Raw genomic sequence first — 72,089 nt, 5'->3', positions numbered from 1 at the left:
CAACACAGGAGCACCTCAACACATAAGGCAACTGCTAACAGCTCTAAAAGAGGAAATCGACAGTAACACTTTAACACCTCACTTACACCAATGGACAGATCAACCAAACAGAAAATTAATAAGGAAACACAAGCTTTAAAAGACACAACAGACCAGATAGATTTATTGATATTTATAGGACATTACATCCAAAAACAGCAGATTACACTTTCCTCTCAAGTGCGCACAGAACATTCTCCAGGATAGATCATGTCTTGGGTCACAAATCAAGCCTCAGTAAATTTAAGAAAACTGAAATCATATCATGCATCTTTTCTGACCACAACGCTATGAGATTAGAAATCAATTACAGGGAAAAAAACATAAAAAACACAAACACATGGAGGCTAAACAATACGTTACTAAATAACCAAGAGATCACTGAAGAAATCAAAGAGGAAATAAAAAAATACCTAGAGACAAATGACAATGAAAACACGACAATTCAAAACCTATGGGATGCAGCAAAAGCAGTTCTAAGAGGGAAGTTTATAGCTATACAAGCCTACCTCAAGAAACAAGAAAAATCTCAAATAAACAATCTAACCTTACACGTAAAGGAACTAGAGAAAGAAGAACAAACAAAACCCAAAGTTAGCAGAAGGAAAGAAATCATAAAGATCAGAGCAGAAACAAATGAAATAGAAACAAAGAAAACAATAGTAAAGATCAATAAAACTAAAAGCTGGTTCTTTGAGAAGATAAACAAAATTGATAAACCATTAGCCAGACTCATCAAGAAAAAGAGGGAGAGGACTCAAATCAATAAAATTAGAAATGAAAAAGGAGAAGTTACAACAGACAACGCAGAAATACAAAGCATCCTAAGAGACTACTACAAGCACTCTATGCCAATAAAATGGACAACCTGGAAGAAATGGGCAAATTCTTAGAAAGGTATAACCTTCCAAGACTGAACCAGGAAGAAATAGAAGATATGAACAAACCAATCACAAGTAATGAAATTGAAACTGTGATTAAAAATCTTCCAACAAACAGAAGTCCAGGACCAGATGGCTTCACAGGTGAATTCTATCAAACATTTAGAGAAGAGCTAACACCCATCTTTCTCAAACTCTTCCAAAAAATTGTAGAGGAAGGAAAACTCCCAAACTCATTCTATGAGGCCACCATCACCCTGATACCAAAACCAGACAAAGATAATACAAAAAAAGAAAATTACAGAACAATATCACTGATGAACATAGATGCAAAAATCCTCAACAAAATACTAGCAAACAGAATCCAACAACACATTAAAAGGATTATACACCATGATCAAGTGGGATTTATCCCAGGGATGCAAGGATTCTTCAATGTATGCAAATTGATCAACGTGGTACACCATATTAACAAATTGAAGAATAAAAACCATATGATCATCTCAATAGATGCAGAAAAATCTTTTGACAAAATTCAACACCCATTTATGATAAAAACTCTCCAGAAAGTGGGCATAGAGGGAACCTACTTCAACATAATAAAGGCCATATATGACAAACCCACAGCAAACATCATTCTCAATGGTGAAAAACTGAAAGCATTTCCTCTAAGATCAGGAACAAGACAAGGATGTCCACTCTCACCACTATTATTTAACATAGTATTGGAAGTCCTAGCCACGGCAATCAGAGAAGAAAAAGATATAAAAGGAATACAAATTGGAAAAGAAGAAGTAAAACTGTCACTGTTTGCAGATGACATGATACTATACATAGAGAATCCTAAAAATGCCACCAGAAAACTACTAGAGCTAATCAATGAATTTGGTAAACTTGCAGGATACAAAATTAATGCACAGAAATCTCTTGCATTCCTATACACTAATGATGAAGTATCTGACAAAGGATTAATCTCCAAAATATATAAACAGCTCAGGTAGCTCAGTATTATAAAAACAAACAACCCAATCAAAAAATGGGCAGAAGATCTAAACAGACATTTCTCCAAAGAAGACATGCAGGTGGGCAAGAGGCACATGAAAAGCTGCTCAACATCAGTAATTATTAGAGGAATGCAAATCAAAACTACAATGAGGTATCACCTCACACCAGTTAGAATGGGCATCATCAGAAAATCTACAAACAACAAATGCTGGAGAGGGTGTGGAGAAAAGGGAACCCTCTTGCACTGTTGGTGGGAATGTAAATTGATACAGCCACTATGGAGAACAGTATGGAGGTTCCTTCAAAAACTAAAAATAGAATTATCCTATGACCCAGCAATCCCACTACTGGGCATATACCCAGAGTAAACCATAATTCAAAAAGACACATGCACCCCAATGTTCATTGTAGCACTATTTACAATAGCCACGTCATAGAAGCAACCTAAATGTCCATCGACAGACGAATGGATAAAGAAGATGTGGTACATATATACAATGGAATATTACTCAGCCATAAAAAGGAACAAAATTGGGTCATTTGTAGAGACGTGGATGCATCTAGAGAATGTCATACAGAGTGAAGTAAGTCAGAAAGAGAAAAACAAATATTGTATATTAACGCATATATGTGGAACCTAGAAAATGGTAGAGATGAACCGGTTTGCAGAGCAGAAATTGAGACAAAGAAGTAGAGAAAAAACGTATGGACACCAAGTGGGGAAAGCGGCGGGGATTGATGGTGGTGGTGGGATGAACTGGGAGATTGGGATTGACATTGTATACACTGATGTGTATAAAGTGGATGACTAATAAGAAAAATAAATAAATTAATTAAAAATTTAAAAAATTTTAAAAAGGAAGGAAATTATGACATATACTACAGCATGGATGAACCTTGAGGACATTTACTAAATGAAATAAGCCAGTAACAAAAAGACAAATACTGTATGATTTCACTTAGAGTAGCCACAATCATAGAGACATAAAGTAGAATGGTAGTTGCCAGGAGCTGGGGAGTGGGGGTGGGAATGGAGTTATTTTTTAATGGGTACAGAATTTCAGTTTCACAAGGTGAAAGTGTTATGGAGATGGATGGTAATGATGATTGCACACTATGAAAGTATTTAGCACCACTGAACTATACACTTGAAAATTAAGATGGTTAATTTTAGGTTATGTCTATATTACCAAAATATAAAAAAAAGTTTTTAAAGTTGTGGAGCAACTGAGACCATCATATACTGCAGAGGAATTGTAAATAGGAACACACACTTTGGAAAACTGGCAAAATATATTAAAGTTAAATATACACATACTCTGTGATTCAACAGTTCTATTTATGTATATATGTATGTATGTATGTTTTATCTATCTTTTGCATAAATGTATACATATTTTCACCAAGGCCATGCACATCAATGTTCATAGCAGCATTATTTGTACTAGCCCAGAAGTGGAAACTACCCAAATGTCCATTAAAAGAATAATGGATAAATAAATTATGGTGTGGTCACAGAAAAAAATACTGCAGTAAATAAAAGAATGAACTACAACCACATAAGGCAACATGAATGAATTTCACAGCCATCATAGTAAGCAAAAGAAGCCAGACCCAAAGGTATGACTCCATTTATATAAAGTTCAAATGAGACAAAACTAATCTATGGTGACACATTGTCAGATCAGTAGTTATTCTGAAAGGAGGAAGGATTGTTGACTAGGAAGGGAAATGAGATGATCTTCTGAGGTCTGTTAATATTCTGTTTCTCAATCTGGATGCTGAGTGGATGGCTATAGTCACTTTTAAAAATTCATTGAGCTGAACATTTAAGATTTGTGTACTTTACCGCACATATATTATCCATTATACTATAATAAGTAAAAAAAAAAAAGTAAAATATTCTCTCCACTGTAGAATACTTGATATTTTTGCTACCCAGAATTCATATCACTTTCCCTTCCCTCAACTATTTGCAGTTTAGAACCTTGTTTTACTTCTTTGGTATTCCCCCACAATCCCTAGCATGCGGTTCATGGAAAGAAAGCTGGAAATATTTCTTAAATGACAGAATTCAGCTCCACAATTGCCCCCTATCTCGAGCTGCTGCTGCCAAAGATGGGTTCTTAGTGGGTGGCAGCAAACTGCATAATGCTTTGTGATCTGTGGCTGAGTGATTAGCAGTATTCTTTAAAAGTCATTAAAAGCTTAAAAGGGAAGCTTCTTACTTTGCTCTTCAGATGAATTTAATTTCAGCTGCACAAAAGGTGACTTGACATTGTCAGACATGGCAAACAGGCTTTGACTAGAACACTAGCTCCTGTGTGTTCACAGTTGGTTGGGTCTATCCAGAAATCCTGTGCTAAGGATGCTGAGAGCAGGTCCAGGCTCAGCGGAGGAACGTTGAGATCATTTGGTATATCAGTCAAGATGTTTGAGCTCCAAATAACCAATTGAATTTGGCCTGAACAATAAGGAAATGTGTTATTAATCTAATTGGAAGTTTGGCAGTAGATTGGTTGATTCAGCAGCTCACAGTCTCCAGGGATTTTCCATCTCTCTGCTGTGTCATCCTCGGTGTGAACTCCATCTTGGGGGCAGTAAAGATGTTGCTGATAAGACAGGATAGAGAGTTCTTACCCTATAAGATGGCTCATAATCCTTGGGCTCTGTCAGAGCTCCTGAGAGACACAGGACATTGAAAGATGTTCTCTACAACTGGGATCTGTTAAAGAGTAAACAAAGGAACTTAAGACCACAGCAGTCATTAACTGAGCTGTATGCAATAACTGTGCTAAGGGTCTCTGCAAGACTTTTCTCAGTTAATCCTCACAGCAACCCTTTGAGAGAGATGCTATTGACAGCCTCATTTAAGATGCAGAAAATGAGGCTAGAGTTAAGTGGCTTACTCAAGGCCATATGGTGAGCCCAGCACAGAACAATGATTCAAACATGACTCCAGACTCTATATTCCATCTTAATTCCTACACTTATCTCTTCTCTCATAGTAATAACACCCCCATCCCTGTAAAAGGCACCATAGTTTAAAGGTGACAAGCACGGGGAAGATGTAAAGCAACCAGAGTTCTCATACATTGTTAGAGGGAATATAAACTATACAACCACTTTGTAAAACTAACAATTTCTAAAAAAAGTTAAACACACACCTACCCTATGACCCAGGCATGCTACTCCTAGGTATTTACCCAAGAAAAATGGAAACATTTACACAAAAACACTTCTACAAAAATGCTCAGAGTGGCTTTATTCATAATAACCCCAAACTGGAAACCAGCCATGTGTCCATCAGTGAATGACACACCTGGGGTATGGCTGTAGAATGGGATACTATTCAGCAAAAAAAGGGAAGAAACTACGATTCCTGAATTGATATAAATGGATCTCAGAAACCATTGCCAGCTAAAAGCCAGATATAAAAGAATACATACTATGCCATTCTACTTGTATTCAGTTCAAGAACAGGTAAAGCTAATCTATGGTGACAGAGGTGACAGTAATTGTTCCTTGGAAGTATTGACTGGCAAAGGCAAAGAGAACTTTTTTTGCGGTACGCGGGCCTCTCACTGTTGTGGCCTTTCCCGTTGCGGAGCACAGGCTCCGGACGCGCAGGCTCAGTGGCCATGGCTCACGGGCCCAGCCACTCCGCGGCATGTGGGATCTTCCCGGACCGGGGCACGAACCCGTGTCCCCTGTATCGGCAGGCGGACTCTCAACCACTGTGCCACCAGGGAAGCCCCAGAATATCCTATCTTGATCTGAGTGGCAATACAGGTGTACACATATGTAAAAATTTATTGAGCTGTACATTTAAGATTTGTGCACTTTACCAGATGAAATGATCTCTCAACGAAAAGATTAATAATTTTCAAATTACAGAAAATGTGATTCACATCTAATATCGGCCTTGAACCTTGCAACAATCCAGGGCAGGGCAGGGCAGGGCAGATTATCATTGTGCATCCTGTGGGAACCTAAACTCTGGGAGAATTAAATGATTTATCCGAGGTTACAGAGGGAGGTAGTGGCAGACCAGAGCCTACACTCAAGTCTTCTGATATCACGGCCAGTGTTTTCTAGTCCACAAAAGACTCAGAGGTGAACTTAGAAGACTTTGTGAACTGTAAGAGCTATCCACTGGACTATTAAATGGACTTTCCTGCCAAGTTTCTGAATTGGGAAGGGAATAAATCCCACATTCTCATTAATCAGCAGCTAACACTCCGATGACATTGTGAAGGTGGTAGCATTTTTTAAACACCTGGTTGTTTTATTTGTTATTAAACAAACTGTTGAGTGAAAAAAAAATCCTACACATCTCTTCGTTGCTGCTTTTTCAAAACAGCTTTGCCGACATCTATCAACTTTGTTTATATCAAACTGCGCAATTTGTCGCTGATGCTGAATTTGCCAAAAGAAAAGTGAATTTGATTGACAAGGCCCCAGGGCTTCTCTCTCTTCCTTTTCAACGTTCCAGATGTCAAAAAAAAAAAAAAAGTTGGATCCACCCCCAGGAAAGCTCATCTGCAGGTGAAAAATGCACCAAAGGAACTTGGGGGATATGGTTACAGTTTCTGTAGAAACTTTGCCTCCTAGAGACCCCATCTTCTTGATTGGTTCAAATTACCCTCCATTTTCAATTGCTGCCTTTCAATGGAGCCATCTGCTCTGAGGCCCATCTGTCAGGGGCTCTGTTGTGGTTGATTATTAAGTGCATTTGCAGATGGAGGTTCAGGAGAAAAAAAGCCTTAAATGACAAAAGAAAAATTGTCCCCAAGAATGAACTAGAAAACAGAAACAGACTTCTAGCTATTACCACTCCTAGACATCAGAAGACTTAATCCTTCTTTGAAAACCCAGGAGTAAATTAACATCAGCAAACGAGCATGGTGGACAATAGTGGATATTGGGTGGCATTGGGGCTTTCCACCACACCTTCTCCCTTCTTTGGTAACTATACCCAAGAACGTGCAGGTTAACTTTGGGGGGAATTACCTTTTTCACATTGTGACTATTCTCATAGGGATAATAACAATCTACCGTGAAGGGTTGTTCTAAGGATTAAATTCGTTAATACATGTTAAGGGCTTAGAGCAGAGTCTTACATAGAGTAAGTGCTCAGTAAAGGGTAACTGTTTTTATTTCTGGTAGGGCCTGTTGCCACAATGCTCTACAATTGAGTAGAGGTTTCTCCGACTCACCAGAACAAAGCTACCCTCTGCCCTCACCCCATGCTACGCATCACAGGACATAGCAACTGTCCATAACTTTCACCGAGGGCAGCGGCATGACATGTTCCTCTTTATGTCCACCAGGGGGCGCTCAGTGAATGTTAGTTGAAAAAGGACCAGCCGGACCCCACCCCAGAGCCCGGACTCTCAGAATGGAGGCTCCAGCATTCACAACTCTGCACTCACAACTCTGCTGGAACTCACAGAGTCTGAATTTCTCAAATAGAACGGGCATCCTCAGCATTTGGTCCAAACTAGGGCTAACAGTGGCATCTGTGGCATAGTGAGGCAGAGCCAGCTCCTACCTGTGGCCCTATCTTGGTGGTCTGTGGTTCTGTAACATTCTTGGGCACTGGAAGCATTTCCTGAAGCACCGACGTGGCCAGACCTTATCTTGCCTTGAGACAGAAGAGTGCTGAACACTTAGACTTCAGTGAAGCAATGCTAGAGTTCACCCTTATGAAAACCATTTCACACACACTCACCAGGCTACAGCCCCTGACTGAAGTCTGTCTTAGATGTCTCATTCTTTTTTAGAGCAGAAAATAAAAATCAGTCCTCAAAAGGTCAGGGAAGAGGGCATTTAGGGAAGAACAAAACTTTCTTTATCCATCTGGCTGATAATGTAATTTTAATGGAAAATATGTTTGTTTACCTTTTTAATCTGTAAGTGTCTTCACAGCATTTACTTTTTGTAATACATTTGATTTTAAATGACGAGAAGGCTGCTCTTCAGTTTCACGGTTCAGTTTAAACTGGAAGATTTGAAGGGAGAGTTTTTATCCATTATGATCTCAGTTTTTAAAATCATCCATCAATTTCTATGATGTTTTTGTAAAAATCTATCCTGGCAAGAATCAACGTTTCTGTTTGTTTTTTTCTGAAATTAATTCCTGCAAGTAAAATTAAAATATGTTCATTTCAATGCAAGGCTTTGTATAGAATAAGTACGTAATAAATGTGTCAAGTGAATGAAAGAAATACAATGACCTGAGAAGAAGCGGGATAACTTCTGTGTTGTGGATTTGACTGGGCAGGACTCAGCACTTTGTTTCATTTTACCCACAAAGATCTATCAGGATCTGTTGGCAAAGAGGGCTCTTTGTTCTCTGTCTTCCATTCAGCAAGCCAGGAATGGGCGTTTGACAACCAGAAAACTCCTTACTTGATAGCTGGATCAGGGTTGCTTTATCTCTACCTGATGAATAATCTTAGCACCATACTTTATACCCAGAAGGTGTGTAATTGATAATGATATCAATTATCATTACAATGAATTAACAGTTTCTCGATTCTCTGGGACTATGAAGCCAGGGAACCCAATTATCATAAGGGGAAGTTTAGGGGAAAGGAACTCATATGACAGACATTGAGTTATGCTGTTTAATTTAATCCTTCCAACAACTCTTTCAAAGTATCCTTGTGTTTTAGAGCAGACAGGAAGCTGAGCAGAGGAAATTGTCTAAGGTCATGTAGCTAAAGAACCAGAAAAGGATTTGAACCCAGGTTGGTCTAATGCCAGAGCCCAGAGTCTTGCCACTGTACCATTCTCTTTGTAGAGGAACAAGGGGCTGCTGTTTAGAGAGAAAGAATTGAGGTGCACATCCCCCAGCAGGGACTCAGAGGAGGCAAGAGAGGGCTGGAGTGTCATGCCTGTGGCACCTGAAGTGGGCACCCCCTTGCCTCACCCGAGCCCTAGCCCTGGCATACCCCACTGTCACTGGGGGAACAGGATTTCACCCTGCCCTCTGAGATGCTTCATGTCCTGGCCTCCTTGTACCATCATGGTTCTCAGACATTCCCACAGTGCCCTGGGCAAAAAGTCAGGGGATCCCAGTGCTGCCTGTGGCCTGTTTGGGTCATGGAGGGGGGTGGGCAAATCACTTGCCTTCTGAATATGAGCCCCATCATGTGTCAGGGCAGTCAATAATGCTTGTCTAAGTCCAACCCACCTGGCAGGATGCGATGAGACTCCATAGAAAGATGTGCATGGAAGCACTTTGAAAACATCAGAGGCCGTAGAAATGTTCCAGATTCCTCAACTTCTTTCCAAACAAGATGTGATAGGGTGAGTTCCTGAGAAATTAATTCGTGTCTATTTTTTTGTTGTTGTTTTGCTTTGCTTTTTTTTTTTTTTTAATTTGTCAGCATCCACTAACAAAGGATGAAAAGATGATTTGTTCCTTCTCCCTCAAAGGAAAACAGCGAAGTGTAGAAGTTTGTATTCAATTCAGCTGCATAAAACAAACAAAAACCAATAATGATAACACCACCAACACCTAATGGCCTGAACAAGCTAACACATTATTTCTCTGTAACGTAAGAGAAGTCTGAAGGGAGCCCATCCAGACAAGGTAGTGGTTCCTGAGTCATCAAGGACCCAGGCTCCTTCTACACTGTTGCTCCACCATCCTTAGCATCCTGCCTCACTGTTCAAGGTGGTTGCTTAAGATCCAGCTGTTATGCCCAGGTTCCAGCTAGCAGAAAGGAAGTCAGGGACCTGAAGCAGCTCCTCATTCCCTTTAAAGATATATTCCTATAGTTTTATATCCACTTCCACTTACAGTCATTGGACAAAATTTGGTTACCTGGCCATCACTGGCTGCAAAGTAGGCTGGGAAATGTCTTAGCTGATGTCCATGTTCCAGATAATTGCTGGGTTCTTATTACTAAGAGGAAGAGGGTGGATATTGGGGGCAAACCCATTGTCTCTGACCCATCATATCTTGGGTTCTTAAGTTCCAGATTCCTTGTCCAGGTGTCAGGTGTGTGTGTATGTGTGTGTGTGTGTGTGTGTGTACATGCATGCATGTATTAGGAGGAAGGGTGCCAGCAGGGGAAAACACCCAACAGTATACCATTATCTGAGACCAGTGGACCTCAAATTTTAGTGCAAAACAGAATCACCTGAGAAACTTGCTAAAACTATAGTCAGTAGGCAAAGATTCTCGGGCAGAAAACTAGCACTGATCAAAAAGGACAAAACAAACTGGTTTTCATCAAAAATTAAAATTTCTGATCATCAAAAGATACCATGAGAAAATGAAAAGGCAAGCCATAGACTGAAAGGAAATTTTCCTAATAGTTATTTAGGACAAAGGACATATGTCCAGAATTGTGCACTGGTCTCGGACTATCAATAACCAGTGTTGTGGATGGACCAGCTCTTATGGTTCTTATTATGATTGAAGACACCCTTCAGCTATAAGCATCAGAAAACTTTGAAAAAAAGAGGGTTTTTTTACTTACAAGATCTAGAAATTACACAGCACATCTGGGGCCACACAGAAATTACATAGCACATCTAAAATCAAGGTTTGAGAGAGAGAGAGCACGCATGGCCCTGGGGTTCTGCTTTTACTGGGCTTGGGGATTGGGGGGTCTAGGTTTTCTTGAACTCACTCTTTATTGGTGAATTTAAAATATGCAGGCAGGAATTTTAAAGCACAAGAAGAGAAAAAAAACAAGTAACCCAAAGGTCAGTTGTTGAAATCAACCAAGATCTCTAAATATAAAGGCACCTTGGTGGGGGGAGGCAGCTTGGTTGTTTATCTTGCCATGGGGCTGGCAGTGTGTTTACTCTAAATAGTTGCCTTCGAAGAGGTTGCCTCTTTTTTTAAATTTATTTATCTTATTTAATTTTTTTTTTTTTTTTTTTTTGGCTGTGTTGGGTCTTCGTTGCTGTGCACGGGCTTTTCTCTGGTTGCGGTGAGCGGGGGCTACTCTTCATTGCGGTGTGCGGGCTTCTCACTGAGTTGGCTTCTCTTGTTTGTGGAGCGCGGGCTCTAGGCGTGCGGGCTTCAGTCGTTGTGGCACATGGGTCAGTAGTTGTGGCTTGCAGGCTCTAGAGCGCAGGCTCAGTAGTGTGGTGCACGGGCTTAGTTGATCCGCGGCATGTGGGATCTTCCTGGACCAGGGCTTGAACCCGTGTCCCCTGCATTGGCAGGCGGCTTCTTAACCACTGCACCACCAGGGAAGCCGAGGATGCCTCTTTGAAACGGATGCCTCAGTGATCAAAGTTTGTCAGGCACTGTGTTACAAAAAAGAAAAAATTGTCAGGGCTTACACTACAAGAATATATAAAAGAACTTCTGAAAATTAATAATTATGAATAATAATTAAAAAGATAATCCAATGTTTCTAAATGGTCAAAAGACTTCAATAGGCACTTCATGAAAGAGCATATAAAAATACCAATAAACATGAAAAATAGTCAATATCCTTAGTCATCAGGGAAATCTAAATTTAAACCACAATGGTCCACTTCTTCATACCCACTAGAATGACTACAGTTTAAAAGCCTGATAATACCAAGTGTTGAAAGAAATGTGAAGCAACTGGAACTCTCGTATTCTGCTGGATGGAATCTTAAACGCTACAACCATTTTAGAAAAGTTTGGCAGATTCTAATAAAGACCCAGCAATTCCACTGCTAGGTATCTACCCAAGAGAAGTGAAAGCATATTGTCCACAAAAAGACTTATGTAAGAATGCCCATAGCAGCCCCAAACTGGGAACAACCTGAATGTCCATCCAAGAAGAATGGATAACCCAACTGTGGGACATGCATACAATGGAATACTAGTCAGAGATGTGAAGGAATAAACTATTGATATACACAACAATACGAATGAATTTCAGAAACAGTGGGCTGAGTAAAAGAAGCCAGAACAAGGTATTGATATTTACTATAGGACTCCATTTACACCAAGTTCATGAATAGATGAAACCAACATGGGATAGAAATCAAACAGTGGTTGTGGGTGGGTGAGAGGTACGGACTTGGGGGGGCCAGGAACTGCTAGGGTGATGTACATGTTCTGTGTCTTGACTGGGGTGTGGGTTACATGGGGTTGTACATCTGTCAAAACTCATCAAACTCTGCAGTTGAGGTTTTGCTCATTTTACTGAATGTAAATGTAATTTAATCTCAAAAACTGAGTGTGTTTATGAATTGCCAGCCCTAGTCTCAGAGATTTTGATTCATGGGATCTAAGAAATTGACACTTTTCAGCTTAGGAATTGGCATTTTTATCACCCCCCTTCCTCAGGGTGTCCTGATGCCGGTGGACAGGATAGATGTGAGTTCTGGAACTGGAGAGGGAGGCATGAAGGCCGTGTGGCTTGGAAGGGATTGGCTCCCTGAGTTCCAGAGGCCCATAAGGTGTGGGGTGGAGGTGGGAAGAGGGGCCTGGGTCCACTGCACACAGTGCCCTGCTGGGGGGCACCCTCGGGTGGGTAGGTGCAAGAATGCTTGGGACATTGGTGCCTACTGCAGGGGCTCTAGAGGAGCAGGCAGGGCCCCATCACAGAGGCCTGTGGTCAGGGGTGAGGGTAGCTGGGAGAATATCTTTGTAGCTGATGGCCAGTGGAAGCACAGCCCAGGGCTAGCGTTACCAAACCAAACTTGGGTCTGCCCACCTGCACACAGTAAAGCCCATCTACTGACACCAGGCTGTGGTGAAGGAAAGTGCAGCGTTTATTTCGGGGTCAAGCAAGGAGTCCAGGGCAGCAAATGCTTAAAAGACCCAAACTCCCCATGGCTTTCAGGGAAAGGTGTTTAAAGACAGGGTGAGGGAGAGGGAGTTGTGGGGTGTGTGATCAGCTCATGGACATTCTTCTGATTGGTTGGTGGTGAGGTAATCAGGAGTCAACATCATCAATCTTCTGGTTCCAGCTGGTCTGGGATCTACCTGCTTGTGGGCAGCACGTAGTTAACTATTCCCACCTGGTGGGGGTTTCAGTCTCTACAAAACAGCTCAAAGGATTTGGCTCAGAAGATTATCTATAGCCCTTGAAGAGGAATTGAAGGTCCTTGACTTTAATGGCTAAGCTATTATTTTGTTTTGCTTGCTTTGTTTCTGCATTTTCTCACTTCTCTGATTAAATTTATTCTTTGGGGCTTCCCTGGTGGCGCAGTGGTTGGGAGTCCGCCTGCCGATGCAGGGGACGCGGGTTCGTGCCCCGGTCCGGGAAGATCCCACATGCCGCGGAGCAGCTGGGCCCGTGAGCCATGGCCGCTGAGCCTGCGCGTCCGGAGCCTGTGCTCCACAACTGGAGAGGCCACAACAGTGAGAGGCCCGCGTACCGAAAAAAAAAAAAAAAGTATTCTTTGGAGCTCGGGGGAGGCCAAGGAGGCTAAAGTTTTTCTACAAACAGGAGGCAGGTAGAGGACATGGGGGTTCTGTCCCAGGAAGGCCCCACAGAGTCCAGTTTCCTCAATTGAGGAGGAAAAATTACTCCTCAATCCTGAGGAGGAACAGGTGTGGAACAAGAAGGGGAATAACGTTTTAAATAAATGAATAATAGAGAGGTTAATCATAAACTCGGCAGAGGAACTCAGTTTTAGGGAGACTCCGTTTCACTAGGAATCTCAGTAATAGTTAAGATATACTGAGCGCTTTACAAGTGCTAAGAGCTTTATATGCATCTATTCATTTTGTTTTCCCCATATTATAGATGAGAAAACAGACATCAGGGGAGTCAGGATTTGAACCCAGATAGCCTGGTTCCAGGGCTCACATCCTGACCCTCCGTGCTGGTCTCCCCCTTCCACTGACCCGCACCCCCACCCCACCTCTGTATCATTGCTTTTCTGGGCATCAGAAAAGCATGGGCTTTGCTGTAGTCATAGGTAGAAATATGGAGCCTCAAAAAAATGACTGAGGAAAAGAAAAAGATAACTGAGGTTGGACTCCTCAAAGCCTTCGTGAGTGGGAAGCCACAAGCCGCTGTAGGGCCAGGCAGGTCTTGCAAATGAGTGAAAGGGGCAGGTTGACACATTAGGGAGTGGTGGGGATGGTGGCACGACCACTTTAAAGGGGGCAGCCATTACTGAGATGGTCGCATGGGGCCATGCAGGAGCGATGGTCCCTGGAGACCCAGAGTTTTAAAGATTTTGATCATTCACATTGCAGTCAAGTGAAATGTGTGTGGGTGTGATGCAGCCCCGGGGGTGAGGACTGCAACGTCTGCTCTCCCCTGCCTCCTGGGTCTCCTGGAGCAGGATGGACGGCAGGCCAGTGACCTTCAGAAGGTCAGGCCTCGGTCTTCTAAGGATGAGGATATTTAACTCCCTAAAAGCCCACCCTCGCCTGCATACTGAACCTGAACTTTCTGAGGCAGCCAGGAGAGTCCCACACTGCCCTCCTGTCTGCGTGCACCCTTCCTTCCTGACAGTCAGTAGCTCCATCCCAGGATCTAACCACCCCCTCCTCAGTACTCCTTTGCCCCCAACCAGCTTTTCCAAAGGCCCGCAGTCTGCCAAATCTTAGGATTATCTGCCTCCCACTTTGTCCCCCCATGTCCCCCGCTGCCTCCTGCTCCATTTATTGGCTGATAACTTTTTTCGTTCCTTTCTTAAATTCCATTTGCGCCATCGCGTGGCCCAGTCTTTCACCTCGTTCCTTATCTAGCTGCAGCCTGAGCTTGGGCGTCTGTGGGCTTTGCAGCCAGATATGAAAAGAGGAGAGTTTAGCAGCAGTTTAGATTATACACTAACTTAAAGAAAACCAGGTCTCTGCATCTCCACATACATTTCCTGCCCCCTGCCTCTCCAACCCCAAGTCTTCCAGTTTAATCCAAGAGCTCTGGAGATTTTTTTCTTTCTGGCGTAAACAACAGACATTTATTTTCTCACGGTTCTGGAGGCCACAAGTCCAAAATCAAGGTGTCGGCAGGGTTGATTTTTTTCTGACTCCTTTCTCCTTCGTTTGTAGATGGCTGTCTTCTCCTCTGTGCATGTCTGTGTCCTAATCTTGTCTTATAAGGACACCGGTCATATTGGATGAGGGCCCACCTTCATGACTTCATGTTAACTGAATTATCTCTTTGAAGACTATCTCCAAATACAATCACCTTCTGAGGTATTGGGGGTTAGATTTGCTTTAACCTCACACATGCTTCTTATAAAACCTCGCTCATCAGTAGGTGTGAGCCGTGGTCTCACGATGCAGGATGTGGGCGTGTGGGTGTTCCAGACGCCCCTACAGGCTGTCACCATCCTCCACCTGACCCTGGGGCCTCTGCCTCCCCCTAAGATGCCTGGCACATTGCACCCCACCCCTGGGCAGATGTGAGGGAAAAAAGCCCATCTCCTTGCTCATAGCAGGACAATTCAGTGGTATGAGCTTTCCCCCAGAGCACCCCAGGGGGAGAGGTCAAGGATAGAGAGTCCCTGACAACATATCAGTGCTGGGCCCCCTCCTTCCCTGTTCTGTTTCCCTCTCGCCTTCAAAAAGTCACAGGCACAGAATTCTTGTCTCCAGCTCTTAATCAGAGAAGCCTGTGGGCAGAAGAGGGTCAGTGCTGGACTGAGCAAGGAGCAGGGCAATGCCTGAAACAGGATGACAAGAAACCCCTCTACTTCCAGCACTAAATTCAAGATACTAAAATCCCATTATCATGGTGAAAAAAATAGTCTTAATTGTCCAACAATAGAGACTAGGCTTGATAAATTACAGCACACACTTACAATGCATATTAGGCCATCGTTAGCAGTGTCATACAGAGTCTGACAAAATGCTGACATTTGTTGAAGCTGGGGGATGGGTACATTTCATTTTACTATACTTTCTACTTTTATGTATGTTTGAAATTTTCCATAATAAAACGCTTATAAAAAGGTGGATAAAGAAAATGCTGTTGTACTTGGAAATTATTCACTATGTAGTTAAGTGAAAAAAAAACTGGCTACAACTGCTAATCCAACTATTTAAAACAATAAATCTATACATACATTTTGAAATATTAAGAAATTGATAATTAAGAGAATTATATTTAAAAAAGAAATTGAAATGTACATACCCAATGACCCAGCAATTCCACTTCTGGGTAGAGAAACACACATGAGAAAGGAAACGGGTAAACAGCCTAAGTGTCTATTAATAGAAAAATGGTTTTTAAAATGGTACTATAGGGCTTCCCTGGTGGCGCAGTGGTTGAGAGTCCGCCTGCCGATGCAGGGGACACGGGTTCGTGCCCTGGTCCGGGAAGATCCCACGTGCCGCGGAGCGGCTGGGCCCGTGAGCCATGGCCGCTGAGCCTGCGCGTCCGGAGCTTGTGCTCCGCAGCGGGAGAGGCCACAACAGTGAGAGGCCTGTGTACCGCAAAAAAAAAAAAAAAAAAAAAGAAAAAAAAATGGTACTATATTTGCAAACAAAGCAACTGACAAAGGATTAATGTCCAAAATATACAAGCAGCTCATGCAGTTCAACACCATAAAAGCAAACAACCCAATCAAAAATTGGGCAGAAGACCTAAATAGACATTTCTCCAAAGAAGACATACAGATGGCCAAGAAGCACATGAAAAGCTGCTCAACATCACTAATTATTAGAGAAATGCAAATCAGAACTACAATGAGGTATCACCTCACACCAGTGAGAATGGGCATCATCAGAAAATCTGCAAACAATAAGTGCTGGAGAGGGTGTGGAGAAAAGGGAACCCTCTTGCACTGTTGGTGGGAAAGTAAATTGATACAGCCACTATGGAGAACAGTATGGAGGTTCCTTAAAACACTAAAAATAGGACTACCATATGACACAGCAATCCCACTACTGGGCATATACCCAGAGAAAAACCATAATTCAAAAAGAGTCATGTACCAAAATGTTCATTGCAGCTCTATTTACAATAGCCAGGACATGGAAGCAACCTACATATCCATCAACAGAGGAATGGATAAAGAAGATGTGGTACATATATACAATGGAATATTACTCAACCATAAAAAGGAAAGAAATTAGGTCATTTGTAGAGATGTGGATGGATCTAGAGACTGTCATACAGAGTGAAGTACGTCAGAAAGAGAAAAACAAATATTGTATATTATCACATATATGTGGGATCTAGAAAAATGGTATAGATGACCTTAACTGCCAAGCAGAAATAGAGACACAGATGTAGAGAACAAATGTATGGACACCAAGGGGGAAAGGGGTCGGGTGGGAGGAATTGGGAGATTAGGACTGACATATATACACTATTGATACTACGTATAAAGTAGACAACTGATGGGAACATACCATATAACACAGGGAACTCTACTTAATGCACTGTTGTGTCCTAAATGGAGGAAATATATGTATATGTATGGCTGATTCATTTTGCTGCTAACACAACATTGTAAAGGAACTATACTCCAATAAAAATTAATTAATAAAAAAATGGTACTATAATCATTCTTTGAAATATTTGGCAGCAGACAAAAAGAAAATTATCAGAACACTTAAGTGCAGGTACCCTTCTAAATACTTAGGCACATTAACGTAATTCTCACCCTATAAAGAAGGTATTATCGTCAAGCCATTTTATAGATAAACAATAGAAAAATTAAGAAACTTGCCCAAAGTTCATTGGGCCAATGGTGATCCTGGGGCTTGAACCCAGGGAGCAGTCATCCTGGCTGCAGAGCCCATGCTCTAAGTCATTATGCTATTTCACCACTTGATGATGAGATGGTCCTATAAATATCAACAAATTTATCAGACCTAACGTTTAGTTGCAGCCCTTCACATGGCAGGCACTGTTTCTAATAGGTGACATGTGTTATCTCATTTTGTCCTCACAACAACTTTTTTAGGAAGGGAGATACTAACTTCTAAAATCTCCCTTTTACAAAGGAGACAATCAAAGCACTGAGAAGTTAAGTAACCTGCCCAAGGTCACACAGCTAAGAAGCAGTAGAGACAAGATTCAAACCCATGTAATCAGGTTCCAGAGCCCGTGCTCTCAACCCCTCTGCCCTAAGTCAATAAATCACAACAGTATGAGAAATACAGTTCAAACAAATAAAAAACCCCACAAAATAATGTGTTTTCTAGAGGTACATGTGTAAGCATATATTAGAATAAGTACTCAATGTGAAGAAGAAAAATGCAACCACAAAGCTGAATTTGTGATATAAAAGATAGACTAACTTAAAGAAAACCAGGTCTCTGCATCTCCACATACATAGAGAACTGTCTGGAATGATATTTATTACCCTGATGAGTCGTCATCTGGAAGGCAAGGGCTGGAGCCAGCTCCAGGAGTGGGGCTGGCTGTCTAAGCGGACTTGAGACCTATCTGTAATGTTCTAATTCTTTTTACAAGAAGAGTATATTCGTGTATTATGCATAATTAAAAATTAATAATGCCCCAAATAGTCTACATGGATATATACTAAAATGGTACCAAGGACCATCTCTGGGTGGTGAGATTTTCTTAGTTCTTTTCTATAATTTATAAATTTTCTACCAAGAGAAAATATATGACTTCAGAAATCAAGGCGGGGGAGGAAGGAAGGGAGCAAAAAGAAACAAATGTATCGTTATTGCCCCAAGATGATGCCCCCACCTTCTCCTCCTGGTCATCTCCCGTTCGTTCTCCCAGACCCACCAGGATGTCCGGGTCCCCAGCCCCTTCCCCCAGAACAGCTTACTCCCCACTCACTGCTCTCTGAGCCCCACAATGGTGCAGACTACATTGCCCCGTTTTGGATGGATATGTGGGCTTGGCCATGAACTTCTCCAGGGTGGGCCCTCCGTGCTGGCCTCTGACCTCCCTGCAGGCTTCACTCCAAGCCCTGGTCCATGGGCATCAATCAGTGTTGATGGAATTTACATTGTTCAGAGTCCTTCAAAATAGAAGAGGAGAGGATCCTTCATGTCCACCTTTCCCTCCCCACCTGGGACACCCTCTGAGTTCCAAGGGTCTTCTGACTACCTGTCCCACCCCCATGTGCCTCCAAGGGTGCATTGCCAAGTCCACTGAGCACCTACTATGTGCCAGACACTGTTCTTGACACTGGGATTGGCCCACAGTGACATGCCCAGTAAATGGCAAAGACAAGGATTGACCCCAGCCTTCAGATGCCATATCTGATACTGACCCCAGATCCTCAGACCCCAGACCCATCAGTGACTAAATTCATGGTTTTGTTAGAGTCCCCACAGCACTCACAGTTAATTTCTCCAATGTGGTTATTCTAAAGTCTACAGCAATTTACTTCACAGCCGCCGTTCACTGTTCTTGGTTCTTCCTTGACCGAATAAACACTTAAGGTAACAAGCAGAAGAAATGAGGGAATGTAGGTCAGATCTCATCGGAACCTATAAAGCCAATAAGGGGATTATTATATTACTTCATGGGCTAAGTAAAAAAAATTATGCATTTTAAACTATAATTATAAGACATCTTTCATGATAAATATATAATGGCTTATGAATGGTTTCCTTCAAATAATGTCCCTGTTTCCAAAGAGATAGAACTTTAATTCACAAGTTTGCTTGTCTGACTTTCTAATGTACACATCCTGCCAATTAACATCTGCAGAAAGCAAGGATTTTTCCATTAGTAAAATCCCTGGCCCCATGGAATGTGCATTCTGTTAGGGGAAGTTAGAAAATGACAGGTGCTCAGGAAAAAAATAAAGCTGGGAAGGGGGATGGGGTAAGTTTCTGAAGGGGGGACGATGAGACTTGAAGGAGATGATGGAGGGAGCCACTGACAAAGCATCCCAGGCACAGGGGACCAGAAGTGCAAAGGCCCTGAGGCAGAACATTTTTGACAGTCCTGAGGTACAGGACTAGGCAAATGGAACTGGTGGGAGGGAGTCATGTAGGGCCTTGTAAGCCAACAAAAGTACTTTGGTTTCTACTCCAAGAGAAGTGGTGAGCCATTGGAGGGTCTGGAACAGAAGATGACATGTTCTACCAGGATTAGTCCGGCCGCTGTGTTAGGAGCAGACCAAGGTTCTAGCTGCACTCACTTGAATTCTCTTGAAGCCTCTTGAAACATTGTTGTTATTAAGTATTATCATATTAATAACAGTTGTGGAACTTGGCTTCTGTCCCAGACTGAGCTCTGAATAACCATTTTATCTGGGCCCAGAGGGACAGGGAGGTGGCACAAACCTGGAAACCGAGTTTTGGGATTTTTCACCATCCTCAAGGTCAGCCAGCATTCAAAGTCACCATAGCAACAGTTCCGATGCTTCCTGACACTGAGGTCCACAGCCCTCCTTGCTGCTAACAGTCGCTGGAGGGCCCTGTCTTGGGCTTAGTGTATCGCTTTGTTTTTTCTGTCAGACAAATTTGGAAAATACTGCTTTAATACAAGATGTTCCCATTTTATGGCATCCTAAATATGTCTAATTATCTCCAATTGTACTATGAAATTCTCAAAAAAATCTTCACAAAATGAATTTAACTGTGCCTGACTATAACTTATAAATGCATTGCAAATAGGACTTTTGGTAGTAGGGAAATTGGGGACAAAGTCAATGTCCTAAAAGTTCAAACTAAAGCTTTAGAAAAAAGGGGGGGTCACTGCTTATAGCAGTTTATGCTAACCCCGAATTGTTTTCCCAAGGGCCTGTCATCTGTGAACTTAGAACTACTTTCTAAGATCTGAGCAAAGCAAATCTGATTGTCTTAGCTTTTTGATGCGCTGGTTGGTTGACCAGTAAGACTAAATTGGGATTTCCCGCAGAGTGCAATGAACTAAATTACCACCAGGTGGCAGCAGACATCCATTCAAAGTCAATCCCTTTTTAAACTGTAGTCCTCAGACTTGTAGATATGAACCAAAGAGCAGAGATCTATGGCATTGCGAGGGGGAGTACTTAGAATTCTGGGTAACCATAGCTAAATTATGTTGCTGATTTTTAAAAAACGTATCCAGCTTTCAATGTACCTACGATCCCCTGCCCCCCAACCCCTTCCCCCGGGGACTTACTAGATAAATGAACCAGTTCTCAAATGGGGATTATTTTGCACCCCAGGGGATGTTTGGCAATATCTGAAAATATTTTTGGTTGTCACACTAGGGGAGTGCTACTGGCATAGGGTAGGTGGAGGCCAGGGATGCTGCTAAACACCCTGCAATGCACAGGACGGCTCCCACAACGAAGGATTTTCTGACCCGAAATGTCAGTACTGAGCTTGAGACACCCTGGATTACATAACAAAGTCCTGCTTCTGATGAAGTGAGACTGGGCTCCCTGGGTCTCTACTTTCCTGTAGCCTGGCCCCCTGTCCAGGGAGGAATCACTCAGTGATGCTGCAGCACTGAATTGTGTGAGGACACTGGAAAATAGATCCCATCGCTGCCTGACTGTCTCATCTCTTTGGATCTTTGTCTTTCATTATTTTGGAAAATTCTCAGCTATCTTTTTTTCAAATATCTTTTCTATCCATTTTTTTTTCTCTCTTCTCCTTCTGGGATTCCAGGTACACATATATTTGGACATGAGATATTGTTACACATCTCTTGGATCCTCTGTACTGTTGTTCCTTTTTCTCCACTACTTTTTCTTCTTATTTAACTTGGGTAATTTACATGGCCCTCTCTTAAAGTTCACTCATTCTCTCCTCAACTGCCTCAAATCTACTGAGGAACCCACTGGAGTTATTCTTTTTTTTTGGACAGTCCTATTTTTATTTATTTATTTTAAAAAATTTTATTAAAGTATAGTTGATTTACCATGTTGTGTTAATTTCTGCTGTACAGCAAAATGACTCAGTTATACATATATATATTCTTTTTCATATTCCTTTCCATTATGGTTTGTCACAGTATATTGAATATAGTTCCCTGTGCTATACAGTAGGACCTTGTTGTTATCCATCCTATATATAATAGTTTGCATCTGTTAATCCCAAACTCCCAATCCATCCCTCCCCCACTGCCCCTCTCCCTTGGCAACCAAAAATCTGTTCCCGTTGGAGGTATTCTTCATATCTTACTATTCTTTTTAATTTCTAATATTTCCATTTGCTTCTTTCTTAGAGCTTCTGTCTCTCTCCAGAAATTACCCATCTGCTCTTGTAAGTTTCTCATAGAGTTATTTAGATTCCTACTTTTGTAGTTCTAACACCTGGGTTATCTCTGAATCTGGTACTACTGACTGCTTTGCCCTTTTAGTGTGTTTTTCCTCTCTCCTTTTTTTGTGTGTGTTTATAATTTTAGATGAAATGCTTAACACCCTGTGCAGGGGGGAAGAAACTGAAGTAAATAGTGTTTATGACTAGGGATGGACATGCCTCTTCTACTAGACTGGGGCTTGTGTGTGTGTGTGTGTGTTTGTGTGTACATGTGACTGTGTGTTGGGGGACTTGAGGCAATTTAGTCAGGAGTTGAGCAGAGCTTGGGTTTTGCTATGGTTCTCTTAAGTGCACCACCTGCTTCAAATTCTTTTTGTACTACCTTGTGCTGAGGGGGAGGGCTTGCTGAAAGGTTTCACTCAGTGTTCCTGTTTTGCCCTCAGTTTTGGGCCTGCCCTGTGCTCCTGCCCCTCAGGGAGTCTCTCTCATGTTCTTCCTCCCCCAGTGGTGGATTTCTGCTGCTCAGTACTTACTGCTTGATAACTTGGTGGTGGAATTCAGGGGCGGGTTCTTGTGTCCTGGTCCAGCCGCAATCTTAGGCAGTCCCTTGGTCATGGACACGGGGTTTTCTCAGTGATTCTCCCCTCCCCTGCAGTAAAAGACTTTTAATGATTGGGACCCAGGTTAGTTTCCTGTCCCTTTCCCAATAGTAGAGGGTTTTTAAATTTTCCTTTCCCTCAGCTTCAATAGGTCTTCCCCAGGGCCCAAACGGGAATGGGTTTGCTGCCTTTTCCCAGTAGTTAAGGGATTTTGTTTCTTAGGGGGAGAAGTGTCTGGGCAGGGCTTCAAGCCTGCACCCTCTGGTCTTACTACCTGTTCCCAATATTTCTCACAGGTCCCTGATAGAGGTCCATGGAGAAGGGCCTGTAATGAGGCCCTGTACTCTTCTGTGGGTCCGTGGCTCCTGACGATTTTATACTCTCATACTCACCTATGTTTGGCCTTTAGCCCTTGATTCGAATTTTTAGAGTAATTGTACTCACACATATGGTGACTCCATCTTCCATCTGTTGCCAGACGGTAAGCCAGTGTTCACTTCCCATCTCTCCTTCAAAATGCCTGTCTTCCCTGAGATTTCAGGGTAATTGTTTGCCTTGCAACCTCTTTTAATGAGTCAGAGAAAGTCATGATTTTGAGGATAATCCACTTTTTTCTTTCTGTTAAGGTGGGAGTGGCATTCCTTAGAGCTTTCTATATCCCAGGAGCCAGAAGTCACCCCAGGGATTCTGAAAGAGTCAGTTTTCACATGACACTTCAGGGACTCACTTCAAGGTAGTCACTGCTTGGACCTGATGTGGTCCAGGCTGCAGAAAGGGTTCAGAGGAATTGCTGGAAGAGACGGCCTCAGGGAGGGGCCTGGGAGGATACTGTGTAAGTTGAAGAAAGAATTGTAGACCTGTGGGAGGGTCAGTAAGGGCCACACAACAGTGCCACAGTGTCACCATGGCAAGTCCCCCTCCTTCCCACTCCAGGTACATCCTTGGTCTGTGCCCCCTCCATGTCTACAGGCGGCTCCACATGGAGGAGAGGGACACTGCACTCTGGTTCCCTCACATCCACTTACTGGAGTTGTTGACGGCCCAGAGACATGGAGTAGATGCAGTGTCCCCTTCAGCCCCTCCCAGGGCCCAGCCTACTGGACTCTTCCTGTCCAGAGGCCAAGCCAGAGCTGCCTGAGTCACCTTCCTGCCAGTGGTGCCCTCTCTCATCCTTCTCTTGCTAATGAGGATGACTTACTTCCAGCCCAAGACAAAGACACTGACTTGGTCTCCAAAAGAACATTTATTTCCAAAATTGAGGCCACAAAAACAGAAATTCCCCCTCCCTGACCTCTGCTACTCCCATCAGATAATTCCCCAGCCTCCACAAAAAGATGCCTCTTTGGCCCACAAACACCTTCTATAGAATACCCCTGTCTGGGGTCCCACAAGCCCCCAAGGCCAGCTGAGCCTCCCGTTCACAGCTCAGCATGTTTTAACTGGGGTGGCTTCTTTGCCACCTCCTTGGACAGGAGCTCGTTCCAGAAAGCCACTTCCTTGTCTTTCAGCTTCTCGGCTGCCTGGGTGGTGACGCCAATCTGAAGGTACCCTTCTTTCTGGTCATATACTGGCCAAGGGGGAAGCCCCTCCCCGTTGGGATTCCTGGGAACAGACTCACATAGAAATTCCCCAAAGCTACTGTGTGGCCCCAACAACCCTCAGAGATTGTCAGGGACCCCCTGGCTTCATCTCTGCCAAAGGCTCATATGCCTCCAGAGACAGGAGGCTGACCATCTCCTGGGCAGCCTGTCCACTGAGGGAGCTCTCACGTCAGGGGCCACAGGGCGGGGAGTTTACCCAGCACACGTTGAAGCTCCTCCCACCCAGCAGACACGCCCTGCCCCTTCCCAACCCTGCTCCGTCTGTGCCACCAGCTCACCCGTTCTGAGCAAAGTTGGCCCAAAATTTCGTCACCATCTTGCTGAGATTGGTCTCCTCTTCTGAGGCACCATCTGTGGAGAGGAGACAAAGCCATTGCTACTCAAAGTGTGGTTCAGGGGCAGCAGCAGCCCTTGAGAACTTGTTAGAAATTCAGAAACGGGGCCCTTACTCCAGACCTACTGAGTCAAAACCGTATTTTAAGAAGATCTTGGGTAATTCAAGTGCACTTTAAGCTTGACAGTTACTGACCTAGGTCAGGCTCAGTGAAGGGCTGTAGTCAATCCATAAACTGGCTGGGTCACAGGGCCACACCCCAGGGTTTCTGCTACAGTAACCCCACCTCCCAGGATACTCTCCTTTGGGTCTTTTTTCAATCTCCTATACCCACACACATTTTCATAGAATCTGAAAAATAACCAAGCTGCAAGGCCCCCAAAGAGTCACCCAACCAGAAAGTGCCCAGAGGCACTGGGTGTCATGAACAGCCCTGGGTTGTGTCACACACAAGTTGTCAGTAACTGCTGAGGGTTAAGACATTGAAGACATCTGTGAAAAGTTTTCTTTAAAATATTATACTCTTAAGTGTATTAAAAGATATGAGTTTTAGATAGATAGATGGTTGGATAGACAGACACATATTAGTCCTGATTCAAGGTTAAGAGCAATTCTAACCTTACTCTCACGTACCTTCTGATATGCTCTTGTGAGTGTGAAGTGAGTGGTGGCATTCTAGCCCTGAGCAGGGCCCTGCAGGTGACCCACCTCCTGTCTTACTGATGCCCAGGTCTGGATTCTTAGAGTGACCATGGAGGAGGGCGCAAGGATACACATTCTCCACCATGCACATTAGAGCAAGAGAAAGGTTAGGACCCTTTGTCCTTCAACGCTGTTGTGGTGAATTCAGGAAACTAAGACCTGGAGAGAAGGAGGAACTTGCCCAAGGCCACCAAACCAAGACTTGAACCCAGATCCCCTAACTCCAAGTCTGTAGTCACCAAAGGGCCATCACCTTTCACAAATGGAGCCCCAAAGACCGAGAAGAGCTCATCCCCATGGTCCCCCATCACCGTCTTGGGTTTCACAGCTGATGAGAAGCTTGGGCGATACTGGAACTCATACATGTAAGTGGGGGCTCCGGCATCTGGAAGACATGGATTCATGCACAGTTCACTTCAGCAGACGCACACCTGGATGGTATCAAGGGCTCCAGAGGTGGGTGGGAGGGGCGCTGCCTGGTCCTGAGTGAACAATATTAACAGAAGTTGCCCACTGTGAGAAGCAACTGTGTGCCAGACCCTGTATGTCCCTGCAGGAAGCCCCTGGTTATCAGCATAACAGAGAAAAAGACTTTTGGAAAAATTTCGTGACTTGATTAAGAGTGCATAGTTGGGGGATGTAGAATAGGATTTGAGCCAGGTATTCATTGAATGAATAAGTGAAGATTGATTGAATAAATGAATGAATGTTGAAACTTTGGGTAGATCCATTCAAGATAACTACAGGGGCACTAGGTCAACTCACATAAGCCCCTTCTGATGCATTCATACACACAGGACGTCTATATGCACACACTTTACACTACTGTATTTCATTGCTAACAGGTTAGTCTTCATTCCCTTGGAGAATACCTGCAGCCTGACAGGTGCCTTCTATTATGCCCATTTTTGAGCATTTCTGGTGTTTTTCACACGTATTCCAAGAAGAGTGAAGTAAATCCAAGTTGCTAGTCTGAAAGTGCAGGTATTTAAATACAAGCCTATGCAGAAAGGGGACAGTCTATTCCTTGTGTCTCAGGAAACCACAATTCAGCATTTCCTTTTTCTCTGTCATCATACAGGTCTTGCTTCCTGCTTGGCCCGGGGAGTGTTAAGGTGGTGGCAGAAGGAAGAAGGGGCCGAGGAAGGGTACAGTTCCTCCCTCCTTCTCTCCCCTGCCCCTACGCTCACCACCCCCTCTCTAAGCCCCAGGAAGATGTCAGTTTTCCTTCTGATGCTTCAGCAGCGTTGCCCATCTTGCTCCTTCAGGGCTAAATCACGGGCCACCCGCCCGGGGAGCTCTGTGCTTTGCATTGATCATTATGCCCAGAGCGAGTGACTCTACCCGGGAAGGGTCAGGCCCCAAGTCAGACTGGCGGGGAAATATCACACTTTTTCCCTTCCTGGGGACAGAATCACATTTGGAAAATGCAGAAAAAAGGAATAAGAATAAAAAGATCACATCTAATCCCACCGCTCAGAGAAACCTCTGTTAATATTTTAGCACTTATCCGACTCATGTATATAAAATTAGGATACTATTGTATATGTTATTTCATATGACTATAATAATTGCTTCATATCATTAAATATTTGTCCACAAAGTAGCTTAACAATATATGCTATCCCCACAGGAGGATGTAGAATAATCTATTTAATTGCCTCTCTCCCCCCCATCATTGCACTTTGGTTTAGCAAGGGGTGTTTTTGGAAGAAGCAATCCTTCTGTGGTCCCATAATCCACTTACTAAACAGTTGTTTCAAGGTCAAGCAGAAATTGCTGTAAGGAGGGGTTTTATCCTTGGCTCTGCCACTCAGAAGTTTTAGAATGGAACTCACAACCCAGCCAGAGAGGAAAGACCTTTTGTGAATGAGAGAACTTAATTATGGCAGCATGCTGCCCAAAATATATTCTCCTTCTGTTTCTTTTTGTTTTTTTAAGCTTTCTGCCTTAAACCTCTGAGATTTATTAAATTCCTGCAACCACAACACAAGTCTTCAAAATAAAGTAGGCACAGAATTGAATAATAACATTTAAGAGCAATAAGAAAAGCAGAGGGAAGGAAAGCTAGCAATCACAAATATGCAAATTAAAAGTGTGGGTTTTTTTTTTTTTTTTTTTTGGTTAGGAGGGGCTTATGAAATTAGCAGCATTTTTTTTTAAATTAATTAACTAATTTATTTTTGGCTGCATTGTGTCTTTGTTGCTGTGTGTGGGCTTTCTTTAGTTGTGGCGAGTGGAGGCTACTCTTTGTTGTGGTGCGCAGGCTTCTCATTGCAGCGGCTTCTCCTGTTGCGGAGCACGGGCTCTAGGTGCAAGGACCTCAGTAGTTGTGGCCCGTGGGCTCAGGAGTTGTGGCACACAGGCTCTAGAGCACAGGCTCAGTAGTTGTGGGGCACGGGCTTAGTTACTCCACAGCAGGTGGGATCCTCCTGGACCAGAGCTCGAACCTGTGTCCCCTGCATTACCAGGCAGATTCTTAACCACTGTGCCACTGGGAAAGTCCCTATTTTTATTTTTTAATCTGAGTATCTCAACTGAGAGAATTAAGAAATCCACACTCTTAGAAAAGGGAACCCCCTGCACTGTGGTGGGAATGTAAACTGATACAGCCACTATGGAGAACAGTATGGAGGTTCCTTAAAAAACTAAAAACAGAACTACCATATGACCCAGCAATCCCACTACTGGGCATATACCCAGAGAAAACCACAATTCAAAAAGACACATTCACCCCAATGTTGACTGCAGCACTATTTACAATAGCCAGGTCATGGAAGCAACCTAAGTGTCCATCAACAGATGAATGGATAAAGAAGATGTGGCACATATATACAATGGAATATTACTCAGCCATAAAAAGGAATGAAATTGGGTCATTTGTTGAGACGTGGATGGATCTAGAGACTGTCATACAGAGTGAAGTAAGTCAGAAAGAGAAAAACAAATATTGTATATTAACGCATATATGTGGAACCTAGAAAAATGGTACAGATGAACCAGTTTGCAGGGCAGAAATTGAGACACAGATGTAGAGAACAAACATATGGACACCAAGGGGGGAAAGCTGGGGTGGGGGGTGGGGGTGGGGGTGTGATGAATTGGGCGATTGGGATTGACATGTATATACCGATGTGTATAAAATTGATGACTAATAAGAACCTGCTGTATTAAAAATAAAAGACTAAAAATAGAACTACCATATCACCCAGCTATTCCACTACTGGGCACATACCCTGAGAAACCATAATTCAAAAAGAGTCATGTACCACAATGTTCATTGCAGCTCTATTTACAATAGCCAGGACATGGAAGCAACCTAAATGTCCATCGATAGATGAATGGATAAAGAAGATGTGGCACATATATACAATGGAATATTACTCAGCCATAAAAAGGAACGAAATTGAGTTATTTGTATTGAGGTGGATAGACCTAGAGTCTGTCATACAGAGTGAAGTAAGTCAGAAAGAGAAAAACAAATACTGTATGCTAATGCACATATATGGAATCTAAGAAAAAACAGTACTGATGAACCTAGTGGCAGGGCAGGAATAAAGACACAGACGTAGAGAACGGACTTGAGGACACGGGGTGGGGAAGGGGAAGCTGGGACGAAGTGAGAGAGTAGCACTGACATATATACACTACCAAATGTAAAATAGATAGCTAGTGGGAAGCTGCTGCATAGCACAGGGAAATCAGCTCCATGCTTTGTGACGACCTAGAGGGGTGGGGTAGGGAGGGTGGGAGGAAGGTTCAAGAGGGAGGGGATATGGGGATATATGTATACATATAGCTGATTCACTTTGTTATACAGCAGAATCTAACACACCATTGTAAAGCAATTATACTCCAATAAAGATAAAATAAATTAATTAATTAAAAAAAAAGAAATCCACACTCTTATACACTGGAAAGCAATTTCACAATATGTATCAAGAAATTTAAAATGCTCCTACAGGCCCAGGCTAGTAATAAACCTCTAATAACCAATTCTAAGAAAATCATCAGAGATTTGGTTACAGATTTATGCACATGAGGCTGAGCATAATGTTTTTGTAGCACCAAAGTATGGGCACCCTGCCTAAATATCCAATAGGACAGGAAGACTAAAGTAAATTTTAATGCATTATTCCATGAAATAATGGATTTTTTAATGAGTTTTTGCTGACATTGAGGAAATGCTTACAATATAGGATTCTGTGAACAAAAGCATAAGATAAAATTAATATTTAAATTATATGTAAGATATGGAAAGATTAATAGAAGAAAATATGGCAAAAATTTATAGCAGATTCTTCTAGGTGGAGGAATTATGAGTGATATCTAGTTTCTTCTTTATGTGTTTCCATATTTTCAAAATGTTTTACAACTGTAAGATGTTAATTTTATATTCAGAAAAGTTCTCTTCTATAAAAAAAAGAGTAAGACAAGTACAAAAATTTAAAAAGGAAAGAATAATGTTGATAAAATCAGGGAAGTCCAGGCAAAAAAGATCCTGAATGCAGTCATGAGATTCAGATAAAACACAAGTCCAGGACGGCTGGGTCAACAGACAGGAAGAGGAAACCACAAGTATCGAGAGACAAAGCCAAGTTTGTGAAAGAACAGATTTGACCCCAGGCAGCCCCTGGCTGAAGAGTTTCATCAGGACCCTATGGAGGAGGGAGTGGTAACCAGCACCTGTACATGACTGTCCTGAATTTTGGGGACATGGTAGGTGAGCTGTAGCTAATTTTTATTATGCTTTTAAAGTCTCCAATTCTAAAACCCTTCTAGCACAGTTAGAGAGAGTGGTCTGGATCAGAGAACCATTTCCTGCCTTGCAGACTAGGTGAAGGATAGCTCCTAGAAAAGGAAGGGTCCGGTGAGGACCTCAACAAGGCGCCCCAAAGGGACACCTCCTGTTCGGGTGAGCTCATCCATCCTTTACCTCACATCTCCCCTACACAGTCTTGGGACATGTTGAAAGGTCCTATGATAGACCCAGCACACATTGGGATGGAACAAGGCCAGCTGCAGACATCAACATTCTCCAGACCACCTGCCCGACACCTCCCCCTTCTCACTCCTTTCAGCTTTCTTGGTCCCAGACAACACTCCTGGTCTTACTCTTGGCCTCACTCTACCCCCAGCTCCACTGGTTAACAAACTAGTTTGCAACTAGCTCTGATCTTGGAAACCTTCCAAGACCTATCTTCCAAGATTTCCCCTCCAGCCCCACAGACCACCGCAATTCAAGTGAGGAGCCCTGTGGCAGAGGCTGTCGGTGCCTCCCCATATCCCCTGCTTCCGGGCACGTCAGCCTGAGTTCCACCTCCTGCATCCACAGCTCTTTGCCTGAGGTCTTTGGCAGCCAGAGATCACTCTGCCCATGTGTGCAGCAGGTCAAAGCACCAGGGAATTTAACTGCCCTTGGGAACAGCCTTCAACCAATGTCTTGACAAAGTTGGAGGATAAATACCCCAGCTCTCTTGCCACTCTCTTGGGATAACCCTAAGATATGTTTTTCTCAGAGCTCCCCAGCTCCAGCTGTCCATGGTGGATGCTTTCTTGACGGTGCAGGGTGGACTGGCTTCCTCTCCATTCATGTCACTTCTCCACTCCTCTATTGGTGTTTCCTGGGATCACCCCCCAAATAAAATATTTGTATTTGGATCCTTTCCTTGGAGTCGCTCCTGGTGGAAACCAAAATAGGACAGTGCCCCCCACTGTCCCCAGGCCATATAGAATGGACCTTGGAGTTTCCACATATCTTTTTTTAAAAAATAAATTTATTTATTTATTATTTTTTGGCTGCGTTGGGTCTTTGCAGCTGCGCATGGGCTTTCTCTAGCTGTGGCGAGCAGGGGCGTTGTGGTGCGCAGGCCTCTCACTGCAGTGGCCTCTCCTGTTGTGGACCACGGAGAGGCCGCATGCAGGCCTCAGTAGTCGTGGCACGTGGGCTCAGTAGTTGTGGCTCACGGGCTCTAGAGCACAGGCTCAGTAGTTGTGGCACACGGACTTAGCTGCTCCACGGCATGTGGGATCTTCCCGGACCAGGGCTTGAACCCATGTCCCCTGCATTGGCAGGAAGATTCTTAACCACTGTGCCACCAGGGAAGTCCCTCCACATATCTTTCTATGCTGAGCATTAGGAGAGAATACAGTGTGAAGCTGGTGTGGTCAGTGTCCTTCTCCTGTCCACTTTCCATGACTCACCTCTGTGGCGACGGGCCACATTCACAGATGGGACACCGAACATCCCATCTGCAATCAAGTCCAGGAACAGGTCTTTCTTTATGGCAGGGTTGTCCATCCCTCCTAAATACTTGTCAGTAGCCACTGGAGTCAGTTCCTCATGGATGTTCTGAAATAGATCAAGAGTGAAAGTGACCACCAAGCCCTAGTGAACAGCATGGCTTCTCCAGCCAGGGAGGAAGGCTTGCATTAATGGTGAACCTCTCAAGTTCTGTGCAACCACTTCCGCCCACTCCTGGTGGTGAGGTAGAAAGGCATGAAAATGGGAGTAGAACCCTCCAGCCCCAGTCTTCATTCTGCCATTAGTTGCTCTGCAGTTGGGGACAAGCCTCTTCCCCTCTTTAGGGCTCAGCCAGTTCCTGTGATTCCTAGACTCTTACAAGGATGGGGTAGGACTTCCACACGAGGGATGTGGCCGTCTTCTGGTCCAGCTTGCCTTCAGAGAATGAGTAGCCCATGAACTGTTAAAACAAAGGTTAAGCAATTGTGAATCATCCGGTAATGACAGGAAAAACCGAAGTGACCAACAAACCAAACCACTGCAGGCTGAAGGTCACTGTCATGTCTTGATGGGCATGGGTCTTTGTGGAGTTGGGCAAAATCAATGAATCAAATGGACTTTTATATTTAGAAATCAAGGAGTACAAAGAAGATAAAGTAATTGTTAAGGGAAGCTGCCCCAGTCTTTGTGTGTATGTGTATGTATGTATATATATATGTGTGTGTATGTATATGCGTACATATATATATATATATATTTAGGCTAGAGTCTCCACAGTGGTCATCAAGACAGAGAGGGAAGGTTTCAGCCAGCCAAGTGTTGAAGTAGAGGGCTCTGGGGCAGATGACACAGACCTCACAAATACCCCGCCTGTGTCAGATAACTGAGAAAGCCCCAAATCCTGCCATTATGGTTTTGGTCTTTCGGTATAATCTTTGAAATCATTCTGAAGACCTGCAGAACTCTGCACATAACAACCGCATCAAAACTCTGCACTAAGTGACTTCAACAAACTCTAGCATGGCAGCTTAAGGCCCTGTCCCCAGGATGACCCCAGGCCCCCTTATAAAGCTGTGTGCTGCCAGGAACATTTACCGTTTGCTCTATAGCCAAAACCTGGTGATGGGCAGGTAGGTCCCTGAACCCATTCTTAGTGCAGTTACTTTAAAACCTTGTTATTATAAATCCTTTCTCTGCCCTTTGAGATGTAAATCTACCACACAAAACTGTTTCCTCAGGACTTGAGAGCCATCTCTATGAAAAGCAAACATTCAGGGGGTAATTCTTGCTCTCTCTTCCAGTCCCTGTGGAAAGATAAAGGCCTAATTTCAGCAGGAGCCTTGCTTCTACTTACACCACGGCCTCCTGTCATAAAGAGAGAAGAAGTTTGTTTCTTCTCCAGATAAATGCCAGCTAACAAATCCAGGTGGCCCAGTTACACGGATAATCCTCCCCGAGCCCCCCGCCTTGGGTTCAGTTGACAATTGATCTTTTCCCTACAGCAAGGGTGTATCTGAATCAAATCTGTTACCACTTCAACTAGTGTCCGGCTTTGTTTATCTTTGGCAGAAGGGAAAGTACTTCCTAACTTTTAGAAGTCAATTTTAACTCAGGAGGAAGCAGGCTCCTTGAATCTTTCCAGTTAGATGAATGAGAGTGTGAGGTGTGGGTGGGTGGAATTTATGGAGAAACTATGAAAGCACCAAGCCCAGGGGAGAGGCTGCAGGTCCCAGGCCTCACTCTCCTTAACTCCCAAGCCCCTTCCCCTTTCCAGGCCTTGGGTTTCTCATCTGCCCAATGATTATCTCTACCAGCCCTCCTGACACTGACATTTCAGGATTCTTGGATGGGAGGATAAGCAGAGAGTGTGTGGGGATGTGGGTCCCCAGGGCCGCACCACCCAGGTGACAGCTGGGCCATCGTGGAGAAGGTTTCCACGGAAACGTCAAGGTGTATGAAGGTCCCAGAGGTGTGTGCGTAGAAGGAGGGATCCTGTGACCAGAGATGGGAGGGGTGATGTGACGGGAAGGGGAGGCAAGTCTAAGAGGCCTGCACTTTCTCACCATCGGCAGAATCCAGCCACACTCCTGCTTGTTGATTCCCACGATGTAGGGAACGGGGTGGAAATTCTTTTCAGCCAGATTCTCTTTGGGTGTCTTTGGCAGCAGCACTCCGTCAAGCACGGAGGGCAGGAAAGGAGAGCTCTGGGGAAGAGGGCAGTGTTGTGTCCATTATGGTTGCCAGGGTCTCCTGCCCGCTAGTCACTTAGTAGCCCTCTTGGTTACCAGATCAACTCTCATGGTATTGCAGGGCTTGTGTTCAGGTGACCCTTACTTACTTGATAATGGCTCCAAAGCCCAAGAGTAGTGATGCTAGCAGTTGGATATTCTTTTAGGGTACCTAATTTATGAATTAAACTTTATCATAGGCATGTATGCATAGGAACTGAAACATAGGATATATAGGGTTTGGTACTCTCTGAGGTTTTGGGCATCCACTGGGGGTCTTGGAACTTATTCCTCGAGGATAATGAGGGACTACTGTATTGACATGGCCACAGATTAGTAGCAACTGACTCACATGTCACCACCTGGGAAGCTGGTTTCTGGTATAGTTATAGTTCATATTTGGTCACAGTGGTCATTAAGAGCGGGGTTTTTGGAGCCAGACTGGATTTGAAATCTGGCTTTGTCATTTACTAGCTGGTAACTTGGGAAAGTAGTTTCACCTGTGTGTGCCTCAGTTTCCTCATCTATAAGATGGGTTGTTGTGGGGATTAAATTACTGAACACATGCAAAATGCTGAGCACAGTACCTGGAACCTGGAAAGGGCTGAATAACATTAGATATGATTCATTAGCAGTGCTGTTACAGATCCTGCACTGGACACCAGCCCCATGTGCATATTCCCCTCCTGGATGGCAGGTAGAAGTGGACAATTCCTAGGCTCTGAGATCCTATGGCTCCCGGGACCTGCTTCTGCTCTGCAAGGACCAGTGAATGACAGGCCAGCTCTAGTTGCAGCAAGAGAGGTTCTGTCGCATAATTCTGATGCAGCAAGACGAGGCCCTGAATCCTAATCCACTATGGCTGACGATAGGGGAGAAGGGACTGGGGTGCCACTCCTGCTCACTTCCAAAGGCTGCACAGTTCAGGAAGGGCTGCTGCAGGAGGCCAGCAAGAGTAGCAACTCATTCCGGAAGGAGGACCCAGGAAGGCCACACAGAGGAGGTGCCTACCGTTGGCAGTGGGCTTTGGAGAATGAACAGTTTTCTAAAGAGTGGGAACAGCATAAGCAAAGTGACAAAGGTGTCACTTTAGTGCTCATCCCAGGAACCTCAAACCCAAGGGTCCTGGGCTTGGAGGAATGTTGGGGGTGTGCGATAGAGACATGGTCACATGTTGGAGCACGTGTTCTGCACATGCCTGCACACAGTAGGGACTCAGATGTAGTTTGAATGCATAACTCCATGAGTGAGGGGATTTGTCTTGTAAGGAAGGTCTGTCTTTTAAGACAGAGGCGGCATGTGTTTACAAGGGGAAATCTGTCAGGACCGTGGGACATGGGATGGGGAGGGGCAGTAGAGAGACAACAAGGGTCCAAGTTGATCAAGGTGGCGTCCAGGGCAGTGTCCAGTGGGGACTGACTGATACCAGCAACAGTAAGAGGGACAGTAAACACTGCTGTCCAGAGGGGGTGCTAGTGGCTGCTCTGTGTGGGCCTCATGTATCACCTTGCTCAGGTCAAAAAACCCAGAGGAGGGAATTCCCTGGCGATCCAGTAGTTGGGACTCCACGCTTTCACTGCTGAGGGCGAGGGTTCGATCCCTGGCTGGGGAACTAAGATCCCACAAGACGCGCAGCACGGCTGAAACCAAAACCAAACCAAACCAACAAACAAAAAACTCGGGCCTGCTTCATTCCTCTTCTCCTCATGCCCCACACGCTGTGCATCAGCACATCCTGTCAGCTGTTACTTCCACAACATCCATGGACCTGGAGGTTCTCATACTAAATGAAGTAAGTCACATAGAGAAAGACAAATACCATATGATATTGCTTATATGTGGAATCTAAAAAATGATACAAGTGAACTTATTTACGAAACAGAAACAGACTCACAGACATAGAAAGCAAACTTATGGTCACCAAAGGGGAAAGGGTGGGGGAAAATTAGGAGTTTGGGATTAACAGATACACATTACTGCATATAAACTAGATATACAACAAGGATTTACTGTATAGCACAGAGAACTATATTCAATATCTTGTAATTACCTATAATGAAAAATAATCTGAAAAAGAATATTTATATATATCACGGAATCACTTTGCTGTACACCTGAAACTAACACAATATTGTAAATCAACTATACTTCCATAAAATATATCTCTATATATCTATATCTATCTATCTATCTATCTATCTATCTATCTATCTATCTATCTCCAGGCCCAAACCTCTTCTCTCCACCCGCTCTGCTATAGCCTTAGTCCAAGCTGCCATGATCTCGGGCCTGGATTATTCCAGCACAGAGGCTCCCCAGCTGGTCTCCCTGTGCCTGCCCTGCCCCTTCCCTACATCATCCCCAACACAGCAAAGTGCCCTTTGCGAAATCTAAGATCCTGTCACTCCTCTATTCAAAACCCTCCCAAGACTTCCCATCTCACTTGGAATCAAAATCCAAGTCCTTTAAAGGACCACCCCCACCTTCCACTCTTTTTTTAGCCTCAAGCCTGTTCTTTCCCCTCACACCAGCCACACTGGCCTCTTGTCTCATGTCCTTTGCTGTTCCCTCTGCCTGGAACACTCTTCCTCCAATTTACTGACAACTGGCTTCCTCCCCTCCTCCAGAACTTGGCTCAAATGTCACCTCTGCATCCAGCTATTCCCTGACCCTGCTCTGCAAATTCAAACCACTGGCAAATTATCCCCATTTCCCTTCACCAAACACACCATCATCAAACATACTACATATTTTGTTTGCTTGTCTATTGTCTGCCACCCTCACTCCAAGGGGGCAGGGGATTGTGTCTGCATGGCCTCCACTGCTATATCCCCAGCTTATAAATCAGGTCCTGGCACATAGTGAAGTGCTGATTAAATCTTTGTTGGAAAAAGAACAAATCTTTGTTGGAAAAGCTGGAATATAACCATCCCAGACTTCAGACAATACTACAAAGCTACTCTAATCAAAACAGTGAGGTATTGGCACAAAAACAGACATATGGATCAATGGAACAAAATAGAGAGCCCAGAAATAAACCCATACACCTACAGTTGATCCTCTTTGACAAAGGAGGCAAGAAAATACAATGGAGAAAAGACAGTCTTTTCAGCAAGTGGTGCTGGGAAAGCTGGAGAGCCGCATGTAAATCAGTGAAGTTGGAATACACTCTCACCCCATACACAAAAATAAACTCAAAATGGCTTAAAGACCTAAATATAAGACATGACATGATAAAACTCCTAGAAAAGAACATAGGTAAAACATTCTCTGATGTAAAGTGAAACAAAATTTTCTTAGGTCAGTCTCCCAAGGCAATAGAAATAAAAGCAAAAATGAACAAATGGGACCTAATCAAACTTATAAGCTTTTGTACTGCAAAGGAAACCATAAACAAAACAAGAAGACAACTTATGGACTGGGAGAAAATATTTGCAAACGATGTGACCAACAAGGGCTTAATTTCCAAAATATACAAACAGCTCATACAACTCAATAACAGCAACAAAAAAAACCCAATCAAAAAAAAAAATGGGCAGAAGACCCAAATAGACATTTCTCCAAAGAAGACATACAGATGGCCAATAGGCACATGAAAAGAGGCTCAACATCGCTAATTATTAGAGAAATGCAAATCAAAACTACAGTAGGGTACCACTTCACACTGGTCAGAATGGCCATCATTAAAAAGTCTACAAATAACAAGGCGCTGGAGAGGGTATGGAGAAAAGGGAACCCTCCTACACTGTTGGTGGGGATGCAAATGGGTGCAGCTACTATGGAGAACATTTCCTTAAAAAACTAGAAATAGCATTGCCATATGATCCAGCAATCCCACTCCTGGGCATATATCCAGAGAAAACTCTAATTTGAAAAGATACATGCACCTCAATGTTCACGCAGCACTATTTACAACAGCCAAGGCGTGGAAGCAACCTAAATATCCATTGACAGAGGAATGGATAAAGAAGATGTGGTATATATATATATATATATATATATATATATATATATATATACATACATACAATGGAATATTACTCAGCCATTAAAAAGAATGAAATAATGCCATTTGCAGCAACATGGATGGACCCAGAGATTATCATACTAAGTGAAGTCAGAAAGAGAAAGACAAATACTATATGGTATCACTTATATGTGGAATCTAAAATATGACACAGATAAACTTATTTACAAAACAGAAATACAGACATAGGAAACAAACTTATGTTTACCAAAGGGGAAAGGGGGTGGGGGAGGGATATATTAGGAGTTTGGGATTAGCAGATACAAGCTACCATATATAAACTAGATAAACAACAAGGTCCTACTGTATAGCAGAGGGAGCTATATTCAATATCCATAATGGAAAAGAATATGAAAAAGAATATGTATATGTATGTATAACTGAATCACTCTGCTGTACACCAGAAACCAACACAATATTGTAAATCAGCTATACTTCAAAAAAAAAGTCTTTGTTGAATGACTGAATGAATCTCATTTAATCCTCTCTACACCTTTCAAGGTGAGTGTTACTCTCCCCAGGGAGAGAGCAGAGGGGGCAGGACATAAGATGTTGCAGAGGTAATGCCATCAGAACCTGGCAAAGCATTGGAAGGTGGGAGGGTAGAAAAGAGATGGGAGGCTGCTGTTTGAGTTTTCTGCGTGGCTGGGAGGAGGGTAGTGTCCTCAGGACTGAGATTCATGACTCCTTTCCTCACAGCCCTGCAAACAGTGCAATTTGCACAGCCAGTCACCCCTGCAGCCTCCCAGGAGATCTGAGCTCCTTGTGACGGCTCCTGAAGAGCCCCCATTGTCCAGTTCTCTCCACTCCTCACAGTGGAAGTTTCTAGTCCAGCCTTCCCCTAACAGGGCATTTTTAGGAATGTAAACAAGATGAGGGGGTAGGTGGGTCCAGGGGACACAGGGTTGATGACAGAGAGCACTGCATTGGGAGTTGGGGGAACAGGTTCTGTGTGCTATGATTGGTCTTCCTCCCCGTGCTATCCAGGCAATACTCTGTCCCTCTCCTGGCCTCAGCAGGGTAAATGCAAGGAGTTACTATGATTTCAAAAGAGAGAATTCTTTCATTCATATGCAACTGGAGCTTAAAGACTTAAAACCTATAATCAAGAAACCAAAGGTCCTTACCTCTCTGGGGCCTCCATGTAAATCAAGAGGGAAAATTTCTGTGAAGACTAAGGCAGAGGCTGTGGGTGAAAAGGCTTCCTGAGAGCAAAGCTGATCCTGTGAGTTGTGCTCAAAGGTATCAAGTCCTCCCTCCTGGTGCCACCCTGGCTGGGCTGAAAGGAAGTGGGCAGGGCACCAGCTCCCCTGGGCATGAGCACAGGGTGCAGGTATGGGATGCGGGAGGGGAGCTCTGGAGAGGACTGCTGCTTGTGCCTGCCCTGCCCTGCACCCATTTCCTCTTCTTGTTCCTCCAGGCAAAAACATCCCAATTTTCCTTTGGGGGACTCCCTCTTCCCCAGTCTCACTCCACGATTCCAGGCATCTATATGTGACCTGAGGTGCACTATCTCCCTGAAGACAGGGATTACTTCAGGGATGGACATGTGCCCATGTCAGTTCAATAGAGTTTACCCAAAACTTTTGCTGGAATTATTGGGAAAGAGGGTTTCTAAGCAGATAGGATGTAAGTCTAGAATACTGTTGTTGTCTAACCTCTCCAGGGGACAAATCTGCCTGAGAGTGAAGCCAACACAGAGAGGTAAAAAGCTGAGGGATAGAGACAGAGTCTTGATGATATCATATGTGCATCTGGATCCGGACATGCCTGAAACCATCAACTCCTGGACTTTTCAGTTAGTTACCTGAAGATTCTGTTACAACATACACCTTTCTCTTCTCAAGTCACTTCGAGATGAGTTTTCTCCTCCTGCATTAGAAAATCCTGACTCATACAAGCTCACTGAAATTCACCCCACCCCACGCTTCTCTTTGTTGTGAGTTCACCAAGATTGTGCTGATTTCATTGTGACACTGCAGCTAACAGTCCTGACCAGTATGCAGAAAGTCCCAGTAAGGGTCCCTCCGTTATGGGTTGTAGCCCCGCAATCCAGGTGTGTGTGTGTGCGCGTGCACACCCACGTGTGTTATTGGGGAGAGAGGATAATCATGGAAACACTTCCACGTGATCTCAGAAGATCTCAGCAGGATAACATGGGCTCTTAGGTTCTCTGGATTCTCCCAAAGTCACCGACTCTCCCCTTATAAGCGGATCTCTTGTGCCACATGGAGAATTGCTGAAATAAATTTACCTCTTTCCAGGCATCAGAAAACAGTTGTGTTTTTATCTTTGAGCACATTGGTCACCTTATTTGAGCCTGAGAAACCAGGATCCAAGGCTACCTTGGACTTAACCCCTGGAAACAGAGCAGACTCCAGTGCTGGAGGCTGGCCGCTGGGGGTCCAGGAGCATCCTCAGGGGTCCAGGGTCCAGACTCTCCCCTTATAAGCGGATCTTATAAGTGGTGATCTCTGGGTATCTGTTGTGCTGTAGCTTCCTGTGATGACCCACTACCATAGCCATCCACCAATCCTGAAATGTCACCTTCTCTGTGAAGCATCCCTGCTTACTATAATGAATGCATCCCCTCTCTGTATTCCCACCACACTTAATCCACTAAGTATAGGGGCATGTTTCTCCTTGAATAGTTCCTTCTGAGCAGGGACTATATCCAGTTATGTCTGCATCACCCACGCTGTTACCTCCCCCCATACACTTAGCAAAGACAGATGGATGGGTGGAGGGAATTAGTCAATACTTGGAGTATTGAATTGGGGGGATAAGTGGATAGATGGATGATAGCTAGCAGATTAGGTGATGGATGGATCACTGATTTTAGAGAGATGGATGATGAAATACAGATATATGAATGATTGATAACAGATGAATGAATGTTATAGATAAATTGATATTAGATTGATGAAAAGATACTGATGAATTGGATTCACTGGTGGATGGACAGATGTATAATAAGATGATGAATGAATGGATGGATGAATAGATGGATGGATGGTTGCATGGATGAATGGGTAGATATACGATTATGTGAGAATCACTACTGAGGCAGATGTGCAGAAAATCTAGAAAATTGGGCCACCACTGCATTATAATTGAGGTGGTTTCTAAATTAACCAAGACAATTGTGACAATCTTTCTGAAAAGCTTTGTTCTGAATAACCCCATTCCCCAAAATTCAGGATGGTAATCACCTCTGAGAATGTGTAATGTTTAATTTCTTAAAAATCTATCAGATTCCACTTATATGAATGAATCTAGGATGGGCAAATTCATACACAGAAAGTACATTAGAGGTTTCCAGAGACTGGGGGGAAGGAGAGAAGGTAGAGTTATGTTTAAAGAGGTAGGGATTTTTTGTTTGGGATGATGAAAATTTTTGGAAATAGTGGTGATGGTTGCACAGTACTATGAATGAAATTAATGCCATTGAATTGTACACTTAAAATGATTAAAATGGTAAATTGTATGTGACACATATATATTTACAATAAAGAAAATAGTCACATATAAAAAATCTATCAGAAAACAATATTGGAAAAAGTAAGTTTTGATAGATATGAGGAGTTATTACACAGTTGTTCATTACGTTATTATTACTATTTTTAAAATAAATTATTTATTTTTGGCTGCATTGTGCCTTCGTCGTTGAGCACGGGCTTTCTCTAGTTGCTGTGAGCAGGGGCTACTCTTCCTTGCAGTGCATGGGCTTCTTATTGTGGTGGCTTCTCTTGCTGTGGAGCACGGGCTCTAGGCGTGCAGGCTTCAGTAGTTGTGGCACGCGGGCTAAGTAGTTATGGCTTACGAGCTCTAGAGCGCAGGCTCAGTAGTTGTGGTGCATGGGCTTAGTTGCTCCATGGCATGTGGGATTTTCCTGGACCAGGGATTGAACCCATGTCCCCTGCATTGGCAGGCGGATTCTTAACCACTGTGCCACCAGGGAAGCCCCATTACGTTATTTTTTGTCTTTGCTAACATCTGAGATATTCCATAATAAAAAAGAAAGAAGGAAATTCCCCATTCAGATCCAGAGCTCTGACACTGCTCTTGAGAGGTGAGGAACTCTCCCAGGTAGTTTTTCCAGGGCAAGGGGACAGCTGAAATGATGAAGCCTGGGGCCATGTTTACAGGACGGGGAGCTTGTGTGGCTATGAGAGTGGATGTACTCACCATCTTCAGCGTTATCTCCAAGAGCTCGTCCTCTGTCTTCTGGCACAGGCAGTGAAAGAGGACAGCCGAGGTGGTGGTTTTACACCCAGCAAAGACAGCAATTTTCTGCAGAGATCACAGGTGACAGCAGAATTCAAGAGCCCTGTCTCTTCCCTCCATCAATAAAGAGGTGTTCTGTTCCAACCTCAATTTCTAAAGTCAACACATGGTAGCGAAGATACTCTAGACAAGTATGTCCTGGATCCCAGACGTGCCAATTATACTCCTCAGCCTCTGCTGCCTTATCTCTGTTCAAGTGGACACAATGATCTCAAAGCTGAACATCTAAAGAGAGGCAGCGTGGAGTGGAGCTTGAGAGCATGGAATCCAGAATCCCACTAATTTCAAATCTCAGCTGATCCAGTTAATAGCCTTTTGGCCTCAGGCTAGACACTTGCAAAGTGCAGCCAGAGGGGAAGATGCGGAAGGAGAGAAATCAGGCTCCATGATGGCGGGACCATGGAGAGTGCACATGGGCTGCCCAGAGCCTGGTCCATTGTCTGACATACAATCAATGCTCAGTATGTATTTGGTGAAAAATTAAATAAAAAGGGACATGAAGAAGTAGAGTGGAGAGAGAGAGAGAGAGAGAGAGAGAGAGAGAGAGAGAGAGAGAGCACAAGAATATGAGTCTTGGATTCTTCATTCTGCCAATTTTTGGTCCTGTGTGACAGCAAAATCCAGCACCATTTCTGCCACCTTTGTTTCCTTTAAATAAACTCCCCCTTCTTGACTTAAGCCTGATCAATGGGCTTCTGCTGTTAATAGCCAAAGAATTCTGAAAAACAGTCTCAACAATTTTTTAAATTCTTGGTGTCTTATCTCTTCCCCTCCTGCTTACCAGTCAGTCCCTTTAAGTCTGGCTGCTGCCCCCACCCATCCACCTAACCAGCTCTCACAGCCGACGGAAACGCTCCACATCAGTGACTCCAGCGCACACCCCTCAGCAGAGCCTCCCTGTTGCTCACCCTTCCTTGGCTTCCTAACACTCTCCAAATAAGACAAAGTCCTCACCAGGTCCTCTGCAGCATGGCCCTGCCGATGGCTCCATCCTCACTTCACTCCAGGTTCCGTCTGCTCTTTCTGCTCTGGCCGCAGCAGCTTTTCTCGCTCTCTCTCAGTTGAGATACCTGCTCCTGCCACAGGACATTTGCACAGGCTGCTCCCTCTTCCTGGATATTCTTTTCTTACCAAGTAATTTACTGCTCATCCTTCTCATCTCAACTCATTGATCACTTTTTTTCATGAAGCCTTTCCTGAAAACCTCCCCCCGTCCACTGGACTAAGCGCTCCTTTTGGATTCTGTTATGACATCAGGTATCTCTCCTCTATTGCTATTGTCACAATTGATATTTTATAAGTTGTGCAATCATTAATCTCTTCCATGAGAATAGAAGCTAGATGTCAGGCTGTACCAAAACTATCTGTTGAATGAATGAATGAAGCAATGAATGAATTCTCAGGAACCCACCCCAGTCACAAGCTCCCAGGGAGGAACCACTCCAGGCCCACATGGTACAAATGAGTTCACCAGACCTCAGACCCTGAGAGAGGCAAGACACAATGACAGTCCACCAGACACATCCAGCCTAGCACCCCTCCCTTAGGAAATATGGTCAGTGGACCGTGCATGGGGCTGGCAGTCCAGAGTCATGAGCCTGAGTCCGGCTCTGCTCTGATCACTTGCTGACGCTGGCAAGTGCTTCTGCTCTCTGCCCCAGTTTGCTCAGCAGTAGAAGGTGGAGGTGGGATGAGGCGTGTCCTTGCCCTCCCTGATCAGCCACCCTCACTTCTGTGATTCTTTGAGGATGTCAACTGGCTCCCACAGCAAGAAAGACCCCTGACAACTCCAGGAGAGCAGAGCAAAGGGTGTGGGGACAGTCCAGTGTGAGACTTACCTTAGCTGCAGCCTTCATGTCCTTCTTGACCAGGATAGAAGTGAGGGCTACACCACTCTCAGAGATGGCCCGGTGGAAGAGATTCTTGGCCAGGGGAGATAACACCTGGGAGGAGGGTGGCGAGAAAGGGAGTTTATGCTCACAGGGAGGGGTCTTCAAGAGCTACCCCCATCCACAGCCCTGTCCTGGGCTGTTCCCCTGGAGACCATGGGGCCTGGCTTCTGCAAGAAAACCTCAGCTGGAAGGAGCCAGGAGCAGAGTGAAGGACAAAACAGGAAGTGTGTGGCACACACTGATTATAACAATCAAAGTGTCTGAAAGGCAGCTCAGCAATTCCTAGCAACACTTTAAAGCACAGTTCTGATTCCCCATTTCCATTACTCAGAATTTATCCTGGACTTCCCTGGTGGTGCAGTGGTTAAGAATCTGCCTGCCAATGCAGGAGACATGCGTTCGAGCTCTATTCTGGGAAGATCCCACATGCCGTGGAGCAACTAAGTCCGTGTGCCACAACTACTGAGCCTGCCCTCTAGAGCCCGTAAGCCACAATTACTGAGCCCGTGTGCCACAACTACTGACGCGCACACCTAGAGTCCGTGCTCCACAACAAGAGAAGCCACTGCAATGAGAAGTCTGCGCACCCCAATGAAGAGTAGCCCCTGCTTGCTGCAACTAGAGAAAAGCCCGCGCACAGCAACAAAGACCCAACGCAGCCAAAATAAATAAATAAATTAATTAATTAAAAAAAGAATTTATCCTATGGAAAATGAACATGGAGGTACACAACAGTTTCTAAGAATGCTCATGTTTTTTATAGTAGTAAAAATTGGAAATAACCCAAGGTTCCAATATTATGAGATTTGGTAAATAAACTATTTTTCATTCTTACAATGGAATACTTCTTGACTATACACATAAAAAATATGAAAGAGTGCTTAATGGTTAGAGAAATATTTATGTTGTTTTATAATGCTAAGGAAAGTTTGTGTTTAAAAATTCTAGCTAGATTGATAAATATGTAGATAGATGGATAGATACACAGATAGATAGGGTAGGTCATGGAAAAAAACACTAGAAAAATACAGATCAAAATGTTCATGGTGAGAGCAGAAGTAAGAAGAACTTCAATCCTGCAGCCTGTGGAACAAAAACCACATTCACAGAAAGATAGACAAGATGAAAAGGCAGAGGGCTATGTACCAGATGAAGGAACAAGATAAAACACCAGAAAAACAGCTAAATGAAATGGAGATAGGCAATCGTCCAGAAAAAGAATTCAGAATAATGATAGTGAAGATGATCCAGGACCACAGAAAAAGAATGGAGGCAAAGATTGAGAAGATGCAAGAAATGTTTAACAAAGATATAGAAGAATTAAAGAACAAACAAACAGAGATGAACAATACAATAACTGAAATGAAAAATACACTAGAAGGAATCAGTAGCAGAATAACTGAGGGAGAAGAACGGATAAGTGACCTGGAAGACAGAATGGTGGAATTCACTGCTGCGGAACAGAATAAAGAAAAAAGAATGAAAAGAAATGAAGACAGCCTAAGAGGCCTCTGGGACAACATTAAACGCAACAACATTCGCATTATAGGGGCCCCAGAAGAAGAAGAGAGAGAGAAAGGACCCGAGTAGATATTTGAAGAGATTATAGTCAAAAACTTCCATAACATGGGAAAGGAAATAGCCACCCAAGTCCAGGAAGCACAGAGAGTGCCATACAGGATAAACCCAAAGAGATACATGCCAAGACACATAGTAATCAAACTGGCAAAAATTAAAGACAAAGAAAAATTATTGAAAGCAGCAAGGGAAAAATGACAAATAACATTCAAGAGAACTCCCATAAGGTTAACAGCTGATTTCTCAGCAGAAACCCTACAAGCCAGAGGGAGTGGCATGATATACTTAAAGTGATGAAAGGGAAGAAACTACAACCAAGATTACTCTATCCAGCAAGGATCTCATTGAGATTCGATGGAGAAATCAAAAGCTTTAGAGACAAGCAAAAGCTAAGTGAATTCAGCACCACCAAACCAGCTCTACAACAAATGCTAAAGGAACTTCTCTAAGTGGGAAACACAAGAGAAGAAAAGGACCAACAAAAAAACCCAAAAACAATTAAGAAAATGGTAATAGGAACATACATATTGATAATTACCTTAAGCGTGAATGGATTAAATGCTCCAAGCAAAAGACACAGGCTCGTTGAATGGATACAAAAAGAAGACCCATATATATGCGGTCTACAAGAGACCCACTTCAGATCTAGGGACACATACAGACTGAAAGTGAGGGGATGGAAAAAGATATTCCATGCAAATGGAAATCAAAAGAAAGCTGGAGTAGCAATACTCATATCAGATAAAATAGACTTTTAAATAAAGAATGTTACAAGAGACAGGGAAGGACACTACATAATGATCAAGGGATCAATCCAAGAAGAAGATATAACAATTATAAATATATATACACCCAACATAGGAGCACTTCAATACACAAGGCAACTGCTAATAGTTCTAAAAGAGGAAATTGATAGTAACACAATAATAGTGGGGACTTTAACACCTCACTTACACCAATGAACAGATCATCCAAACAGAAAATTAATAAGGAAACACAAGCTTTAAATGACACAATAGACCAGATAGATTTAATTGATATTTATAGGACATTCCATCCAAAAACAGATACACTTTCTTCTCAAGTGCTCACGGAACATTCTCCAGGATAGATCACATCTTGGGTCACAAATGAAGCCTAAGTAAGTTTAAGAAAATTGAAATCATATCAACCATCTTTTCTGACCACAATACTATGAGATTAGAAAACAATTACAGGGAAAAAAACGTAAAAAGCACAAACACATGGAAGCTAAACAATACGTTACTGTGTAACCAAGAGATCACTGAAGAAATCAAAGAGGAAATAAAAAAATACCTAGAGACAAATGACAATGAAAACATAACGATCCAAAACCTATGGGATGCAGCAAAAGCAGTTCTAAGAGGAAAGTTTACAGCTATACAGGCCTACCTCAAGAAACAAGAAAAATCTCAAATAAACAATCTAAGGTTACACCTAAAGGAACTAGAGAAAGAAAAACAAACAAAACCCAAAGTTAGCAGAAGGAAAGAAATCATAAAGATCAGAGCAGAAATAAATGAAATAGAAACAAAGAAAACAATAGCAAAGATCAATAAAACTAAAAGCTGGTTCTTTGAGAAGATAAACAAAATTGATAAACCATTAGCCAGACTCATCAAGAAAAAGAGGGAGAGGACTCAAATCAATAAAATTAGAAATGAAAAAGGAGAAGCTACAACAGACAACGCAGAAATACAAAGCAACCTAAGAGACTACTACAAGCAACTCTATGCCAATAAAATGGACAACCTGGAAGAAATGGACAAATTCTTAGAAAGGTATAACCTTCCAAGACTGAACCAGGAAGAAATAGAAGATATGAACAGACCAATCACAGGTCATGAAATTGAAACTGTGACTAAAAATCTTCCAACAAACAAAAGTCCAGGACCAGATGGCTTCACGGGTGAATTCTATCAAACATTTAGAGAAGAGCTAACACCCATCCTTCTCAAACTCTTCCAAAAAATTGTAGCGGAAGGAAAACTCCCAAACTCATTCTATGAGGCCACCATCACCCTGATATCAAAACCAGACAAAGATAATACTACAAAAAAAGAAAATTACAGACCAATATCACAGATGAATATAGATGTAAAAATCCTCAACAAAATACTAGCAAACAGAATCCAACAACACATTAGAAGGATCATACACCATGATCAAGTGGGATTTATCCCAGAGATGCAAGTGTTCTTCAATATACGCAAATCAATCAATGTGATGCACCATATTAACAAACTGAAGAATAAAAACCATGTGACCATCTCAATAGATGCAGAAAAAGCTTTTGAAAAAATTCAACACCATTTATGATAAAAACTCTCCAGAAAGTGGGCATAGAGGGAACCTACTTCAACATAATAAAGGTCATATATGAGAAACCCACAGCAAACATCATTCTCTATGGTGAAAAACTGAAAGCATTTCCTCTAAGATCAGGAACAAGACAAGGATGTCCACTCTCACCACTATTATTCAACATAGCTTTGGAAGTCCTAGCCATGGCAATCAGAGAAGTAAAGGAATAAAAGGAATATGAATTGGAAAAGAAGAAGTAAAACTGCTACTGCTTGCAGATGACATGATACTATACATAGAGAATCCTAAAAATGCCACCAGAAAACTACTAGAGCTAATCAATGAATTTGGTAAACTTGCAGGATACAAAATTAATGCACAGAAATCTCTTGCATTCCTATACACTAATGATGAAAAATCTGAAAGAAAAATTAAGGAAACACTCCCATTTACCATTGCAGCAAAAGGAATAAAATACCTAGGAATAAAACTACCTAGGGAGACAAAAGACCTGTATGTAGAAAAGTTAAGACACTGATGAAAGAAATTAAAGATGATACCAACAGATGGAGAGATATACCATGTTCTTGGATTGGAAGAATCAATATTGTGAAAATGACTATCCTACCCAAAGCAATCTACAGATTCAATGCAATCCCTGTCAAATTACTAATGGCATGTTTTACAGAACTAGAACAAAAACTCTTAAAATTTGTATGGAGACACAAAAGACCCCAAACAGCCAAAGCAGTCTTGAGGAAAAAAATGGAGCTGGGGCTTCCCTGGTGGCGCAGTGGTTGAGAGTCCGCCTGCTGACACAGGAGACACGGGTTCGTGCCCGGGTCCGGGAAGATCCCACATGCCGCAGAGCAGCTGAGCCTGTGAGCCATGGCTGCTGAGCCTGCCCGTCCGGAGCCTGCGCTCCGCGACGGGAGAGGCCACAGCAGTGAGAGGCCCATGTACCACAAAAAAAAAAAAAAAAATGGAGCTGGACAAATCAGACTCCCTGACTTCAGACTATACTACAAAGCTACAGTAATCAAGACAATATGGTACTGGCACAAAAACAGAAATATAGATCAATGGAACAGGATAGAAAGCCCAGAGATAAACCCACACACTTATGGTCAACTAATCTATGACAAAGGAGGCAAGGATATACAATGGAGAAAAGACAGTCTCTTCAATAAGTGGTGCTGGGAAAACTGGACAGCTACATGTAAAAGAATGAAATTAGAACACTCCCTAACACCATACACAAAAATAAACTCAAAATGGATTAGAGACCTAAATGTAAGACCGGACACTATAAAACTCTTAGAGGAAAACAGAGGAAGAACACTCTTTGACATAAATTGCAGCAAGATGTTTTTTGATCCACCTCCTAGAGTAATGGAAATAAAAACAAAAATTTAAAAATGGGACCTAATGAAACGTAAAAGCTTTTGCACAGCAAAGGAAACCATAAACAAGATGAAAAGACAACTCTCAGAATGGGAGAAAATATTTGCAAATGAATCATCGGACAAAGGATTAATCTCCAAAATATATAAACAGCTCAGGCAGCTCAATATTAAAAAAAAAAAGACCCATTCCAAAAATGGGCAGAGGACCTAAACAGACATTTCTCCAAAGAAGACATACAGATGGCCAAAAAGCACATGAAAAGCTGCTCAACATCACTAATTATTAGAGACATGCAAATCAAAACTACAATGAGGTATCATCTCACACCAGTTAGAATGGGCATCATCAGAAAATCTACAAACAGCAAATGCTGGAGAGGGTGTGGAGAAAAGGGAACCCTCTTGCACTGTTGGTGGGAATGTAAATTGATATAGCCACTATGGAGAACAGTATGGAGGTTCCTTAAAGAACTAAAAATAGAATTACCATATGACCCAGCAATCCCATTACTGGGCATATACTCAGAGAAAACCATAATTCAAAAAGACACATGCACCCCAATGTTCATTGCAGCACTATTTACAATAGCCAGGTCATGGAAGCAACCTAAATGCCCATTGACAGATGAATGGATAAAGAATTTGTGGTACATATATACAATGGAATATTACTCAGCCATAAAAAGGAACGAACTTGGGTCATTTGTAGAGACGTGGATGCTTGTAGAGACTGTCATACAGAGTGAAGTAAGTCAGAAAGAGAAAAACAAATATCGTATATTAACGCATGTATGTGGAACCTAGAAAAATGGTACAGATGAACCAGTTTACAGAGCAGAAATTGAGACACAGAAGTAGAGAACAAACGTATGGACACCAAGAGGGGAAGTGGCGGGGGGTGGGGTGTGTGTGTGATGAATTGGGCGATTGGGACTGACATGTATACACTGATGTGTATAAAATGGATAACTAATAAGAAAAAAAATAATTAAAAAGTAAACATTAAAAAAAGTGTTCATGGGCTTCCCTGGTGGCACAATGGTTGAGAGTCCGCCTGCTGATGCAGGGGACATGGGTTCGTGCCCCGGTCCAGGAAGATCCCACATGCCGCAGAGCGGCTAAGCCCGTGAGCTATGGTCGCTGAGCCTATGCGTCTGGAGCCTGTGCTCCACAACAGGAGAGGCCACAACCGTGAGAGGCCCACGTACCGGAAAAAAAAAAAAAAAAAATGTTCATGGTGAGTATCCAAGGATAATGGGACTGTGAAAGACTTTTTGTTTCTTTGAGATTATCTGTACTTTTCCTTTTCTCCACTTTACAAAATATAAAATCATTTTCCTCTGAGTGTTCCACTATGAAACCGAGATATGCTTTTAAAATGCAGTAATAGCACTGACCCTCTGCTCAACTGTGAGGCAGCTGGAGGGTTTCTAACAGCTTCCAGCGCCTTCTAATCTGGTTTTCCACCTTTGCTTCCCTCGGTGTCTCCCAACTGCCATTCCCACATCAGGCTCCCAGGTCATGTCTGTGTTCTATTTCCCGGGTCCCATCCCCGCTTCCATCCTCCTTCCTCTCTCTACCTCTCCTCCCCCAGCCCAGCTCCATCCTCAGCCCCAGAGGCTGCTTCCCTCCCTCCTGAGCATAAACAAGCCATCAGACCTCCCCAGAGGAGGCCTCTGACCTGTTCTTAGTGTTCGTGTCCCCTTGAATTGTAGATCTGGCTTCAAGCCAAATAATGACATTGTTCCCAACTTCATGGTTGCCTCCTCTTATCCAGAATTTACACCCACCCCTACTTCCCAAGAGGAGTGAGGTGAGTACTAATAGTAAAATGATTAGGAAGGAGAGTAAGAGCTCAACCAACACAGGACAGGAGGAATGTCTCCGTTGCAGCCGTGGCTGGAGATATGGCCCCAGGATGCTAAGCTGAGCTCTGAGCTTCCTGCGGTCCAAGGAGAGTTTGGCCATAACTTTCCACCATCTGATGCCGCACAGAGTAGGGTCAGCCTTGAATCCAGGTCCCATGACTAGACTGGCTGGTCTGCAAGGGGTCCCATCGGTAGCCACATCAGGGCCAGGAACACTTACAAGAATAGAGGCACCTTCCCCTCCTGCTGACTCTCCAAAGACGGTCACAGAGCCTGGATCCCCTCCGAAGTTGGCAATGTTCTCCTGGACCCAGTGCAGTGCGGCCAACTGGTCCAAGTGACCCCAGTTCCCCCGGCTGTGTTCATCCCCTGTGCTGTAAGAGAACAGGGTGGGGTTGAGAGCAGACATGTCACAGCAGGGCTCTCAGGACCACAGATGGGGCTGGGGGTCTGGGTGAGCCTTCTGCAAGAGACTGGGCTTCCAGAGCCCTGACACTGGGGTCTTCACCTGCCTCCCATCCTGCAGCATTGTTCCGCTGTAGCGTTCTATACATCCATCCCACATCTATTTATGGAGCATCTACTATTCTACAATTCCAAAGGGAATTCCAGGCAGAACAAACAGCACATGCAAAGGCCCTGGCATCCAGTGAACAAAAGTGTGAGCCTAGGACCTACAGCTACAGAGGGCCCTGAGGGCCTCGGTAAGGATGTCAATGTCATCTTGAGTAAGTTAGGAAGCCACTGCAGGGATGACATGATTCCATTTATGTCTTAAATGATCACTTTGGCTACTGTGTGGATCAGACACGGTGTAGAATAGCAGGGTTATAGAAGTAGGTGTTATTACAACAATCCAGGGGAGAGACACAGAGTGCTTTGAACATATTGTAAAAGTGGAGCCAAGAGGATTTGCTGGTGACTGGATGTGGGGTGTGAGAAAACGAAAAGAATCCAAGTGCCCCCAGGCTTTTATCCTGAGTAACTGGAAGGGTGGAGCTGCCTGCAGCTGAGCAGGAGGCCCTGTGGAGAAAGGAGGAGGGTTTGGGGCAGGGGCATCGGGAGTCAAGGGTTAAGTGTGTCCGTGGAAGGGAGAGGTGCCCTCAGGTGTCCCGTGGGGATGGCAGGAGGTAGTTAATGATGTACCTGCGGGTTTTAAGGGAGAAATGGGCTAAAAATAGGGAGCCTGGAAGTGCCCCCTGAGGTCACTCAGGGCACCAGTGGGACAGAGAAGAAGATGCACACAGAGGCTGAGATGGGGAGGGGAGGGTCCGGGAGGGGCCAAGAAGGAGCTGCCATGAGGGAGGAGGTGGCCAGGAGCCAAGAGAAGGAAATTTTTCAAAAAGGTTTGAGGGGTGACGTGCGGTTGCTGCCAAGGCTGGGCCGCTGGTGACCTGGACCAGAGCAGTGTGGTGTCTGGTCGGGGTGAAACCCTGACTGACGTGGTAGAGGAGAGCCTGGGGGAGAGGGAGGGGGGAGTGTACACAGTTATACTGTAACTGGGAGCAGCCGCTGGCTGCGGGCGAAGGACATGAGGAGTCTCAGTGAAGGTGACACATCCCGGGACGCAACTCGCCTGGGACAGCCCTCTTCCAGCCCATAGGTCTTTCCAGTGAGATGACCACCCCTCCCCCAGCCCACCCACCAGCCATCTCAGGTAAGAGGTCCTGGGGCTGGTGCATTCAGAAAAGGCTCAGTAACTGTGCCTGCAGGAAGTCCGGTTCCTGTCCCCACGGACACTCCATGGAGGAGACTCGAGCCTTCGCTCACGCATGTGCCAAACTCCACGAAGGAAATGGGGTGAGTGGGCCCTATGCTCCTCTCCGTAGACGTGTCCACTGGAGTCAGGTGCTCGTTACAGCCTCCAAGTTCCAGCCACCCGTTCCTCCACCTACAAGACTTTATGGAGCTCCCACATGAGTCTGCTCCTTCTTTCCTTCCCCATGAGGTAAGATGTATACGCCTCTAACTGCTGTGCTGTATGTTAACTGTCACCTTATAGGTATGCAACATGCTGGGCAGCACAGGTGAAAAAGAGATGAGCATTTCAGACGAGGTAACATTTGGGTTGGGTTTTGCAGGAATAATAGGAGTTTGTCAGGCAGATTAGGCACTTTACATGCAAATAAGTAAACCAGGGTGGCTGGGGAAGGAGAAGGTAGGTAGAGCCCAGTTATGAGGGGACTTGCGTGTCTTAGTAGGGAACCTAGCAAAGATCCCTTTGAGGGCTTGCATGACCAGAGTGGGGTCCTAGCACTCCCACACTGAGGGTCAATGTGCCATGAGAAGAGTCCAGTGTCTTACCTGAAGAATCCCCAGATGCCTAGGCAGTACTAAACGGTCACCACCACCACGTTTTCATGGGCAGAGAGGGCCAGCCCATCATAGGTTGATGCCCCGCCCAACATCAGACCTCCTCCGGGGATCCACACCATCACCTGGATCGGGAGGAAGCAACCATACAGGGCGTAGGAAGCAGAGCTGGGAAAGACCTCAAGAGGCTGCCTGGTTTGGTCATCTACCCGTTCTCCCAGCTGTGGCCCAGGCCACCACCCCACTCAGTGCACCCTGGCTGCCCCTGCCTGTCTCCCCTGCCTCAGTGCCACCTCCTGCCAGTGCTCTTCATGCTGAGATCATCATGGGAACAGCCAAGGCTAAGAGCACCATCTTCTCCCCAACACTCCCACAGTCCTCACTCCCGGACCCCTCACGCAGCTCAGCACACTCCGCACGCAACAGCCCTTGGTTAGAAGCTTATTTCAGCTTCACCTTAGTTACCTTTTGTGTGGTGAAATAAACTTCTCACGTGAATGATGACCATGTCAAGAAGCACATGCCCTGGGTGGTACCTCTTCTTAATAGGCCTTTCCACTGCCTCCTCTGCTCCCCAAATCTCACCCATCCTCCAAAGCCCAGCCTAAAAGCCACCTCCTCTAAGAAGTCTTCAATCATCTGATGAATATGATTTGAAAACCTACCAGGGACTGTGGTAAGAATTAAGGATGAGAGTGGACATGACAATTCATAATGCATGGCCCTGAATTTAAAGAGTTCACATAGCAAGAAAGTGAGAATGGCTAAAATAATAGTATAATGATTTTGTTAATAAAAAAATCAAAGAACTCATACATGAACTATGTGTCAAGTACTGCTCTAAGCATTTAAAAATAAACCATCCAAAAAAAAAAAATAAATAAACCATCCACAAGATAGGGACTACTATTGTCCCATTTCACAGACAGGAAAACTGAGGCACTTAACCACCCTGAGGTCACGCAGCTAACAGGTGGTGGAGGCAGGACTTGAACCCAGGCAGTCTGGCTCCAGAGTCCACATGTTGAGCTGCCCAGCACATGGCAGCCAATGGCCACAGTGCAGTAGGCTGGCTGTTGGGGCAGGAGGAATTTCTTCCCTTCAACTCTAACTAATGCATCAGCAAGACTTGCCTCGTGTGCTGTGTCAGACACTGACATAAATCTTGATATTCATCATTGAACACTTGTGTGTGATTATCCCTGATTTGAGGAAACAGAGCCAGGTCTCTCAGCTAATAAAAGGCAGAACCAGGATTTACACCCAGACCCTGCAGTTCCAGAGCCTGTGTCCATAGTAGAGGTACTCCACCTTCAGGTTCCTGGAGCCCCTGCTCCTCCTACATCTCTGATCCCTGCCTACCTCCGGGCAGAGGGACTGAGTCCAGGCTGAGCCAAGGGCTGGCCAGCAGTGATTTGCTGAAGAAGCTAGTCCAGCTCTGTGCAACCCAGATGCTAAGATCCTCGAAGGCAGGGGCTGTGTGGTCATGGTTTTATGTTCCTCCTTTCTCTTAACCCCCAATTCTAGCTATGCATATGGGGGCGCTGAGTATGTACTAGGGGAATGAATGAATGCATGAATGAATGAATTAACAATTGTCCCCACCTCTTTGAGCCCAGCATATGCAGGGCCACCTTCTAGTCACAAGTTCACAGATGCCCTCCTCCACATCTGGGCACCGTGCCAGAGGTGTTCCTGGGAGATGGCTGGGTGCTCACACCCCGCCTGTCTCTACCCCACTGACCCCTCCTTTCCCAGCAGACCAGCCTCACCCTCCAGTCTGAGTCTGGAAGGCTGCCCCATCTCTGGGCTTCCATTTATTCTGGAAATGCTGACTCCCTGGGTCATCAGCTTGTGCGAAAGACAATTAGGAAGTAAAATTATCTACAATAAAATCTTGATAGTTGGCAAAGGCAAAGGAAAGTGCTTCTCTGTTGCTCCAGGCTCTACACCCTCCACCTGTGACACTGAGACACTGAAAGTTTGTCAGAGAAGGTCTCTGTGTGCTGAGGAAAGGCCACACACAGGCTCCACTTGCTAGTGTGTGTGTGTGTCAAAGAGCGTGACTTGAGATCAGGAGACCCGTGCTCTAGTCCTGCAACCCTACTCTGTGACCTCGCCTTCCCCTCACTGGGCTTCAGTTTCTCTATCTGTAACAGAACGGTTGGGTTGTTGGCTTATTTCCAAGATTCCTTCCAGCTCTGACTTTATTGGAAATTATGTCTTAGCCACCCTGGGTATCAGATTCCTAATCTAACAATTAAGAGTAATCCTTCTTGTCCATCTATTAGCATGAGAGACCTTAGAAAAATTAAAATGTTCATTACAGATGTACAGCAAACTCCCCCAGAGGCCCTATGTCTGTCACTATGGGAAACTGAGGTGTGGAAAACCTGTGTTTCCTGATGTCAGGTTTGGCTGTGGTGGTAAAGAAAGCCTTGGGGTCCCTGGAACAGCCTTGGTCCAAGATGCCCCAACCCAACACTGCCTTCATCCCCCTCCAGTCTACACCAGCCTTGACCATTTGTTCCCACTGCTTACCGGCAGCCCGCTTCTCTTCCTCAAGTCAGCAGGAGTGTAAATATTTAGGTAAAGACAGTCTTCGGAAAACCTGAGATTAATGTTCTCCTTTCTGTTGGTAAAGAGCTCTGAGATCACTTGCCCTGCCACTGGGTCTTGGGAGAACCTGGGAGAGGCAAGGAGAGAAATGAATTCTTGAAGTTCGGTAAGAGCTGACCAAGGAGATGTCTCCTGTGGTCAGGCCAGGTCTTGGACCGGGAGAATTAAGCCTGTAAATAGAGTTGTTCTTACCAGATTCCAGACACTGGAATGCGTAGGAGGCTACCTGGGGGATCACGATGGAGGGACCTGGGGCTCACCAAGGTCTCCCGGGAGAGTGAATAGTGAGAAGGCCTGGCACCTTCCCCTTCCAGGAGCCTTCAGGATGCCTTGTGTCAAGAAGAGGATGCTGCTTACATGCCTGGGAATGGATCATTTTCTGCATGTCCTGGTCGCGGCTGACTCTCTGCTGGGCTCTGCATAGTGAGTGTGGGGTGACCACGTTCCTCTACCAGGTAAACCAGGTGTTCCAGTCCATGGGATACTTCCAAAAACCATGAGAAGTCACTCTATTTTTAGACATTTAAGGCATGCAACAGGTCAAGGACAAAATATTTGTGGTGCAACATTAGGAGAACTTTATTCTAGTCCTGCCTCAGCCACTTATGTGCTGGGTGACCTTGGGTGAATTCCTTCTCGGCTCTGGGCCCCAGTCTGCCATGTCTAAGTGAGGGGAGTGATTTCTGTAAGGGTCTTGCAGCACTGACATGCTAAGATTCTATCATCAACCCATCTGGTCAAGTGCTATTTGTTGCCCAAATAATGGATCTTAAAGATCCAACAGAGATAATTGGTAATATTTAATCTTCAGATCAGCTCCATGATATAGGTTCTACTATTATCCCCATTTTACATTTGAGAAAACTGAGCCACAGAGAGGTTACAGAACCTGCCCAAGGTCACACAGCCAGGAAGAGCCATACTATGTAGTGTTTATGTTTCTGAAGACATTATAAGCAACATTTTCAGACTTCCAGAAAGCAGGCATGACTGCTCCCAGTATGTCAATGAGGTAACTGAGGCACTGAGGTGTTTGGATGAAACAGCTGTCAAGTGGCAGAGTCAGAGCTGCAAAGGCAGCCTCTTGATTTCCATCATGGGGGAACTTTCCCCAGATCACCAAGGCAAAGGGCATATTATTCATAAAAGAAGAAATTCAAAAATTAAAAAAGGGAAAGAGAGTTCAACATCCCTAGTATTCAGATAATTGCAGAATAAATTTTAAAATTATATAATTATGATGATAATTATTTTGTCTATCCAATAGTCAAAACAATGTTTTAATAATCCCAAGCATTGGCAAGGGTCTGGTGAATGAAAGTTTTCATATATTAATGGAAGGAGTGTAGTTAGAACATTTCTGGAAGGAAATTTAACAAATGGTTATACTCTTTTCCTCAGAAATGTCATTTCTTGGAACTTATCCCAAAATACTGTGAATGTGCATAAAGGTTTGGCTACGTGATGTTCATCACGGTGCTAATTATATTATCAGAAACATCAAGAACAACTTAACGATCCCAAATAAGAGATTGGGTAAATAAATTATTATCCAGTACCCAGTGTAATATAATGTCAGGCTGTGATATTTAATGACATATAATGATGTTCATGATACATTTATAAATGAGCAAAGCAGGCATTCAAAGTATCTGTATCCTGTGATATAATAAGAAATATATTTTTGGTCTTCTTCCCATTTCTGGCAAAGAGCTCTTAAAACCCTTGGAATTTCCTAAGTGATGAGAGTGATAAATGTGTCTTTTGTTGTGTTAATGAGGTGATTCTGGACCTTACCTAAGGATGGGAGCTGATTATCAAGAGAACCACATGTGATTCCAGGTTTGGAACGTTCAGATCCACCCCCTTGACCTCTGGGGAAGGGAAAGGGGCTGGAGGTTGAATCAATCACCAGTGGTCAATGATTTCATCAATCCTGCCCATGTACTGAAGCCCAAAAGGCTAGAGTTAAGAGAGCCTCCAGGTTGGTGAACCAGAACTCTTCCAAGTGCCAACGTGCTGGGACCAAAACTCCGCAGGACAGGAGCTCCTTTGTGCCTCATGTTATGTATCTCTTCATCTGGCTGGTGATTCATATCCTTTAATATTCTTCATAATAAACCAGTAATCTAGTGAGTAAACTAGCATCCTGAGTTTTATGAGTTGCTTTAGCAAATTAATGGAACCCAAGGAGGGGGTCATGGGAACCTGTGACTTAGAGCCATTTGATCAGAAGCAGAGGTAACAACTTGGACTTGAGATATCATCTGAAACGGAGGGCAGTATTGTGGGACTGAGCCTTTAACCCATATAATATGATGCTGTCTCCAGGTGGTTAGTGTCAGAATTGAGTTGAATTGTAGGACACCCAGCTGGTGTCAGAGAATTGCGTGTTGGTGTGGAAAAAAGAAAATAAATATTGGAATTGTGTGCAGAATCTTATGTGGTTACATTTTAAGGGATAAAATATGCAATAGGTAAGAGACTACAAAAACAGAATCTAAAATATGAATGGCAGTTCTCTCTAGGTGGTAGAAGTATATATAATTTTCATTTTCTTACCTTTACTTCCTCACTTTTCTGTAATAAGTATGTATTACACTTGCAATCAGGAAATAAAAACAATGAATATTATAAAGAAAAGAAAGAAGGGAGAGTTGGAGGGAGGAAAGGAGGATGGCAAGAGTAGAGGAGAGAAAAGAAAGAAAAGGAGAGGAGAGGAGAGGAGAGAAGAGGAAAGGAAAGGACAAGAAAAGAAAGGAAAAGAAAAAAGCAGGAAGAGGCAGGCCCCTGGAAATTCCCAGAAATGCCTTGCTGAGATGAAAAAGGTCTGAATCCATGCGTGTAGATATCCCAGGTGTCCTGGGGGATGACTTCAACATCTTTGCCCAACATGGCCAGAGTGACCAGGATACACTAACCAGTGCTCTGCTCCTTACTAGGTAACAGTCACACCTGGGAGTTGGGAACTTGATTGGTCAACACCCCAAAGACTCCCCACCTACACATCTGGCCCACCTCACTCCCCAACTACAACAAAGTTCAAGACAGGAGAATAAATAGAATCATTACTTCTGATCTCCCTCACCTGCTCAACTCTATTTTATTCCAAAGCATTTATCCTACTCTAACATATTACATAACCTATTGCTTTGCATATTGTTCAGTGTGTCTCTCCCTGCTAGAATGCAAGCTGCATGAGGGTGGGATCTTTGTTCTGTTCACTAATGGATCCCAGGAAACTAGAACACGCCTGGCACACAGGAGGTGCTCCATAAATATTTGTTGAATAAATGGCTCTAGAATGCTGTGAGAGTTCTGAAATGTTTATAAGGATCTACAATATCTTAGGATTCCAGAACAAAGTATGGGCCACTCAGAGGATCGCGTTGGCTCCTTCCTGCGTCCCTTTGAGGCTAACATCCCCACTGGAAGATGCCAGAGTCACACCTTGACTTACATGGGAGGGTAAGAGGTGGTATTCTTCACGAAGATCCATGGTTCTGCAGGCTGCGGTGGAGCAAACCTCAAGGATCCAAGAGGGGGCCTGGCAAAAGGGACTCCCAGGAAAACGGCCACAGGCTGTGCAAAACCTTCTAAGCTGACGTATTTCCCCAGGACTCTGCCCTGCGCGGTGTCCACAACAGGCGGTGAGGGTGGTTGCCCTGCTCGACATTGAGAGGAAATGAGAACATGTCAGTGGTGAAGGTGTGAACTGGATTCTGGGTGAATTTTGTTACTTTTGCCACGTGATCTTGAATGTCCCCTCAACTCTCTAAGCCTCAGTTTCTTCGTATGTAAGAGAGAGTGAAGCTAACTGTCCTTCCTAACTCACAGCGCTATCTGAAGGAGCGAATTGGAATTGGAGGTATAACAGCATCAAATAAGACATAAATGCAAAAAGAAGAGCCACTGGGAATGAAGAAGGCATTCAGTTTCCACACTTAGGAGCATCTAGAAACAATCACTGGACGCTGGTGCCGAGCTGCACGCTGGATGAGAGGGTGAACAAGAGCAGGCTGCTCTTCTCAGAGATCTGGCCTTATGTGGAGGATGAGCCACATACATACCTGACCCTACTGCTGGGAAGAAAGTGGTCTGTGTCCTGAGAGAGGTACCAAGTAAGGTGCCATAGGAGACAGAAGAGGGAGCGAGGCCTTCTGACTGGTGGCTTCATGGAGGCAGTGACCTTGGAGCTGGGACTTGCAGTAGTGGAAGGAGTGACAAGGGGAGGTGGAAGAGGGTGCTTAAAGGTATAAACAGAGATGAGATTGTGCAGAGGTGAGGCTCTGCGACAGCAAAGTGCAAGACCTGCTTGAGGAAGAGCGATTGGCCCATTTGGGTCAGGAAGAGTAATGGGGGAGGAACATAATCCTGGATGAGACAGGTTCATGTCTGGGAGGGTCTCAAACGCCAGGCCAGTGATTCGGGCTTTATTTAGTGGGTAAATGAGCAGCAGTGAACCGTCCTGGAGTAAAAGAGAGTGACACAATCAGCTTGAAGAGGCCCCTTCTGCTGGCTCTGAGCACGGTCATGCAGAGGGAGTGAGACGGGCTCAGATTCCATCTGTCCCCTTCTCGTGGAGCAGACAGTTCTTTCTCACTGAGCTGAAATGCGTCTCCCTGAAGCTGCCACATCAGTCCTGGTCCTACCTGCTCTGGGACATCCTGCACCTTCATGTGACAGGCAGCCTTAGTGACCCATGTTCATACCCATCCCTCAAGTCTTCTCTTGTCCGTCCTCAACAGCTTCAGTTTGTTTAAGCATCCTAACAGGAAACAATTTCCAGCCTCTCATCCTCCCAATTGTTCCCTTTAGATATAGACACAAGGTCAACCTCTCTCTCAAAGTATGTGGCCAGAACAGAAAAGAATAACCCAGGTTTGGTCTTACGGATAAATCTGATGATAACCTTCAAGAGAGATGAAGTGGACAAGGGTGGCAAGGGTGAAAAAGTGGGCGATTGGCTGAGAGGTATAGGCAATACTGGTAACAGCAGCAGCTACCACTTGTGTTATACGTAATGTTTGTATACTGAGCACTTACTATGTGCTACATGGGCATTCCAGTTCCTTTAAACTAATCTTCACAAAATCCTTGCTAGGTAGACATTAATATGTCCATTTTACAGATGAGGTAACTGAGGAAATGGAGGCAGCCAGTATGGACTTTCTAAAGGTGGAAGTGGCGTGGCCCTGCCAGCGGGTAAACAGCAGTAAGGGAATAATCTGCCCCTAATTTGGTTCTTACTCTGCTCTTACCCTCAGTTCCAGGCCTCTCACAGTGTCATAGGCCCAGGAAGAAGAGAAAACCCAGTGGAGCCTGGGCTGTCAGTGCACTGACAGCCAGAGCACTGGCTCTGGACTCAGGAGTTAGAGATAGAATTCAGAGCATGATTTTCCGGTTGACCTTGGGCATGTACATTTCCCTCTCTGAGTCTCAGTCTCCCCATCTATAAAATGGCACAGGTGCATTCTGAGGTCCCTTGCTGCACCCTTGTATTAATCAGGTCTTTTATGTTCTGTATTCTGATGCCTTGACATCTGGGGCCTTGCTGATTCTGGAGGGACTGCCCCTCCCAGAGTTCGCCAATCCCTAATGATAGGAATGAACTTCCCCTTCAAGCGTGCCAGAGCCTGTACCCCAACTACCTTCTCTATCAGGTCCTCCACATCTGGCCACTATCATCCTGCCCTAATCACTCCAGGCCAAGTACCTGACAACTGTGGGAACTCCCTAAGCCCCAGAGCCCACTGCAATCGGCTGTCAATCCCAAACCTGCTTATTCAGCTCCACCTCGACCTTCCCCCCAGCAACCAAGATAAAGCTTCTTGCGCCCAATTCCTCCTTCCTTCCTCTGCCTCCTGATGCACCGGGTGCCTCACCTTGGCCCACCATGGTGGTGTCACACCCCCTCCTCTGGGGAGCTGTGAGTAACAAACTATCTTTTCAGTGGCAGTTGGCTCCTGATCCATGGCCTTACCACACCTCAGACTGTCTATTAATACACTATATCTTAAAACAACCCCTTTATTTATGAATTACTTTATTTTTCTTTCTCCATTCCAGGCACTCTTTAGAAACAACAACCCATTTCAACCTTACAACAGCCCAGTGAGGTAGATACAGTTGTCACCCCCATTTTAGAAATGCAAAACTGAGGCACAGAAAAGGGACATCCCTCGCCGAAGAACACACAGCTACTAAGTGCTGAGCTGGATGCGAACCCACACACTCTGACTCCAGAGTGGATATCAATATTCTGCTAACCCACTTTTGGCAATATCTGGACTAATAATCAAGGGGTTGCCTTGATACACGGGGCTTGCCAACTGCCAGGGGCGAGGTTAGCTGGCTGCCCTCCTGCACGTGGCATAGCTCGGTTACCTTCCTCTCTGTCTCCTGTCACTGGGGCTGGCTGGGCAGAGACTCAGAGTCCTGACAGCACGTGCTACTGCAGAACCTGGCCTGTCACTCCTTTGCCCTGTACGCATCTCCTCTACCTTGTCCCCCAGGAAGATTTCCAAAGATGCCCCCGCTATTTGCATTTCAGAAGGCTCACCCCAAGACGTGGAAGTGGCGAGGGAGGTCAGGACCAGAAGAAGAAGCCACATCGTGGAAGGACAGCAACTTCTGGGCCTGCAGGTCTCTGTGCCCACAGAGGGCCTTATGAGTCCACCCCCCAGTTCCCGCCCCCGTCCAGCTCCCACCCCCAGCTCTGCCCCCACCACCCAATAGCCTGATGAAGAGACAACAGAAAAGCTCTTCCCCTTCCCAAAGATTCGATGGGCGGCTGTTGGCGCCTCCAAGCCCTGCCCTCCCAGAGTTTACCGTCTTTTATCAAAAGAGTCTGGATTAAACTCTCTGATTACAGATAGCCACCTACTCATTCAACAACTTGTTTCATAAGTGTTTTTCCCTTCTTGGGCTCTAACCTTAGTGTGCTGTGGGCTACCCAAGGCAGACACAAGCAGACAGAGGCCTTTAGACAAGGGGAGGCTTTGGCCTGGGGTCCTCAGAACAACTTGAAAACTTTCAGAGCAACTCCTAGCTCCACAGCTGCCCAGCTGGAGAACTTAAGGCAAATCTCTTAGCTTCCCTGAGCTTCCATTTCATAGAGTTCTATGCTTTCCACTTTGGAAGCATCTTAAATTTCATCCCATTTCCCTTTTGATGCCTGGATTAACTTTTCAATATTCCTGCCAATTAACTCAGCCTCCTGTTGCACACCTCCAGGGTCAGGGAATTCATTACCTCTCCACACAGGGATCTTTGGACAGAATGTTCTTATAGTAAAGGAACTCCATCTCTTCATAATCCCTCGCACTAACCATCCATCCTTCCATTTATTCATTATTCCCTTTATTTATTCATTCTTCAAACATTTATCAAATGCCTGCCTCTGTGCTAGGTAGTATGGATACAAAGATAAATTTAAGACATGTTCTAGTGCCCAGAAGGGGTGGCTTGCTATGCAATGTGAAAGCACCAAAATAAAGGGATACAAAGTGCTCTGGGTATACCTGGAAGACTGTCATTTACCTGATGGGGATGCAAGGAGGATGCTTAAAGCCTGTTTCATTGAATCATTAAGTGTCCAATAAAAGAGAATTCTCCAAATACACTGTGATATTGATACTTAGCTGGCTAAGACAATACTACACATTCACTCAAACTAGAGATGCATACCTCTACATATGGACAAGGGAATACAGTCATGATCCATTGTGAAGGAAAATAAAACAGGTTATAAAATAGTTATGGCTGCTTCAGGACACAGTTTGGCAGTTCGTCAAAAATTAAACTTAGAAAAAATTAAACTTAGAATTACCGTATTTCATAGCAATTTCACTCCTAGGTATACACCCAAGCTAATTGAAAATATGTCCACACAAAAACTTGTACTCAAATAGCAGCATTCTTCAAAAAAGTCGAAAGTGGAAAAAACCAAAATGTCCATCAACTGATGAATGGACAAAGAGATATGATCTAACCACACAATGGAATATTATTCAGACATAAAAAGAAATGAAGTACGGATACTTGCTACAATGTGGAGGAACCTTAAAAACAGTATGCTAATGGAAAAAGCCAGACACAAAAGGCCAGATATCGTATGATTCTATTTATGAGATGTTCACAATAAGCAAATCCATAGAGACAGAACGTAGATTAGAGGTTTCTATGGGCTGGGGACGAGGGGAATAAGGAATGACTCCTAATGGGTATAAAGTTTCTTTTAGGTGTGATGAAAATTTTCTGAGATTGGATACTGGTGATGGTTAAACAACTTTGTGAATATACTAATATCACTAAACTGTACACTTTAAAAAGGTGAATGTTATGATATGTGTATTGTATTTCAAAAAAATAAATATTTTTAAAATCCCATCATGTATAATATCCCATGTTAAAAAACAAAGTTCTACTTCGTAAATTTGAAGATCTAATTGGCTTTTCAAATGATTCACGAACCAAGCGGCATCCCATCTAGCAAGCAGAAAAGGTTTTAAAGGCAGAGAGGAAGTAGGACAAGGAAGTCATAAACAAACAAAAATGATGATTTCAGGCAGGGTTACCTTCTTTGAGGGGTAAGAGCGTCTATTAGGCATACTACCTCACTGGTGCTGATCAGGAAATTCCAGACTGACTGGTTAAGATTACATTCCTGGGGAAGGTTGAAACTACAATTAAGTTAGGTACTAAATCTTCATTTGGTGACGAGCGCTTAGCACAAGTGACTGCATTTGGGGTCTGTTGTTTCTTTTTTTTTTTTTTTTTAACATTTCCCCTCTTTTGATCAAATTCTTGGCTTAACTGAGAGATGCGATCAAAATCTAAGGCATCAGCACCACGCTCAGCTACCGGTCACTTTTGTGGATCCTTTGTGTGGTGTCCATAGCTCATCATGTTTTTGTCTAATCCCCGTGACGGTCACAGGTCATGGCTTCAGGTTCATAATACTTAAGTGGTTATTCTCTTTCCTTCTTTTCTTTTTTTCAACATCTTTATTGGAGTATAATTGATTTACAATGGTGTGTTAGTTTCTGCTTTATAACAGTGAATCAGTTATACATATACATATGTTCCCATATCTCTTCCCTCTTGCGTCTCCCTCCCTCCCACCCTCCCTATCCCACCCCTCTAGGTGGTCACAAACCACGGAGCTGATCTCCCTGTGCTATGTAGCTGCTTCCCACTAGCTATCTATTTTACGTTTGGTAGTGTATATATGTCCATGCCACTCTCTCACTTTGTCACAGTTTACCCTTCCCCCTCCCCATATCCTCAAGTCCATTCTCTAGTAGGTCTGTGTCTTTATCTTAGTGAGATCATTTGCGTGGTTGTTAGCAGCTGGGAACGCGTGTTTAAAACCTTTGAAAGAATACAATGCACCACAGAAATGATTATGATTGTAATTAGCAAGATAATTCTCAATGTTTGGAGTGCACTCTAGAGCCGTGGTCCCTAAGACCCAAACCAATCAAAATCAAATAAGTCCAAGAAAGATTTATTGAAGAAGTCACTTTTTTAAGCCAAGTGGCTTGCTCAGTGATCTTATATAACTGTTCTTATGTAACTAAGTTACTTCCCCAGAAATATTAATCCAAGTGCAGCAAGTGGTGTTGGCCAAAGCACAGTTACCTCCTTGCTCAGCTAAAAGATAATCAAGGGCTATCCTATTATCAAAAACAACTTTGGCCAGAGTCTCAGAATTTTTCTGAGCTATTGCTTTAGTGGCAGATTCCATAATACTTTCAAGAGTTAAGAAGAGGTTCCTGATCACAGCCTCATTTACATTTACTCCTAACCAGGGAAGTAGGGCCTTCCTTCAAAGGAAGCGAATCTTGAAAATTGAATGCCTCCTGGTAATTCCCATTTAAGTTTTTGGCTCAGGATTGGAAAGGTGACAGCCATGGAGGCCAGTAAAAGGGTCTGTAGACCACACAGGCAGTTTTATTCTGGTTACCCTTTCCTCATGTACTTTTCTTTGCATAGAGCCTGGACACAAGGTTTCCCAAGTTTGGGGCTGTTAACCAGAGATAAGGAAATGGACCAGGGTGACCCTGGCATCATGGACAGATAAGAGTTTTTTAAACGACAAATCCAGCAGTCTGAAAACTTACCCCCTTTAGCAATGGTCTTGGAGATATGGATAATGGCATCATCTTTCTAGGCCAATGCCAGAGTAAAGGAAAGAAAGAAGAAAAAAAAGGTTTCATATTTAGTTAAAGTATGAAGTCCCAATCCGACATCTTTGGTGGAAGAAGTCTACCTTGATGTCAGCTGCTTCTCTCCAGTCAATTTGATGTGGTGTCCTCCAGCATTTGTACAGGACCAGATGACAGGTGGAGCCTTTTTCAGCTGTGAGTTATATATCTAAGGTTCAAGTTCCTGAAGTTTGGCTGCCGTCTGGGTAGTAGGAGGAAGACCTGGATCCTTCCAAGGAGATCTAAAGGCAGTCTTTGTTCTTAGTGATTCTAAATCAGAAGGGTGGGAGGTAATTAGAAACATTAGTTTGGAGATTTGTAGCCAGATATTTGAGGAAACTAGAAGAATTCAAGATCCAGTCCAATTAACAGGTATATAGCAAAACCCCAAAGGCAATTATCAGGATTATGCAAAAATAATTTTTCTCTCTACAACCATCCACATTTCTTATTTTCCAAGGATAATCACAGTAAAACTTAATTTGTTTGTATTAAATTTAGCTTGATTATTTACATAAGTGCAGCAAGAACAGTTGACCATATACGTTCTTTTTGAGACTGCTTCATTGGCACTTTTCATAAGGAATCTCAGACTGAACTCTTAAAAAGCCTCCAAGTCCAAGAACTCACCATCAGTTTTTACCTGCAATACCTATAGTTTGGGTAAATTCCTCTCTTCTTGAGGTTCCTGGGTCTGCCAGAAAGTTACCTGCCTTACTCACCTGGTAAGGTTGCTGGGAATCCTGTAAGCAAGGTACCAGGCTGATTTTTTCAAGCAGTTCCTTAAAGTTGTCTGGTCAATTTGCGCCTTTATACCTCTCTCTTTTTTTTTTAAAGGGAGCTGGGAATTTTTTTTTTTTTTTTTTTTTTTATTTTGGTTGCACCAGCTCTTAGTTGTGGCAGGTGGGCTCCTTAGTTGCAGCCCGCAGGCTCCTTAGTTGCAGCTCGCTGGCTCAGTTGCAGCACATGTGCTCCTTAGTTGCAGCTTGAGGGCTCCTTAGTTGCAGCATGTGTGCTCCTTAGTTGTGGCCAGCAGGCTCCTTAGTGTGGCATGCAAACTCTTAGTTGTGGCATGCATGTGGGATCTAGTTCCCTGACCAGGGATCGAACCCGCATCCCCTGCATTGGAAGGTGGATTCTTAACCACTGTGCCACCAGGGAAGTCCCTACGTCTCTTTTAAATATGATATTCTAGTCAAAACTTTGGTAATATGTGACTTCCCTGGTGGTCCAGTGGGTAAAACTCCACGCTCTCAAGGCAGAGGGCCCAGGTTCGATCCCTGATTGGGGAACTAGATTCTGCATGCATGCCTCAACTAAGAGTCCACATGCTGCAACTAAGAAGCCTGCATGCCTCAACTAAGACCTGGTGCAGTCAAAATAAATAAGTAAATTAATTAATAAAAAAACTTTGATATTCTATCCAATGTTATTGTGTTCTGTTACAAGGAGAACAGACTCTTATTGAACTTACTGAAACAGCAAACTATATTGGCATGAAAAGAATACTCAAGAGTTTCTGAAATTTGAAGGGATTGGGTAGGGAGAAAAAGTAAAGGTTTCGTCTTTGTTCACAAAGGTATATCTGATTTAACTTGTCAATAGCTTCAAGAGAAAGAAAACAGGTTTCCTTAAATCTGGAAAAACTAAACATAAGAGAACCAGCAACGTTTCAAACAAAAAGTCATCACCAAAAATTATAATGATCTTTATCAGTTCATTTAGTCCTATGTAATTAATTATTGTTGATCTCGATCTTTTGTTAGCAATTCTATGAATCTAGTTTTTCCTTAGAGTTCTGAAAATTCTTACCCAGTTTTGTGGTATGATCTGAAAGTTATCAGGAATCTGTATTCTAGAGTACCTGTAGAATCCTTTCTATGAATTTCTCTGAAGATGAAATACTTTTGTAGGAACGCTTTTGCAAAAGCATCATAGTAAAACAATAACTATATGTAAATAACAAAAGACTTAAAATAGCCATGGTTAAAGATCTGATTAGAGTTCATTACAATGCAATTTATAAGGAAATTTGGTTATTTCTGACACACACATTTTAAGATAATAACTGGAATTACAAGTGATAACATACTAGGACATCTCAGATTTTAGGAATTTCATGCAATTTCTGGAACACTTATAATACATACCAACATAAATGCAACATTAAAAAGTTTAGGGGCTTCCCTGGTGGCGCAGTGGTTGGGAGTCCGCCTGCCGATGCAGGGGACACGGGTTCGTGCCCCGGTCTGGGAAGATCCCACATGCCGCGGAGCGGCTGGGCCCATGGCCATGGCTGCTGAGCCTGCGCGTCCAGAGACTGTGCTCCGCAATGGGAGAGGCCACAACAGTGAGAGGCCTGCGTACCACAAAAAAAAAAAAAAAAAAAAGTGAGAGGCCCGCGTACCACAAAAAAAAAAAAAAAGTTTAGTATTACTTCTTTTCTGACAATGCTTCCCATGTAACTCAATATATTAAATAAACCTAATTAGTTTAACATCTTTCTTTTTTTAAAGGAGAAAGAATAAATTTTTTAAGGTGTTCCAGGAACCCTTCAAAAAATCCCAAAGTTAGTTTGAGGTCAAAAGATTTCATTTAGAATTTGATTTTGGGGAAGTTTGTCAAAAATAACAAAAGGTTTAAAAACACTCAGTCAAATAGGATCACAGGTCACTGTGAAACAATACTTAGTTATCTACTTAACCAAGGTGACAATTAAAGACTTCACAGGCAAATATAGAATGTGATATACTCTGAGCAAAACTTAGCTCTTTTACTACTGAGAGGACTAGTTTTACCTAAGTAATCAAAGACAACACAGAAACAGAGGTAGATTATTTTAACAAGTCTCAAGATATTTGTTTTCTAGGCAGATTATTTTAAAAGGTAAAGAAAAACCTTTCACAATCTCTTATGAAGAACAGACCAACAGTCCAATAAGACTGTCCTTTTAACAGTGAGAAAACCAAATTTTAATTTTGTACCAGCTTACTTTTGATATTAAAACTCATTCAACTTATTTAAAAATTTTAATATACATTTAATATATTTTTAGGAACATAAATTTTCATAGTAAATTTCTCAATGTGGCACAAGTTATGTTTACTAACAACCCCAATAAACTTAAACTAGCTTTTATTTACTAAAGATTATTTTAGATCATATGAACTTGAGAAACATTTGGGCTAGTTTCTATTATATTTCTGAGAGTTTGACTTATATAAGCACTTAATTTTTCTTAAACCAATTAAATAGAGAGAGCTCTTTCTACAAATTAATTTTGGAAATGCCATCTAGAGGTAGAAAATACACACACATCTACAACAAGTATATTTACACACATAAACATATAGACAGATGCAAAGAGACTTTATAGTTTCATTTTAAAATTTAAGTCAGGCCAGCACAGTAAGAGGCAGCTGTATCTTCCCTATGCTCACACTGCTTTCACAGTTTCATTTAGCAAGCCTGCTTTTGTCCAGGCCAGGCCAATACTGATATCAGAGAGAGTTAAGCAACCAGCATCTATAAAACACAAGACAATCCCAGAAAAGCTCATGAGTTCTTGGCTAAGGGCATAGGATATAGCTGAAATGAAGCTTCTGGAGACCAAAATTCTATAAAGGATGCTCATTTTCACTCATTCTAGCCACTATGGCAGGCCAGTAAGGGGGAGCCCTGTGTTAGGGACGGGGACTTTGTGACAGCATTAGAGTTAGCCCTTAGAGAAGACTACTTCTATGAAATTTGACTTCGTCTGGGATTCTTCCCTTACTTTTACCTGGGAAAGAATCATGGGTCATAGGAGCACCCTAATAAAGAGCACCCCTAATTCTATCCACATGGGACAATCCAGGTGGTCCTCCTAAGCAGAAAACAAGGCTGTTTCTATCTAATCACTTACCACACCACATATACACTCAAACACACAAATTCACACACCTGTCAAGGAATAACCATCCAGCCTTTTGCCCTGGCCGTCTGGCCTTTCTAACCTAGGAACACAGCCCTAGTTCTTAGCCTATAAGATTGTAGGATGCTGTCTTAGCAAAATATAAAGAGAAGGGATGAATTATTCTCCTAATCTCACTGTTCAATCACATACCCAATTGTGACACCCATAATTTCAAAACCAGAGGCAGCCCCTTCCAAACCTTGCTGTGAATGGCTGCAGTCTGGATGCCCCTTCCTGGCTCATAAGGACTCTGCAGAAGTGGGTGAGGCTGAAGCCTACCAAACCTGAAGCCAAACCTCAGTTCCACTTAATGTGTACAATCTTTTGGCATCACATTAGCTATAAGTAATACAGCTCTTAAGTTTCAGTGGCAGTTGATTGGGATTACCACTTTTCTTTTGGGGAACTCCCTAAGGTTTCCCATATGAAACTAAATGATCTGGAAAGTAAAATCCTAATTCCTAAGTAGTTGGGCAGGTCTTAGGAGAGAAGACACCTGTGGGGCCTCCAAATTAGCTACCTCCAAACCTTTCCATCTCCATCAATTTACTCAAAAGATATATGGAGAGCATATACACCATGTTTTGGAGCATATGCACCAAAACAAGCACTGGACAAGTATGAGCTTGTGTCCTACTAGGCCCATTACTGGGCTTTGTCTATGATGGAGAACACTGCACTGGGAGACCAGAAATCTGGGAACCCCACTGGGTGACATTTGGGTGTCTGTTCTGGAAAGGGAGTGGTGAGAGGCAGGGGTGGCTATGGGTGAGGTGATCTCTCATGCACCACCTACCCTGGATCAACATTCTGTGAATCTAGAATTATATGGCATTTTCCAATGCAGCCTAGACATATGCAGTGTTTCTGGAACCTCAGTTATTCTCATAATAACATCATGTTTTTTCACCATATCAGTATACCATCTGTACTACTATTACCAGTTTTCTTTAGATTAATTTTTTTTACTTTAACAAACTTATTCAAAAAAATTTTTACACCATTTCCATAAAGGGAAGACCTGTATAACTTACTATGTACTAATAGTAAGCATGGAAATGTGTCATTGTATTTTTAAAATTAAAATAATGGTAAAAATAAAAAGTGAATAAGTATAAAGGTAATGACACCTCTAACTGATTTACAAAAGTGTACACCTGAAAATAAATACTCAATGGGAAAAGTGGACCATTGATGGTCAGTTAGTAATATAAGGGCAGGGATAAACTTGTCCACCATATGACCACCTGTTAGGTGACCAGGCATTGGCTTCATCAAGGGTCATCATTACTGTAGCCATTTCCTTGAGCTTCAGGGACCTTCCTCCTTTTGATACTTAGATCACTGGGCAGAAATCACATTATGTTCACACCTCTCAAGGCCTTTGATGCTCTGTTGTAATTGTGTTGCTAGACACCCTGGGGTCAGTCCAGTCCTAGGACTGACTGAGGCAGAGTACCTGTGGAAATTTTGGCCTGGGGGTGGTTCCCAGTGGGGAGAGAGTCACTCACCATGGGCACAAGTGGTCACCCTACATGGTACAAACAACTGGTGGTCATGCTGTCTCCATCGGGCAATCACGTGGGACTGCCTAGTTTAGCTCCTGTTGAGTGAGAATGTATTGAGAGAGGGGGGTAAATTATGGTTACAAATAGGCTCAGAATTTAGTGGCTTATTTCTTGTTATATAAAGAACTTGGGTGTGGTTCAGGTCAACAAGGTGGCTGTCCTCCATTCAGGGATCAAACCAGGGGGTCAGCAGACATTTGCTATAAAGGACCAGATAGTAAATATTTTAGGCTCCGCAGGTTATATGGTCTCCATGGAACTACTCATCTCTACTGTTGTAGCAAAAGCAGCATGGACAATACATAGGCAAATGGGCATGACTGTGTTTCAGTAAAACTTTACTTTAAA

At 43.6% G+C, this 72,089-nt stretch overlaps 1 protein-coding gene across 1 annotated transcript; it reads right to left on the bottom strand.

The window, feature by feature from the left end:
* Positions 1-24,001: 24,001 nt before the first annotated feature.
* On the bottom strand, positions 24,002-62,621 carry LOC136141040 (liver carboxylesterase-like). Its single transcript, XM_065899178.1, is given in 14 exon segments — positions 24,002-24,185; positions 24,463-24,535; positions 25,474-25,605; positions 31,425-31,572; positions 31,844-31,924; positions 33,528-33,668; positions 38,847-38,884; positions 41,904-42,012; positions 43,845-43,949; positions 51,296-51,449; positions 53,380-53,513; positions 55,930-56,074; positions 59,468-59,672; positions 62,570-62,621. Coding segments are annotated over 14 exon segments (1,701 nt in total).
* Positions 62,622-72,089: the final 9,468 nt, after the last annotated feature.

This window comes from Phocoena phocoena, chromosome 20 (assembly GCF_963924675.1).
Source record: "Phocoena phocoena chromosome 20, mPhoPho1.1, whole genome shotgun sequence".
In the NCBI taxonomy this organism is placed as follows: Eukaryota; Metazoa; Chordata; class Mammalia; order Artiodactyla; family Phocoenidae; genus Phocoena; species Phocoena phocoena.
Note: the sequence above shows the minus strand (reverse complement) of the source record. Positions and strands in the feature narration are given on the sequence as shown.